The 72089-nt window shown below is 40.5% G+C and overlaps 2 protein-coding genes across 2 annotated transcripts; both read right to left on the reverse strand.

Annotated features, from left to right (window-relative positions):
* Positions 1–10186: 10186 nt before the first annotated feature.
* Positions 10187–44162, reverse strand: carmil1 (capping protein regulator and myosin 1 linker 1). Its single transcript, XM_076302043.1, has 38 exons — positions 43838–44162; positions 42268–42365; positions 36900–36950; positions 34873–34932; positions 34363–34484; positions 33846–33943; positions 33404–33474; positions 33206–33279; positions 32932–33007; positions 29578–29666; positions 28965–29059; positions 26617–26700; positions 26340–26443; positions 25999–26076; positions 25761–25837; positions 25508–25612; positions 25160–25229; positions 24288–24369; positions 23891–23990; positions 23656–23710; positions 23093–23265; positions 22904–22972; positions 22696–22789; positions 22203–22301; positions 21736–21864; positions 21343–21477; positions 20987–21162; positions 17735–17822; positions 17418–17555; positions 16552–16618; positions 16244–16449; positions 15658–15767; positions 15038–15500; positions 14559–14607; positions 14052–14267; positions 13449–13613; positions 11864–12001; positions 10187–11631 (listed from the first exon to the last, which is right to left on the reverse strand). Exons 1-38 carry the CDS (start codon positions 43875–43877, stop codon positions 11489–11491), a joined length of 4287 nt encoding a protein of 1428 aa, XP_076158158.1. The 5' UTR covers positions 43878–44162; the 3' UTR covers positions 10187–11488.
* A 25076-nt stretch (positions 44163–69238) lies between these two features.
* On the reverse strand, positions 69239–70888 carry LOC143140186 (tumor necrosis factor receptor superfamily member 11B-like). The gene is made up of 4 exons (XM_076300996.1): positions 70779–70888; positions 70279–70657; positions 69966–70145; positions 69239–69788 (listed from the first exon to the last, which is right to left on the reverse strand). Exons 1-4 carry the CDS (start codon positions 70785–70787, stop codon positions 69460–69462), a joined length of 897 nt encoding a protein of 298 aa, XP_076157111.1. The 5' UTR covers positions 70788–70888; the 3' UTR covers positions 69239–69459.
* Between the last annotated feature and the right edge of the window lie 1201 nt (positions 70889–72089).

Raw genomic sequence — 72089 nt, forward strand, 5'->3', positions numbered from 1 at the left:
CGCATGATTGCAGAGTCCGCGAGGTGGGACAGATGGACCAAAGAAAGGGAGAGCTGCACCTTATCAACGGCTCTGACTACTGCAGTCCTGAAGCAAAGGTTGCTACAGGAGCTGAAGAGCCAGGCAGAAAAATGGATGGTGAGAAATGTCACTTTTACCTTGACATTTCAGTCTAGTTGAAGATATTTACTTTTATCCTACACAACAAAGGAAAACTGAGAAAATGATGAGCTTGTTTTCCTCAGGTATCAGGTGAGTTAACTCAAGGAGCCAGCTGCACCGAGAGAGTACCCCCTGGACGGCCCATTGTGGCAGCTATTGGGTCTCTAACAGAGAAAATTGCAGCATTCGTGGATTACTTTCTCCAACCACTTGTTACCTCTCTTCCATCATATGTAAAAGACTCAATGGAATTCATTAAAATGATCCAATCGATTCAATTAACAGATGAACACTGCTTCTTAGTGACCATGGACATTGAGTCTCTTTACACCAACGTACCCTTTGAAGGGGGTCTCAAGGCAGTAGAATTCTTTTTAAATCAGTGCTCTAGCGACACCCCAAGCACTTCCTGCATTGTGGACCTCATTGAAATTGTTCTCACTTCTAACTTTTTCCTCTCTGGCTCTGATTTTTACCTCCACGTATCAGGAACGAGCATGGGAGCCAAAATGGCCCCAAGTTTTGCATCCCTTTATTGTGGACTCCTTGAAAAGGAAATCATCCTGAACCAACTATGCAACCCACATCTATCCTCAATTTCCAACTGGAGGAGGTACATACTGTAGATTATATTTTTTTCATTTGAACAGGTTCTGAGGCCCAATTGAAAAAATTTCATGAGTTTATCAACACCAACAGCCGGCATTTGAAATTCATAATGGAATATGACAAGCACAGGATGAACTTTTTAGACATCCTTGTGTACAGAGACTCTAACAGACTGGGTTCTAACTTGTACCGCAAAAGCACTGACAGGAATTCTATTCTTCATGGACAATCATTTCACCCTATTCCACTCAAGAGTAGTGTTGCACGGTGTATCGAGTCTAAAAAGGTATCACGATGCCTTCACGCAAAAAACGATACGATTTCCGACGTTTTTAGAATCGATACTTTAACAAAATAATAACGTTCTGTGTCTGTGTGAACTGCTGCTCTCACTGCTCCTTGCACGCATCTAGACAAGTGGGCGTGTCAAGCAGGCAGCTCTGAGTGAGTGAGTGCGCAGCAACGTCAACATAGTTATTTGCCGACAGCCTTGTGGATAAAACAAAAGGTGATGTGAAATCTGGAACTATTTAGGATAGGCCTACATCGCGAATAGTGAAGGCAAGGCATCAGGTAGGCCTACACAGTGGCCCGTTTGTAAAATATGTTTCAAAGTAATTTAAAAGTAGTAGGCTACGCATGGAACTTGGCTAAACACCTCGCAGACATATCCCAACATTTTTAAAGAGTTCAAAGAACGACAGGTTAACAAATATGCTATAGAAAACACAGCTACATGGTTAGTGCCAAGTTCTTCTCTTCTGTTTTAGTCTAGCCTAAGTGAAACGAGTATGGTTCTCTGGGATAAAGCGAACCTTCCTTAATCAATGAATTTTGACGAGACATAACGAGCTTTAATCATTTTGACGAGACATAACGAGCTGTAATCATAGGGTGCTAACGTGATGAAAGCGCAATGTTCACGCCAGAACCAGTGCCAACCAGTACCAACACTACCAAACAATCTATTTCATGTTTGGTCAGTACTACTGGTAATATTTGTCATGGCATGTAGACTGCAATTTGTTCAATAATTATTGCCCAGATGTAGGATAGGCTACCCGAAATGCGCTAATTAAAGCCCACAGCATATATTACCACCAAAGCGTGTTGAGTCCTAATAATAATAGCATCTTATTGTTACGTGGTAGCAAATCATGTTATCAAAGAAATAGACGTAATGTAGGAATGCACACAGATATATTGCAACAGGTAATAGTGTAGGCCTATATGACGAAGACCTGAGTGGTTGGAACGTCGTACTTGTACACTGGGCGCAAAGAAGACTATCCTCACATTTTTCCCTTTGCAACTGTCAAAGAAATCCCATGAACACGGGAAGGCCTAGGGTAGCCTATACTGTACATCAGATGGCTTAAAGATTAGGCCCCTCTGCATAGCATTCAGTGATTTGCAAGCAGTAATTTCAACACTGACCTTGATCTAGCCTAGTTTGGCTATTTAAAGCTACTTTATTGCCAAAACACAACACAATGTAAATGAACTATAACAAACAATAAAGGACTTAATCACACAAAGTAGGCCTACTATTTTACTGACTATAAAAAATAATAATTATGTAGGAAGTTTAGAAGTTTAGAACCCAGAATTGACCTGCACACTACAAAAGTGCACCGAATTCAACACAAATGACTCAATACACTTGGAGGAGGTTGAGTCCTTTCTTTTCCAGATATCTTAGGATTTCGCCGTAGTATCGTTTCAGTATCGAGCATCGTGATATTTATGGCAGGTATCGTATCGAAGTCATAATTTTGGTATCGTGACAACACTACTTAAGAGGAGTCTAGCCTTTTCTCAGTTTAGTTGCGTTCGCCGGATCTGTAGTTCAGACAGTGATTTCCAAGCCCAGGCAGCGGATCTAGAAAAACGCTTTCAGAGACAATACAAACATGAATGGATTACACAAGCACGTGGTCGCTTTGAAAAGGGGGTACACTAAGAAGCAGTGTTCATCTGTTAATTGAATCGATTGGATCATTTTAATGAATTCCATTGAGTCTTTTACATATGATGGAAGAGAGGTAACAAGTGGTTGGAGAAAGTAATCTACGAATGCTGCAATTTTCTCTGTTAGAGACCCAATAGCTGCCACAATGGGCCGTCCAGGGGGTACATCTGTGCAGATTTTGTGGATTTTGGGGAGAGTATATAAAACTGGAGTGACAGGGAAGTCTACTTTCTCCAACCACTTGTTACCTCTCTTCCATCATATGTAAAAGACTCAATGGAATTCATTAAAATGATCCAATCAATTCAACCACTGTTGTAAACGACCATATGATAAAAAGAAACAAAAAGTTAGACGAATACAATAGATAGATAGATAGATAGATAGATAGATACTTTATTCTTCCTGAGGTCATCACAAATTTTAGGATGTGATGAATAATAAAATAATAATAGAACAATATGTGAAGAAGTATCAATATCAACATGATCAAAAATATTAGCCTCTGTAAGGTTTGCATGATTAAAACTCTGCATCACTCACATCAATCATTTGCTTAATCATTGCTTGGAGACAGGAACTTGGATTGAAGTGGGACAATTGTGATTCTTTTGAAATTCCGTGTTGATCTAAAATAAGATTAGCAGGAAGAAAATTAGTTTCATACCATCACACATACGACAGTGCCAGACAAAACATACACATACTGCACCACACATCTGGCATAATAGCCATTTTTTGGTGTATAAGACATTAGGGGTGTGCATTGGCACTGCCCTTACAATTCAATTTGATTACGATTCACCAGGTAACGATTCGATTCGATTCAATTCGATTCTACGATTCATTGCAATGCATTGCGATGCATCAAAATTCTACTGCACACAACAAGGCAAATTTTGAGGTCATGAGGCAATACAAGCAGTCAGATATTGAACAGATTTTATTGGCTGCTATGTGTGTATTATCACTCTCCTGTATCTTTGACATAAATGTCATTAAATAATGGAATTTCACCATTTTAGGGGCAAGGCTACTTGGCCTTCAGTTGGGCATATTTGGTGGGGGGCACAAAGGCCACATGTCAGGGCACCAAGGCCTAAGTTAACTATATAGTAGTAGGCTATAAAAATGATCAAAGTTGTATTTAGCCTATTCACAGCAGTAGACCTGCATCACTGTAGCCTATGAAACATTACAAAAACATGAAACGTGGCATATTACATAGAACTGTAAATCATCTGATCATCTAATATTTAGATATCTAGGATATATTTAACATTTATTTTATATTTGGCCTGTTATGAAATCATGTATTGAACAATTTAAGCACAGCTCAGTTTTAAGAAACTCTAAGAGCATATATGCATGCTTAGCATTTTGTGATCATTAAGGCCACTTTCACAAACTCTTAGTCAGTTGTCCTCTGATTTACCGATATCTAGGCGATATTTGTAACATTTATTTTGTATTTGGCCCATTATGAAATCATGTAGAATAATTTAAACACATTGTAAAACTTAAAGCCCAAATTTGGAGACATCCATGCATGTCGAAATTTGCTGCAAATTCAGAACCTACTCTGGAACGGCTAACTGTACAGGGGCCTGCTTTACACCTTTCTGTTCGGTAAGGTCAGCTGTTATTGGTTTGTTATGTGTTGAACAAAGGGTTCGTGAAGTATTCCACCGAGATGAATGGGTAGGGAGATGGGCGTAGAACCTTCAGTAGAATTATGATTAAATTGAATTATATTATTCACTTAAGTGTAATTTTCTCACGAACCGTTCACCACAGCAATTAAAGGCTAACATAGTTTAAAAGCTGAGAAAAAGCTCTTTCATGTGATGTGATAGGCTACTTGTGATGTCTGTGTTATGAGTAGGCTCGTTCGCGAGTAGTTTAACCAGAGACTTTCTAATGTGGAGACACAGCACTCAAAAAATACTCCATAGAAATGCATGGGGCTAGTTTGTCACGCCAATATGGTCGTTGTCTACACATATCCTTGGCAAAACGTCGACATGTGAATACATTGAGCCAATCATGTGGTGTGATGTGAAGACATTGAGCCAATCATATGGTGTGTTGTGAAGACATCGTGCCAATAATGTGTTGTGATCTCGCCGCTGAAGCAAGATTGGTGTTGTGAAGCCTTGCGCACGCGCATTTCTGCTGAATAGGATGCCCGACGAGTGCCCAAAAAGCGTTGTCATATGGCCGCCGAGTGGAGGGACTTGCCTAAAAGGACTTTGGTTCAACCGAGAAGAATGGGTGAATTTGGATGCACTTTCTTTCTTGCCGTGCGCTGTCACTTTCTCGATTGCGTAAAAGACTAAATTAATTTGCGCTGTGAATGCTTAGATTATTTTGACAGGCCATAGGCTAAATAAAAATCGTTATTAGTCGGACGCAAAACAGAATATTGAAAGAAGGGGGCACCAAGGCCACCGTGGCCTGTAAACCACACAGTAACGAAGCCAACTCAGGATGCCAACGATCGACATGGTTCGTGAAGTTAGGCACCGCCAACGTGCTTGATGTTAGTGTGTCAGGTTTTACACACCCCGTACGTCTTTTCTAGTTTCCCATTAAATTAGTAGAATCCGAAATGTGCCCAGATGTCCGCTTTCCAAGCTTTGGGTGCGTTTTTAATTACCCGTCTATCGTGGTCATTTCCCTCCGTCATCTTGATTCTTTAGTGTTGTTGTTATGCTAGCTAGTGCTGCCGCTTAGCATGTAGCTACAGGCTGCGCATGTCATTACAACGTTGCTCCGGAACTGCCCCCAGAAGTAATTGAAACTTCACAACTTTATTATCCACTCAAGGCCAGAAAATAAACAGTGACATAATCGATTATGGCACGTTGCCGCATCGAGGCTGAATCGTGCATGCCCCGCATTGCAATGCATCGCCGAAACGATTATTGTTGACACCTAGTGGCAGGGTGCCTTCAAAAGGTAATTACAATTTCTGTTTGTACACCTGATTAACTTACCTTACTTATTTTTTTAATGCTATGATTTTTATCTTAATCAACAATGACAAAATGTATTGCTGTTTTATTTTTTTAGCTGCCATCGAGCAGTCCAAGCCTGGAGCCAGAGACTGGTACTGCACGTCAGGTGGGGGATGATCTATGTTAGGCATCAGAAAGGTGGTGTAAGAAAGAAGGCAAGTGCTATGATGATAATATCACACAGACATACTACTGCTCAGAAGTGTAGGGTCACTTTTAAATGTCCTTTATCAAAATAAATTTCTAAGTGTATAATAATCTAACTTTATAATGGTGGTGTATATATAGTACACATCGGCATTACTTCTATTCGCCTTATTCACCCGGCGGCCATTACGAGTCTGAGGGGTACACTTGCCATTACACCTCAGTCCAGCAGATGGTGGTGGTAATGTACTCCGTTTGCAAACTGCTAAAAAACAATTCACTGAAGAAGAAAAACAGGCCAGTGAACCCTTCTTCTTTGATCGGTGAGCTTTTTTTGGCAGTTTGCAAACGGAGTGCATTACCACCACCATCTGCTGGACTGAGGTGTAATGGCAAGTGTACCCCTCTGGCAGCCGGGTGAATAAGGTGAATTGCACCTGACTTCTAGGCTGCTAGTGTGGGTTTGCTTTTATTCGTCACACAAGCTGAGTACTTTGCATTAAAGGTGCTTTAAGCAATGTTGGGTAACGTCACTTCTGTTGACGTTCAAACAAAACAGAGAGTTAGCTTGCCCCTCCCTCCCGTGCAACTGAAACTCTCCCGAATGTGCATCTCGTCGGTGATTGGCTGGAACAGTTTGTTATGTGTCATGGTCCAGGCTGGACCAGGCTGTTTTTGGAGCCTGGGCTGTCCACAGTGTACTCAGGGGACAGGCAGCTAGCGGATGGTCAGGTGATGTTTGCTGTATGTGACAAAAAATGTTTTAGCTTAGAAACCACTACATCGCTTAGAGCACCTTAAATTATATTAATGGACAGGGTAAATTGTCATATATATTCTTATATATGCTTTCTTTCTCTTTTACAGACACTTGACTTTTACTGCCGGAGGTACCATCAGAGCACCTCTCCCTACCCTGCAGGAAATCTATACCAGAAGAGTACGGACAAGAGACCAAACTATTTTAACGAACATTTCATTCCCTGGCCATTGACTGTTTTAACCCCTGAGGTCAAGCAGACGTCTCTGACCTACAAAAACTTACATTTGGATATTTAATTCAGTGATAAGATGGGTCGACTTTCTGTAAAGTTACACACATATGCTCACATAGTTAATGTGAGGATGCTAAAGAAAATGTCAATCAATACATCAGATGTATTGATTGACATTTTCTTTTTTTCGACAACTTCCCAATTAGGTCCAGCCCCACCAATTCAAATGGAGCCTTGGTCTGTTAACAGATAATAATAGATGACGTTCACATAATGAACAAAATAGATTTGAGCTATTACAACTACTCTGTTTTAAATGAAATTCTGGAGTTGATACCGTTATTGGGGTGAACTCTGATTGGAACTTGATGGATTTCCTCTTTGATTGGCATTCTGTGTACTGTGTGACACCTGCAAATATTTATAGAGTAAATGCGTGTCAGATGTTAAAGTATTAAGTCAATTTATTCAGTTAATGACAATGTCCTCACAGTGCAGGAGCCTACATATTTTTCTATGTCTGTGGACATGCCAGGCCAGTAAAAATATGATATGGCATCTCTTGTTTTTAACTGGCCTGGATGCCCACTGATGTAATTACAGTGAATTTCTCTGAAAATTTTATCTGCCTCCTCTGCTGTGCTGCAGTTTTGACCAGGGTGTCCTTCCTTCTCTTGTAATAAAGCTGGTCATCTGTGGAATATCATATGTAATTGGTCATACTCATTATGCTATACTGCTAAACATACAAAAGAACGTGTAGTTATCGCATGACTTTCCCTGAACATGCTGCTCGTAGGACTGATGAGCTTTTCAAGGCTGGTAGTGATGAGGACCATCATGTGGGACACTCATCCTTCATAGAATTGGACTTTGGCATGGTCAGTGGTTTCCCCCATGACTACATGTATTTGGTTTGTCTCGGTGTGGTTCGTAGGCAGTTTGAATTGTGGATGGGCTGGGCCTCTACTCTGCCGCATTTCCGCTACAGTCCAATCTTATATCAGAGAAACTGGTCAGTTTGAAGTCTCATGTGTCTGCAGAGTTTGCACGAAAGCCAAGGGAACTAAAAGAAAGATTAAGGTGGAAAGCAACTGAACTCAGGCAGTTTTTACTGTACATGGGTCCATTTGTGTTAAAGAATATTTTAGCTGAGGATGTGTATGAAAATTTCATGCTGTTGTCAGTTGCAATACATATTTTGGCAAGTCCCTTGTTGTCATGTAATGAGTGACTTTGCCGGAGCATTACTGTGCTCATTTGTAGAGCATTTCCAAAAATGATATGGTGCCGAGTTTGTTGTGTACAATATTCACGGCTTAGTCCATCTCGGTCAATCTTAGTCTGTTGGTGGCCCCCTTATAAAGGAGAAGGGCTGCAGAGGGCCATCAAGAACTTTCAGGAGGCAGACAACACCTGGTCCCTGTATAATGCCCGTGTGCTATACACAAGTGAGTGATTGAATAGAAGTCAGATATAAACTGATAACAGTTAAAAGGTCAGTGACATAATGTTAAAATTGAGGTCTGTTTTAAACAGATAATTATCAAGAAGCGAGGATTGGTTGCCACTCGCAGAGCAGCAGACTGATCTTCAATCAGAAGCTGAGATTGATGCTGGACGGCCCCAAAAAAGATAAATCAAGTAAGACGTTCAGGAAACTAAAGTGCTTTTGTATTTTGGCTAATTATCTCCCTTTTACTACATTATCATTTAATTATATTATTTTTCATTATAACAGTAGTTTCTATTTGTAAAATTGTGGACTGGTGACTACTATACCAAAACAAAAATGTGTGCCACACATGTTTACCTCTGTTGTTTACACACTTACTTACTCTATTATTGTGGTGTTTTTTCTTGTGTGTTTGTTTCCAAAGGCGGAACCGGCACTTCGATGTATACGACAGTGATAATGAAGAGGTGGCACCCAAGAGGAGCATGCTACCAAAGCCCCCTCAGATACCATCACCATCACGATTCCGCCGATACATTATCAGCCCACAATCGGACCAAGTGGGGTTATCGGAGATTGGAAAAGAGATCTCAAATAACCATGTAATAAAAGTTCATTCAGTTTCAGTTCTTGATATAATTACATTTAGACGTAGGTTTAATGAGAAACAAATGTTGGATGTTTAAATGAGTTACATTTAAGGATTCAAAGCATTACTCTTAAGTGAATGTTTTCCAGACGCCCCAAGACAACGGCTGAAAAATGCATCTGTCTGTGGCCAATTGTGTGGATGTAAGAATTATTGTATTGCTTCACTAGATAGATAGATAGATAGATAGATACACTCATTTTCTGTTTTCTTGTTGAAAATGCTTTACAGCTTTGCTGCATGACATGCTGGTAAGGCAAGAAATAATCATACAGCAGCAGAAAAACATAGTCAGGATGGTGCAAGATCTACTGTACATGCTGCCTTTGCCTCTGCTACCAACGGCTCCATTGCTACACAGGGGACAGTGTACAGGCACTGCCTATTTTCCACTGAAGGGCCCACACGACTTAATGGTTCTGGAAGGAGACCTTCAGTCTGTTCTGGAACTGAAAAAGGATTTGATGAGTTGTTATATTTCTTAGAGACAGGGTAATGTAATTGTAGTTGATTTGAAAATCAATGTGGGTAATTCTCTACTTTCAGACTCTTTTGCTTGGACTAGCGGGGGGTGCCACCTTATGCAAAACAGTTTGGAGGGTTTTGCAAAGGGTATTTACAAATGAATTTTCCCAGAAGGTCACCTGGAGGGGGTTGAATGGAAACGTGGGCTTTGAAAAACAAATTTTGAAAACAGTGGTAATAGGTTGGTTTCACCATTTCATCACTATTTTTCTCTCTTTTGTCTAGTCTTCTCTCTTTACAAAAGTTGTTGTACTTACGCTTCCATGGTTACTTCTGCATTTAGTAATTCTGTTTGTTTTGACTTTTATGCTTTAGTATTAAATGCAGTAAGAAGGTTCTGCTGCCACTGAGGCTGAAATTGAACAGACCATTAAAAAGTGGTTTTACTGGGCTGGGGATGGAGGCAGGAAGAGGCGCCTTCACTCAGCACCCAGCACCCTAGCCATCCAGTACCCAGCTTCCCAGCCACAAGGCACCCAGCCACACAGCTACCCAGCCACCAAAACTTATAATAAAGCATAATACAATTTTATTTCCCTGTGTTTTTTAACACATACACATGCATATTTAAATGAAAATATAATGTACAGCATAATTTGAGTATATAGTGAACCTACACTATAACCATTAAATTACCGTATATACCGTCAGTCAAAATGCTTCCAGATTTGCAGAAAGGAGGCAGCATCCAGATAAGGAGGTGCTGTCCATGGGACCTTGGACAGCACCATTAAAACTGTGAAATAGGCCTAATGAACTCCGATCTGAAGTTACTGGCACAGAGAGCTATCTCGTTACAATGGGCTAAATGGTATGTCTTATTTCAATGTAGCCTACTTAACTCCACCTCCCTGTTTTTGATAGAGAATGGTAGGCTATGCCTACAGGTAAGGTGGATGATTGGAGAAAGCACAATTCGGTAGTGCAAAAATATCGAGAGCTTAGATCAACAACTGTCATAAAACATCTTTCCTCACCACTGTCTCGTCTGTAATTGACTGCAGCCTAAAAGTTTTCATCCATAAGGAACATTTTGGTTGACTTGAAATTTGTGTAGAATATTTTATTGGCACAAATATACATATTGTATAAGATATGGACAACTAAGAGCAGTGCAAAGATGTATGAAAAAGTAATCTGAACAAAAAGAGAACACTTATCTAGAGAAAGGTCAGTATTGCAATCTTGCAAAAAATCTTGTCTAATGTGTTTGTTTACACATTAATAATCAGTGATGAATAACTGTAGTATTAGTAATTGCATTTTACTTTTAAAAAACTACACAAAGGTGCAGAAAACCATCACCATGTACCCATTTATACATGCTTAACAAAATATCCACCAACTATTTAACCTCAAGACTTTAACACATATATAGTGAAACATAACTGAGGGTATAGCTCATACATTGAATTAACATATATTGCACATATACAGAAACATACTTTACACCATAAGACTATTTGGCATCAATAGCTGATTTATTCTCAACTAATGCAACTAAGAAAAACTCCCTTGATAAGCTGACTTACCAGAGGATAAAAAGACATGAAAAGGCAAAAAGGCAAAAAGTGAAATGCCCAGTCACCACTGTACACCGACCTCCCCAACTCATCGCTGTTTATTGTCTGTAGTTCACTACAAGAACCACCAGGGGGCAAAAACAGCATTACAGTGGCTATCGATCCCTGTTAGGCTCTGCAAGGTATACGGTCATAATCATGAGCACTAACATACCAAAGACTCTTTCAATCTCCTCTGAAACGAGAACACAACCCTGGTCCCGCACTTTTGTGTAGTGTGTGCCCATAATGATATGAAACGTACATTAAAATGTTGTACTGAAGAAAAAAAAATGGCAGGAGAGGGAAGAGTCAAAACTCCTATGAGTCTCTTTGTCAGAGGCGTCATCTTCATTTGTCTGGTCTGTGGTGAGGAGGAGGAGGCAGGCGTCTATGCGCTGGCGTCTGGGTCTGGGTCTGGGGGCTGGTCCTCTGGGATGGGTTCAGGCAGGTCAAGGGGAGGGGGAAGCAGGTCAAAGGGAGGGGGAAGCAGACCAGGACTGAGGACTGGGTCATCCTCTGGGAACAATTTCACTGCAGCAACAATAAACAACAATATTAGACTTGAATCTCGGACACTTTTACCTTTGGTTGAAACAGGCATTAGATAAAAGCAGTATGGCAACATGGAGTTATGGGGTTATAAGCATTTACTTGTAGATTTTAAAAAGGCACAATAAGCATAATACTGGCATCTTCATTTATGCCGAAATGTATCACTCTATTCCAATACCAAACATTTTATTTTTTAATTGATTAGACAGACCAGGTGTGGGGAGGGACTTGATTCGCTGGCGCTCATCTGCTTCCACAACAGGATTGGTTGAGCAGCGAAGGGAGGATGAGTGTTTTACTGGAGCAGAGTCCAGGTCTCCATCAAATACACTGCTGTCTCCAGCTATCTCTGTAAGGGGGACGGATTAAAGTAGCTTGTGGTTAACTCTTACATGTGATTTCATCATAGCATGCTTTCTGATGTAGCATATATGATGGTATACTTGCCATATGTGGCACACATAAAACACATGTTCTACTCATCCAGAAACACCATTCTACTGTTATAAGTTCTATTGTATTTGTTTGCATTTTAGACAAACTGTAAAAACTGACATCATTGTACGCAAGCAAACTGCATACAGAGAGTCTTGTTGAAGTAATATGATAATCATCCAAACATCTTGCGTCTTAACCCGTGATTCAGTGCTGGCAAAACTCCGCTTACACTCTCAGCCTCTGGTCCTGCGCTGTGCGAGAGAGGGGGAGTGGCTACGGTAGAGCGGAGAAAGCCAACGTGTGCTTCTTTTACCAATATATTTAAATATTAAATGTGACCCTGCAAGGCGAAACCAGTGCCTTTGGTAAAATGTACAAAATTAAGTTATTGTGCTCACATGAATGGCCATAAACTAAGCTTTCCAACGACATGTATATCGAGGGTATTGCAAAAAGTATCGCTAAGATAACCACATCCAGAAAAGGATAAAATCACCTTTTTAAGTAAATTGTCACGTGCGATGGTGTAAGGGCACAGCTATTATTAGCCTTACGGTAGCGTGACTTTGAAGCGGATGCCTGACTATGTGCAGTTTCATCAACCGTGCAGTGTCTTTTTCAGTGTCTTTTTCTGCCCCCTAGTTAATACCTGGGACGGTCATAAGGTGTCACTATAGAATATAATTAATGTATTTCAGGGAAAGTTAGAGGAGAGGAAGCTCTGTGTACATAGATTGTGTATACTTCTAAAATGCGCTACGTCAATGGAAAACTTCTCCTGGTCCCTAAAATGACACCAGGATATTTCTAAAAGTTCGTGCTTTCACATTCATATTCGGTTACATCTGCCAAGAACGATAGAGAGCTGACACATTGAGTACGAGTAATGAGTAGCCTAAGGAGTACATTTTAGCTCTAGCCTACCGTAAAACCTTATAGCGGCGTGGACAAAGGGAATGACTGCTAATGTGTTGAATCTTCACCTAAATAAAGTCAGGGTTTAACAGTCAAAACGTATGTTTATCCATGAAATTTGTTCACAATATGAAAGTGTAGACTGTATACTGTTGAATTATGCGAAAACGTGAAATTCGACATTTTAACCTGTACAGTACGTTTGTTTAACGTGGATTTTCTCAAAATAGCACCGTGCGCAAAGCGACTGGTTTCGCCTTGCAGTGTCACAAATATCTTTTGCCTTTCTTATCCAAACAACGTCAAACTTGGCACTGCACTTACTCGTGCCCGTAGCAAGACACCTGCCACGTTTAAAACCAATCGGACCATCGGTTTGAGAGATATGCGAATAACACACACACACAGACGTTCCTGCAATTTATAGATAGATGGCAGCTCACCAGAGGGAAACTCTCTGCTGTCAGGGTCTTCAGGCGGTGGACTGGTCACATTCTCTCGCTCAGTGTCGGAGGGCGCCCTCTTGTGGCGCTGGGCAGGTACAGGCACCTGGGTAAGACTTGGCATTTTTGGAGACGAGCCACCACTGGGAGAATCCGGACTGTCATCTGAATGATTAATTGATTGATAGACAGATACAGACACAAAGACAGAAAGACACAATACAGAGAGAGAGGATGGGAGAGAAGGAAGAGATTAATATAAATGTATACAGAACCAGGAAAAATTGCTAGATATTTCTTTGATAGAGGTAACAGAGTGAATATTTTCTAGATATTTCTCAGATAGAGGTAACAGACAGTCCATCTCTTTCTCCTCCAGGATGTAATGGGAAGTCCTTTAAATCCCTCTCCCAGAATGCTTCACTGTGCTACGAACACTGTTGCCAAGCCCATTCTCTGCTAAGGAGGCTGTTGCCATACCTACCGATGCTCCTCCAGGACCTAACAGGCAATTCTTGTAATCACTCTCCCAGAATGCTTCACTGTGCTACGAACACTGTTGCCAAGCCCATTCTCTGCTAAGGAGGCTGTTGCCATACCTACCGATGCTCCTGCTGCTGTTGGTGCGGGTCTTGAGGGGTCCAGAGGTGCGAGGGCCGAGGGCAGGCTTGGTGTTCTGGATAGGGAGCTTTGGGATGCCGATGCTGGGCTTGGCCGAGGTGGGAGGAAGAGTAGGATGGACGTTCCTGGAGGCAGGTTCTGGTCGGGATTCAGCTGGGGCCTTCCTCTCAGAGGGCCGGTGGTCTTCCTCACTTGAGCCTACACCAGGGTCAGAGAGATAAATATTTAATGGGTTCTGAACCAGGTGACTATTTCCCAGACATCTTAAAAAGGAAAAAATACTGTTTGACACCATGTTAAATAGGAAGTCAACTCAAACAGGCAGGCCACCGGCCAAATGTTTAAACAGGAAATGTCTGTCAACTACAAGCAGCAACACAATATTAAACACGGGGCTTTTGGGCAAACTCTTGGAAGATGCTTTAAATATGTTTAAAACAGGAAAGGTTCTCACACACCCTCAGAGCTCATGACTACACAAACACTCACCCTGTGCTTTAGTCAACTCTGTCTTTTCTGGAGAAGAGGGTTCACTAACCTGAGAAACAATGTACAAAGATCATGATTCAGACCTTTACAATATACTGACATAAACAAAATACATAAGTCAGTAAACCAGAGTGCTGACTGAAAGCTATTTATTTCATTTCGTACCCATTACTGTTATAACTAACTTGATTTGACCAGTAGAGGGCAGTTTCATCACATAAAATAGTAACAGTTCAGCATTAGGACTACAGTACATACATACAGTAATGCACAATACTAGTATGTAATACTGTATAATAAACTATTATACTATTATTGAAATAAAATTATGCAGGGCAGCCTTTTAAAATACTATAAACAACAGCAAACTCTGGCGTATATCCAGCTATGACACATGCAATCTCAGAGTTAATGAGTAGCCAATGTTTAGAATATTGTTGTAATAAGCAATATGGCAGCATGAAACGTAGCTTACTCACTTTCATAGTGGCAGCGGCCTTCCGCTCCTGCTTGGCTCTCATCTCTGCTAGGAAGTCGTTGCCCATCACCTGCACGCCCATGTGGCGTCCCATCAGAGGGCTGTGCTTCCTCGTGGCCTCTGCCTCCTTGGGGTCGGAGGTCACGGGCTCCTCTGGATGCTCAGGGTCAGCGGGTGTGAAGATGACGTCGGGCTCGGACACAGGAGGAAGGATGGCGGTTTTGACCGGAGGCCTGGGCGGTGTGGGTTCCTCTGGGTCGGGTGTGGGAGCAGGGGGCAGCGGTGTGGCGGTGGAAGTGGGACTGAGGACAGGCGTGTGCTGAGGGGTGGTGGGCGTCGCCGAAGCCGCGTGACTCTTCTCCAACTTGGAGCGTGGCTTGATGCGGTTGAAGAGGCCGCTCATCCGGGACTCGCGCTTCCTGTCGCCATCCTGCAGAGATGGGCTACTCTTCTGTGTGAGGCGCCTGGGAGGAGAAAAATAAAACATGTTCATAAGCTCTTCAAGTAAAACACAACAGTCAAAATGGGCTAATACTGAACGACCTGAAATGTTCAGTGTGATCGGAAATATTACCCAAACAAAACAAAGAGTGTGGATGACTGGCACCTCCTCAGACTTACTTGAAACTGAGCTTGGTGACCTTCTTGGAGAAGAAATCGTCCATCCCCTCATCCACCTTCACCACAACTCCATTCTGATCAACCTCTAGGGCTGGGCTGCTGGCTGTGGCCTTCAATACACAATTAAACAAATTCTTTTCAATTAATTCATTACAATACAGACACACCCCTGAACAATAGGTGAACATCTTAATTTACACAGCTTGGCACATTGTCATAATGTTTGTACAGCTAAATCAGCAATAAAGGCTGCACAATTATCGCAATCGTATTTTGAACCAATGCAATTATCCAGTCGTAGACAGTGAAGCTCACCAATCAGGAGTGCTGTGCTTCTCATGCACTACGCGTGCAGAAGTGGCACAACTTAAAAACACATTTGGAATATTGAACTCAATCTTGACATGGACATTCAAAAATCATATTGCCCATCCCAATGGCAATCGCATTATAGCAAGTAGATATTTTCCCCAAATCATGCAGCCATATTCAGCAGCATAGAGATCTAATGGATGATTTTTAGATGAGATCAGTCCATACAGCAAAAGTGCATGATGGGAGTTAACTGATGCTCTGGGAGCCTTACTGGGGCTCTGCTGGGCTTGGTCATCTTGTTCTTCTTCGGCCGGAGCTTGGTGATGTGCTGGAGGCTGGTGACCTCTGCCAAAGGCAGGTCCCCAAAGACCCCGGACGGCTTCTTCTCCAGCTTGGGGTGAGGCGGCGGGGGTAATGGTGGGTCCTCCACATGAATCGGGACGTCCTCCAAGGCCTTGTCTAAATCAAACTCCATTTCTGATGGGGATGACAACAGGCCATTTGTAAAGTCAAATATTTTGTGAATAAGAGAAGAGTAAGAATATTTTCCCAGTCACACAAAGCCAAATGCTACATTACCAAAGGCGACAGAGATGGGCCTTAGCATCCTGTAAAGAATACTTTTCCTCTTAGATTTGGGTGTCAGCTGCAAAGACAAGAGATGCAGGAAGAGATAAGGCTCAGTCATGCGGAAACACATACACATGCATTGAGTTAAAGCAATCAAAAAGACCACATTCCTTTTCTATTCTGAAATGGATTGGTTTACAATCAAATTGTATCCATTCTCTAGATCAGTGGTTCTCAAACTTTTCACAATGAGTATCACATCAGAAAATTTGCACTCCAAGTATCACCATTATAACCAGAGTAAAACAGTAGCGTAGGTCAATTTAACTGCATATTTTACATTGTACATGCTGTTTTGCGTAACTTTAGTGATTGCGTGGTAAGGTTTTTTTTTTGTTGATATATTTTGATAAAATTTGAAGTGATTATTTTGTCTTTATGAAAAAACACTAGAGAGAATCTGTGTACCACCAGTGGTACACGTACCACAATTTGAGAACCACTGCTCTAGATGCATCTTGGTCAAGAGGTCCTAACTTGAATGATGGGCAAAGTGTCTGAAGTCTATCTAAAGCAAATTCAATAACTAGGCAAAATCAATTTGATAAATTAACACCATGGGCAAGACCTTAACTGCAAACACTGATGAGTCAGCTCAATGTTCCTATATGCCATATGATGGCTTTAGTTCATGCACTCTAACTTTGCTTGTTGAAACAAGGGCTCACAGTGTTATTTCATGAGTCACAGATAGACAATTCAACTCAGTTTGATTTATATAGTACGATAATGTAAGAATATGTCTCAGAGCCCTGCTTGACCATGAATCTTGATGTGAGATGTGTGTGTGTGTGTGTGTGTGTGTGTGTGCCCACCAAGCAGGAGTCCAGATCCTCCATCTCCTCGGTCTCGGAGCTGTGGCTCTCTGGCTGCAGGATGCTCTCCTCCAACACCTCCGTCTCCTGGGAGTCGTGGTGCAGCAGGGGGTGCGCTCGCCTGTTCAGATGCTCCGACTGCAGGAACAGATTAGTGGGATAAAGCACATGCAGACACTGCACTCTCAACTCCATGTCATGGTGCACAGAGAAATTGTGTCGTGTCTGTGTGAGTGAGTGTGTGTGTGTCTGTGTGAGTGTGTGTGTGTGTGTGTGTGTGTGTGTGTGTGTGTGTTTACACATTCAGAGACACTGACCAGGGTTTGTTGAGAATGGGACAGAGCTTCTAAAATCTCATCTTCGATTTGGTCCGAGAGGAAGGATGCCATACTGAGCTTCACTTCACTAAGGGAAGAAAAAGGGAAAATCATTTACAGGACATACTCAACACGTTCTCTACTGCATCAGAGTTTAGAAGCTTGTGTAGGCCTACTGAAAATGTAGGATTGGATGTAAAAAATATACAGTATGATTTCCCCCCTCCCTTTTAAACCCCTGGGAATATGTATTTTTTACACAACACAACAGTATTTTCTCTTTTCTCAGTTTTCACTTTTTTATTTTTTATTCTGTGCAGTATTCAATATGGTTCGATCTATATAGCAATGCTATTTGATCCTGCATAAAACAATGACTGCCAGAGCTAGCTAAATATAGCTTTGAAGCTGAATCCCCCCCATTTGTAAAGTATTTTGACTGTAGGCTATATTTTCATTTGGCGGAAACTTGTAGCCTAATAGGCCTATCCATTACGCATGTGAATAATACATGTTTTATTACAGACATCTGTAAACTATTTAATATTTGTATTTTTCACTGAATGTAATATTACATGCAGTGGTTTTATTTCCTGACGAAATCAGGGACTAGACAAATATATTTTCTTCTGCCCATTAGCGCGGTCCTAGTCGCGCCCAACTGTCGACGGCTACTGTGCACTTTTGTTCGCTTGATCCTATCCCTGACTTAACGCTCATTAGGCTACTCATTATTTCACATTTCCCCTCTTCAATTAACTTTTCCCATTGAGAAATACGACAAACTCATATAAGAGCAAAGTAGTAATTTGCTCAAGCTCCTTTTCCTTCACTTCGTTCCCATATCGTTATTGCTGTTGGTGTGTTCTTAGGCAAGCTAATATCCATATAAAAAAAATACGATTTGGTGATCATGTTTTTATAATTTCGACAACCTTTTTTTCGTAACAATAAAGTGATCTTGGAAAAGTGAAGCATTACTTTAGGTTGTTACTGTTACGCAAAAAATAACGCAGCTTTCTGTATTGATCACAATTTTTAAATAGCAACAATAATTCTCCAATGGGAGAATTTTTGCTGCACCCAAGTGGGCGTAAACATGATAGGCTAGCCGCTAGACCTACTAGGTCTATTCTTTTTCTCTTTTTTTACCCTATATAACCTTTACATTTTTGAAAACGAGAACAGATTGATAGGCCTAAACGGTGGTCTCCTAATTTGCTTCTCCACAATGATGCAACATGCCATTTTTAATATATATATCTGGGCCTATATGACAACCTTTTACAAAACGAGAACAGATTAACACATGTGTCGCTTTGGCTTTTTTCCGCCGACGGCGCTGAGCACAGTGAACGCTGAACTTCATAGGAATTGTCGGCTATTGAAAATAGCCGCCATCAGCGCAAAAAACGCGTTTGGTGGATTCAGGCCCTAATGATGCATATTTTTCAAGTAGGCTAGGCTACTATTGCGTAGCATACGCACACACTGAGTATTCTTAATTCCACTCCATTTCAAAAAATTCCACTCCAATTCAGAATGTTAACGATAACGTTCGATGGGTATAAAAAGCCACGCACTTCTTCAGTATCACTCATTCTGAACACTATTTCACAGAGACGATAGCATTGGTATTACTACGATTTCTACATGGATCAACTTAGTGAGCATCTGAGAGCATCCCTGAGTCCCGCCGGGGCCAAGGAGCTGCAGCTGTTTCTCGCTGGCATGATGGAGGAGGCACAGGAGAAAGAGACCATCCTGAAGGCCACTCTGGAGAAGTTTCTCCAGGATGTCACAGAGATGGAGCATGTCAGGAAGGCGCAGGTGGAGGAGTGGCAAAGGGAGAAGGAGAGGGTGGAAGCGGCTGGAGAGGCTGCCAAACACGATTTACAGGAGAAGCATCGCAACACCTACTCACGCCTGCAGTCCAATGTGGACAGAAGGGCTGAGGAGCTTGAGATGGAGAGAAAGAAACTTGTTGCTCTGGAGAAAGAGCACAAGAGGGTAGTTTTCCTCCTGGAGATGAAGGAGGAGGAAGACTACGATAAAATGATGGCCAAGGAGACAGAGCGCATGATTACAGAGTCTGCGAGGTGGGACAGATGGACCAAAGAAAGGGAGAGCTGCACCTTATCCACGGCTCTGACTGCTGCAGTCCTGAAGCAAAGGTTGCTACAGGAGCTGAAGAGCCAGGCAGAAAAATGGATGGTGAGAAATGTCACTTTTACCTTGACATTTCACATAGTCTAGTTGATCTTCCAAAGATATTTACTTTTATCCTACACAACAGAGGGAATCTGAGAAAATGCTGTGCTTGTTTTCCTCAGGTAACTCAAGGAGCCAACGGCACCGAGAGAGCTCCCATGGTTTTTAAATCATGGATGATAAGGGATCAATGGAGGAAACTCCAGGACAACAGGGCGTGCCTCAATGATGACCTCCAGGTACTTGAACACACAGCTGACATGCTGCAATCACTGCTTAGAACATGAGGCTTAGCAGGCTACCACAGACATAGGCTATAATCTTGATCATTATTAAGCCAAAATATGTTTTTTTTTGTTGTTCTCAGAGTTTCATCAACCGCCAGAAAATTGAAGACGTCATTGTTGAAAATCAGACGCTCAAGGGAGAGATTGATGTGGAGTTCGAGAAAAAGATGGAGCGTCACATGATTGAGACCCTTAAAGAGCAGGAGAAGTTAAAGGCTTCTGTGCTTAAAAAGAAGGTGAAGGTAGAAGAAAAGACCAGGAAAGCACTGGAGAAAGTCCAGAAGGCTGAGCTGAAGGAGAAGCAAAGAAAGGAAGCTAAGGAGAGAAAGGAGGCCGAAAAACTGGAGAAGAAGAGAGCAAGAGGAGAGGGCCAAGACCAGCCAGCCTTCTGCATTCTGTTGTTGGAGGAAATCATCCACAGTAGAAGAGGATGCATAAGAACTGAATAAATAACTCTTTATTAACATAGATGATAAATATTAATTAATAATAATATTAATAATTATTTTTCAAACTCAATCTTTGCTTGGCTCTCTTCTCTTCTTTATGGAAGTAGTGAAAAAGATAGTAAGCAATTGTTAAGTATCTTGTTATCATGACTTCTTTCACTTCTATACCTAAGAATCCATGATCCTATGATGTTTTAGTGCCTATCCCGGATATTTTAGCTTAGCGGTTGGAAATAAATTCCCATACATTTATATTCACTGATTTAATTAAGAGTACAGTGAACCCCCAGTGATCAAAACCCCACCTGATCTTGTTGATTATGTCTACAGCAGACTGTTCCAGTAAGGTGGTTGAGACAAAGTCCCTTGGTACGGCCATTTTGCTGGCACTGGCTTGTACAAGCTCCTGCCTCAGGTTGGGTTTCTTCATAACGTTAGGGCAGAGACTCTCCGCTGCATCCACCATGGACTGCAGCAGGTTCTAGGGGACAGAGACAGTTGTAGAGTTCAATAAGTAATTCATATGCCAACTGTTAAGAAAATGTTTCAGGGCTTCAAGCCAGGAAAACTCCTGTCCCTTATACTATATGTAGTTGAGATTTTATGAACCTGAACTCAATTTATCACATAATCCCTGTGATTTAGGTAGGTTTTAGAATACCTTTAGTTGTTGTTCCATGACTCCGGTTACCTCTCCTGCCATAGACTGTAGCTTGTCCTGGATGGGACCGATACAAGGGCCTTCCGCAATCTCTTCATTTCGAGACGTCGTTAAGTGGTACATGTTAGGCAGTAACTGGAACCAGAGAGATACAGAGGGCAAGATATGGATAGAAAAGTAAGTCAACAAACAGATACAAAAATGACTCAATTTACATTAAACAAAAATCATAACTATTAAGCTGGCGATGACAGAAATAATGTATATCCATTAACAGTATACTATACACCTTTCTAGAAACAATATTAGGTGGTTTTTAGTGTGGACAGTGCAGTGTCAAGATTATAACCTAGAATCTCAAACCTACTCATCCTGTCAATCAGTGCTTCTCACCGTTTTAGAGTTCCTGGCATCCTTCAGGAGCTTCTGAGCCACCCTCATGTCCTCCTGGATGGGGTCAGTCTCAGAGTACCTCAGAGAGTTCAGGTGGTCCTGAACCTTCACACACATTCTCTCAATCATCTGAAGATGCGGGTTGGGGGGGTAAGACATGAGTAGATTAAGACAGAGTAGCTTACAGAGATGTCTGGAAATGTGATCTTTAGTGTAGGTGAGGTAAAAACATCAGTCAATGGATCTCATGTGGAAACTAGACTAAGAAGAACTAAAGAAGTCAGACCCAGGAGTGCCAGCAAATACACCTGTACGCATAAAGGGAAACTTTTCAATGGATCATATCACAGTTCCCAATAGGATACTAAAAACACACTGGCCATGGAGTTCCTCATCATAAGGAAACAGTCATCTAGGTCAAAGAGCTCCAGGAGGTTAGCGAGCAGTACAGCTAACGGCAAAAACACCTGGTGAGTGGTTGTCGTGACAATGCCTTGCTGGAGTCGGTAGGCCTGTTCCTGGAGGTATTTGCGTGTCTCATGATTCCTCAGAAGATACTGCTCCATCTGGAACACAGAGAAAGGCAAACATTGGTGCAAATTGCACTGCATGTTTTCGAGTGACCCCTCATGTCTCCCTCATGTCTCTCACGGTTTATTTGTTTATAATAGAAATTTTCCATGTGAGTGCTGCCAAAACCCTTACTAACTGGGGGTTCAGGCAATACAAAGTGACAGAAAGAGCACATCTATACACAAATGAATGCTGACACAAAGTACAGGCATATTCACAACTGTACCCTGGCAATGTAAATAACATACAATAGTCATTCCATAAAATGCATATACACATATGAATAGCTATGCACTATGTAGCATTCAATTCTATTGTTACACAATCTCTGAATCTACACCAATCATACACTACTCCTATGATAAAAATTCAGTGTTGACCTCTGACCTTCAGAAGGGCATCCTCTGTCTTTTCTGGGCTGGCCTTCAGTGCCTGGGCAGCATCTATGATGGGCATTGGCATGAAGCGGATGGTGTAGTTTCTGTGAGCAGGTAAGAGTATAAATCTATGAGTAAACTGTACACAACATGCCATCATACACTTCAAATTCAATGTTACATGCATTCACACAGCTGTACACAAAAATAGAACATACTTCTCTAGGGCAGCTGCAACATCCTGTAAGCCTTGTGGGCTCACACTGTTCTTGTCCCACACAACAGTCCTGGAGAAAGTAAACTACATCAATTCAACATATCTTCAATAACTTTAATATGAATTATTATAGAACACGTCAAGCAAAATAGGGTAGAGTACAAAATTGGCTATGACAGTTGCACTGCACCTTAGCTTGGTGTTGATTTGCAAGGCCTTGGCTAACATTTTGGCACCCATGTCGCCCATCCCATTGCCACTGATATCCAGTTTGGTTAGACTGGTGTTACTGCCCAGTGCATTGAGAACAATGGAGAGGTCACCCTTTAGCTTTGAGTCAGCCAGAGAGAGGGACGTTAGGGGCTAGAGGGAGAAGAGCACAAGTCAGTGGTGCTCCCTTCGACACACAAATCCTTTTATTTAATCTCAATACATCCTAATTAAGATGGGAATAATTTCTCATCAACAAAAACCTCAACTTTTTCTGTATGAGCGGCGTATTTCCCAGAGTTAATTTTGGTTCAACATCTGAACTCAGAGCCATGTTTGCTTAACTAGGAACTAGGATGTCGCTGATTCATTTTGGGGTGAGACTTCAGGAGAGACGTAAGAGTAGATCTTGAGAAATTCCATTAAAACTCACTTCAGACTTGGATTATACTTAATCTCTGTCTGAGAGTCTTTCCTCAGAGACACCAGATAGGTCTAAGTTTAGCAGTCTGTGGAGAGGACTTGGACAGGAAAATAACTCACAGACTCTTCTTCCTGAATCATGTGCACCAAGTTGCTTAAGACCTGGCCCAAATTCCTACACAAGGGAGGGAGAGGGAAAGGGAGTGAGTAAGTGAGTGAGGTGAGTGTGTGTGTGTGTGTGTGTGTGTGTGTGTGTGTGTGTGTGTGAGAGAGAGAGGGTGAGCAGGACAGATCCTTAGTTTAGATTGCATATGAAATTTCCTGAAAGTTTGTGAGTGAAAAAACAGACTCATACTTGGACTTGATGTTGTTGAAGTTCTTGCCCAGGGACAGGTGTCGTATGGAGCGGTTCTTTGCTAGCCACACCAGAAGGGTGGTAAGGTCTGTGTCAAAGCCTGGCAAAAATCCAAGTGGTATAAAACATTAGGACAACAACTTAGCGGACAACACCATTGAAAAATTACGAGCATCATAACCTGACACAGGTAATGCAACATGATATTGCAAGTGTACTAAAACCACGTCACAGTCAGATTGAGGAGTAACCAATACTTATTATGTGAGCTGAAGGAGGCCTTTTACATAGTTCAAATAGTATGTGTGGGCAGTGTATTTCATCTGAGGCACATATACAGTAAGGGAGCCGGGGTCAGAACAGATGGACAGCATTCCAGTGTCTTCAGAGGACTCACTGTTATCCGAGATGTCCAGGCTAGAAATGTTGGTGATCTCAGCAATGCAGCCCTCCATGATCTGAGAACCGGCTGACCTCAGCTGCAGTCAAGACAAGAGCAATCAATCCATCAAATTATGGGGGTTCAACTTTGGCAAAGTTGTAAAGTTTACTTTACACCCAAGAATGTGCTCAGATGATACAATCATGTTAAAATGTGGGGTAATGAAGATGATAGTACAATGTTCCCAAATAGATATACAATCTCTGCTCTGTCTGGATACTCACTAAATCTGTGAACTAATCTATTTCCATTAAAAAAATATACAGAATACAAACATGCAAAAGCAAAAAATAAATTACTCAACAGGGGCCTTTATAGCTAATCCCCATTTCAGCATGTAAAGTCAGCTGTGCATTCACAACTGTGAATGAGTAAACCTGATCCCATTTAATCCACTACAGGACCACATGTGGGTGAGCACTGACAGGAGGAAGAGACTTTATCCATGCTTCTTATGCCACAATGTAATCTCATTTAGGCTTCTGTGAAAGGGTGTCTTTCACATACAGCACAATACACATGGCTATTTAGCTCACTGAATCATGGTCCTGCTTACGCTACGAGCTGGGCCAAAAAGAGGCCACCAGCAGCAGACTTGGCAGCTGTCTCCCTTCATCATTAAAATGGATTAAACACAAACCCAAACACTGTGCCAGCATAAAAAAGCATTGCCACGGGAACTACTGTGGTGTAAAAAAAGAGATATGCTAAGTGGAAAAATACAAACAGAACACAACTCACAAATTCATGTAAACAGGGACAAAAGGCAGAACCCTGTAAATCAACCTCAGAACTAGTGACAATCCAGAGCTCGGTTCTAGGCTCACCTCGGAGTTGCTCAGATCCAGCGAGACCTCTTTGAGGTTGGTGTTACTGGCAATCCCGAGCAGAAGGGCTCTGGCATAACAGAACAGAGCAGAACACAGAAACAGAACAAAGACCCGAGTAAGACTTCAGACCCAAATGCAGACACAGAACAGAAACATTATCCCATCCGATTAGCACTTCCTGAATGCAAATATGGTGTGTTTTTGCTTTTGGGAGCTTTGAAGCCAGAGACAATCTGAGTTTTTTTTTTATTTTTATATATAACCTGCTTTTTGTATTCTATAATTTATGTGACATGACAGGTAAAGGAAAATAGACACTACATGTGACAGGAGGTTGTGGCTTACTTCAGTGCCTCTGGGGGTAACTTTGTGCCTGACAGGTTGATGGTGCTCAGTGCTAATGCACTGTTGAAGAACTGCTTAAAAGAGGGTTGGATGTCTTTCCCCTTCCTGGAACATGGATGACAAACCAAAAACATCAATACATTTAGCCTTATCAAACAAAGAACTGGGCTAGGGTAGGAAAATATAGTTTGGATACATGACTGTGTGTGGTGTATAATGTGTGTGTGTGTGTGTGTGTGTGTGTGTGAGTTACCTATGAGAAAAAACACTTTTACACATGTTGAGAACTGAAAGATTCTTGAGACATCCCCGAAGCAGCGAAGAGCATATCTAAGGGAAATATCAGATCAATTAGCACATATTTACAAACTTCATCAACCTCAAAGTGCATTTTATCTCAACATTTTAACATTTTAACAAAGAAAATGCATAATGTAGGCTATAGGCTAATGAAGCAGGTGATGGCTGGATAGAGATGAGAAGCAACTCACTAATTCAAGAGGGCAGTCGCTATTAGACAGATCCAGTGTTTGTAGGCTATTTGGCTGACCCAAGAAATTGCAGAGATTCTATAAAGATGGCAAAAAAGGGGAGACAGAGAAACATTAGCCTACAGAAATGTGTACATAAAGAGACAAACAGGGAGGCTTGATCACCATAAAAGGTGACCCATTTTGCACTGTTACTTTAGCCTACTTAGGCTACTGTAAGCCTAATGCCTTTCTGCTTTAGGTATGTTTTCTACTAGCTTATCCACAAGCTTTTCTCCTGATAATCATTATCTATTTGTAAACGAGACAATTCTCTAAGATGGGTAGGTGGTAGAGCCTACTGCAAGATCGTCCCCCCGAAGTGCATTCCCAGACAGGTCCAGGTGTGTCAGTGTGCTGGCCATGGAAGGATTGGCACTGAGAGACTGTGCAAGAATGTTCACTCCTGAAAAAATGCAAAAAACAGAAGCTGGCATTGGCTAAAAAGGAATGCTCGGCTTCCCAGGCATTTTTTCTGGGAGACAGCATGAACATAGCCGTAAATGTTTGCAGGTGCTGGTATAGAGACGCTTGAGTGGTTTCCACCAGACTGAGGAAAAGCTGAGAGTTGCTGTTTACCTTTGGATGACAGTGAGTTCCTTGAAAGATTCAAATACTTGAGCCGTGTTTGTTTGGCCAGAGGAGAACTAAGAGCAGCAATGCCTGCATCAAGGGGAAAAAGACAAAAACAAAAATATCACAAGAGCACCCTGAGGCCAGAATGTTGACAATCATCTGAAACCTTAAAAATACAAAAGGTTGAAACTCTGTGTTTGAAGGGTTGAAATGTAAAATAATTTGAAACATTAAAACACATTTTTGAAGCCAAACACAATGTCCACTTTGATGCTGTGCATCAGATCTGTAGATCTATCTATCTATCAAAAAAAAAAAAAACTTTGTTGTTGGTGAGTAAAATTTGTTTACGACCATGAATCAAACTTATGGATAATGTGAGGCAACACTGGATAAATTAATTATAACTTTTTGGGGATTATTATTGGCTTATTTCAACTTCTAACGTGCCGGGGGAGGATGAGGTGGATACCAGGTCCACTTTGATTCTGTGTTAGCTAGCTACCTACCTAGCTAACACATAGCTATTTTTTTTTTGTTGATTAGACAAATTTGTGTACCACCATGAATCAACAAACTTGTGGGTACACTGACGACCCTGGATGATTTAGTAATGTCTTGTTTGGGATAATTATTGGCTCAGTTTCTAAGGTGCCATACAAAAGACATCCTAACTTTAGCTTAGCTGTTAGCTGACTTTCACTTAGCCAACAGTATGTTAGCTTCGGGTAACGTTAGCTGGGGCGAAGTTAACGTTAAAGCGGCCATTTTATTTCTGTTTGGAAATCAAAACTTTGTTAATTATTGTTTTTTAAGTTAGTGCATCCTAGTGAACTAAGAACTAGGGTTTTATGATCCATCGAAGGCTGCCTTAAAAAAAACTGTACATAGGCTAAATAGATAGCTATTTATTCTGTAGCTATAGCCAAGCCACTTTGTATGTAAACAAACATGTGATAATGTTATTTCGTAGCTTTCTTATTCATTCACTTTTCACAAATTGCACGCAGTCAAATGCTGAACTTCATCTAGTTATAGAAATATAGCACCCTAAACTGACATTTGCATATTTAATTCAGTGTAAGTCTGTAACATTACACACATATGCTAAGTTAATATCTGGATGCTGTTCCGGCTATGCCTAGCCTGCAGCCTGTTCGTAACGTTAGCTTATAAAATCATATTGCACTCGCGGTCAAATGCTGAACTTGACCTACAGAAATATAGCACCCTAAACTTACATTTGGATATTTAATTCAGTGAACATGGGCCGACTTTCGGTAACATTACACACATATGCTAAGTTAATGTCAGGATGCTACTGTTTTCGCATTTTTCAAGTTCAGGCTAACCTTTGCCTGTTGAGTAGTTTTACATTTAGGCTAAATTTATTCTGGCGTCCTTAACGTGGTGGCCACTGATCTATAAAGAAGTGTTCTTCATAGATTATAGATCAGTGGTGGTGGCACTAGCGTAACACACAGAATTTAGGAGTTTTAAAACCCTGTTTTTGAAGGGGAAAAAACAACAAGGATGCAGCCCCATTCAAAGTAAAGTGGTTGGATAAGTCAGAAGTGATCTGAGTCTGACAGCTCCCCCTGACATGGGAGTGATATGCTCGCTATCTTTCAGGGTTTCAAACACTATTCACACTTTTGGGCAGCGTCTGTCTCACCTAAGACCCTGCTGTGTGGGCTCTGCCAGTTGTAAACTTGAAGCTGGCAACACAGTGCAAATGTGTCTGACTCTTCATAAGTTTCAAAATTAAGATCTGCCCTTTCAAATATTTTTTCTTCAAAGATTCAGAACTTTTTTTCCAGCCTATAGCCTATTATTAATTTTCAGAGTAGCCATACCATTTAGGCTTACAAAGTGTCACATCTAAAAAACAAACTGAGGCGAATGCACCAGAACCTTTAAACTATGAAAATAAGTTGCAAACATATTATAAAAAGAGTATGAGACTTGTTTTTTCAACCTATCAAAACATTGTATTAAGAAAGATTTCAATTCGTTACGGTCTTGTAACATCATTTTTATTGACATCAAGTTTCAAACAGGGCCTTCCCTCTGTTCCCTGGGTCCTATGTTCCCTGTGTTCTCAAAGCAGGGAACATAGGTACGATCCCTTTCAAACACCGAGTTTCAACCTTTCACATCTTTTACAGACAGTCTCAAATCAGCATTCTGGCCACGTTTGTGTCCTGTGTGTGGGTGTACAGCTGTGTGAATGCATGTAAAATTGAATTTGAGACACAGAGAGAGAGACTAGAGACTATTTGTATCTGTGTATTTGAGTGTGTATACTTACATAAATGTATAGTCTTTTTAAATATGTGTTTAAATAATACCTTTGTCCTCCAGTGAGTTGTTGGCCAGGTTGAGGGTGTGGAGAGCGGATTTGGGGTTGTGGCTGAGAGCAATGGCCAGCTTCTGTGCAAAATCTCTGCACACACACACACACACACACACACACGCACACACACACAGACAGACGGAGCACATTAACTCTCAGCAGTACAGAATGACCTAACATAACCCAGTCTGGCCCAAAGTAGCCCACAGAACTGGCATAAATCAGCATTCCACAGTGGACAGAGCTGAGAATGGACAACACAGAGTGTCATAAATGCACCATGCATACCTGCCTGCTATCTGTGTGCACATTTCTAACAACTGTAAATCACAGCGCAGAGCAACACTCTCCCAACAAGCATAATTCACAACATTTAAACACACACAAGCTGGTAGGATTGTTTCTTCAACTGAGGGGACATTTGACCACTGAACACACCCATACAATTCCAGTACCTGATGTTGAGGAATGTCCATACTATTAAGCCCCGTTCCTATACGGCATTTCCTTCACCATGCAAAGAATGCTATTTGTTGCCATTATTGAATACAGTTAGTTACAGTACATTGTGATTTGGATCTTGGGTATGACACAAGTGTGATACTCACGCTTTGAGACTGGCATTGTCCAAGACTAGCTCCTCAAGTCGCACTGAGCGTGACACAACTCGGAGAATCTGCTCACAAAGGTCTGCAGACTAAAAAAAAAAAGAAATCAAAATAAACAGCAAACTTGACATCCAAATTACACAAGATGCTAAAATAAGTTTATTATGACACTGCTGTCTGTTGACAACAGAATATATCTCACTCTTCATATAGGAATATACCACTCTCTCTGAAATGTAGTTTAACAGTAGGGCCCCAAAGTCATTAACATGGTGAGCACTGCAGAGGGTATTTTCCAAGATTCTGACTTAGGACTGGAAACAGACTACTCCCATGTTTTGGGACTTTGTGATCCCAAAAAATGTCTTAAAGAAGCAGTCTCACAGAACAGGGTGGTGTGTTGAGTACTGAATTCCACTGAGCCAATAAGGCAACAATATAGATTTTATTAGAGTTTATTTGGGGCAGGCTTGTAATCGAGGCAGGCCTTTATTTCTGTGTTTTATTGTGAGGCATGCGTTTCGTTTGGCTATCAAAAGCATACATGCATTCGTGGTAGGCTATCAAAAGCATACGATTTTAGGGTTGGTTTTGGATTTAATTTACTTTTGGACTGTTTGATTATATTGCTAAATGTTGGGACGGATAGGCACTGAAATCTGGAGGGTATTTGATGGTTCACTATTAAGTTTCATGTAGTTGAAAGATTGTCGGGATTTCCGCCCGCTGTGTTTATTGCGAGACAGGCAGTCGCTTTCATTCATTCATTGAACATGCACTGTGCTGTAATGGAAACCTTATTGCGTAGCCAAGTAGGCCTACGGTAGCCTAAATCGAGTTATTTTTTGCATGATGATTTTATGCATGATTCACTTTATCATTAAATTCGTAGGCTGGAATGCCTTGCGGCAACAATTGTGTTTAAATGTAGTAGTAAGTAAGTAGTAAGTAAGGCTTTAGCCTCTGGCAAACTCAGAAGGGGACGGCAAGCGACTGGTAGCTTGAGAGCGACGTGTTGAGACCCAACAGTATTAAACCACCAACCAACAATATAACACATTAAGAAGAGCTCTTTCATTTCATTGAGTTAAATCGAAACAATGTCTTTTAGTGCTCGTGGACTGATAGCCATAGGCTACTGGTAGGCAGTATCCCGGCCATAATTTGAGGATTTACGGGTATGTGATATGCCTCTGAATCATGTGATGCGTCCAAACAGTGGCATCTGATGGTCATCACGCTATCTATCATCGTTTGCCAAATATTCTAATTCAAAATTGTAAATCTTACACAAAAGTATAAAATAATCTAAACTTCATTCACTCTCCGTGTATAGATCAATAGAGACTTGCCGAACAGGCTGCAGGGCAACAGTTTGATAGCCTGCATGAAAATAATAAATGCTCCGCACTTGTAAAAGAGTGCTTTACCAAAGGGTCCTTGAATTGTTCTTTTTAAAAACAAGGAGGATAGCCTGTAGCGATGCAGGGTTTCCCGCAGGAAATGTGTTAGTCAAGGTGGTAGGTCGTAGGTCCCGGGGGTGGGGGGGTCTGGTATCGGTTGCCATCCGAGCGGGGGGGGGGGGGGGGGGGGGGGGATTGGGGTTGGTGGTTCTTGTATCGGTTGCCGTCGGTGGGGGGGTGTGGGTGTTTGTGCGATACACTGTATATTTAACAATTATTTATTAAACACTACATTATAAATAAATAACCAGCATCTCAAAATAACAGTTAACAAAGAACAAAGTAACAACACCAAACAAACTATAGAACAAGTGCAGAAGAAAGTGCAAAACAACAAAATGTGCAAATGTGATCAGTCACTACTTATGGCAGAGCTGACAACTAGCATCGTTACAAGCCATCCTCCTTGGCTTTAAAAAGATAATTTCAAGGGCCCTTTGGTAATTGCACTGTTTTACTATTGGACCATTAATGCTTATCTTCATGCAGGTTGTCAGACTGTTGACCTGCAGCCTGTTCCGCAAGTCTGTCCTGATCTATACACCGAGAGTGAATGAAGTTTAGATCATTTTATAGTTTTGTGTAATATGGATGGAATTTGAGCGCGGAGCGCTTTTTAATTTAGAGGCCGGAGTGGCCGCTCTGTTCCGCTCCCATACCGCTCACACCACGAGTCTGAGGCATGCCCACTAATAAAACCAAGACCGTTAAATTTTTAGAAAGCATACGCGTAGGCACGGATGGGCCTGGACGGGCCTACGCCCGTCTATTGTCAGTCTTGCGCGTCCGATTAGACGCGCAAGTCAACACTGTGCAGGTGGCACTGTGCAGGTGGCTGTTTACTCGGCCGCTTCTCCGGTCAAATTCGCGTCAGGTAAATTTAGCTCCCCGGTCCCAAAGAACTAAGAGCAACGGCAATATATTTCACTCAGAACATTTATTTTAAAAGACTGCAACACTGTTAGTGCAACAACAAACAAGCTTGGCAACATTAACTAAAGGGATCAGTCGGGATTAATTGCCAAAATAACGAAAATGACAAATCACGCAGCCGGCTAAATATTTTAAACTTGCGCCAAACGGATGAACCCAGCATCGGTGCGTCGCATAAATTAAAACACAAATTGAAGCAACAACTTGATCATTGGAAAACCCTACCACTAAACCTTTCCATAGGCCTGCAACGTTTATGACATAAAAAGTGGAATATGAACGCATTTCATCACACCTGACAATTAAACTGAGCTGTGGCTGTTCGCGATTTGACTGATTCTTGAGAACGAGGAGCAAGATATTTGCACCGCTCAGCTCTGCTCACTAGCTCTGATTCGGAGGCATATCACATATGATATGAGGCATATCACATAATATATGATTATTTTTCGATTCATGACACCTTATTTTTTAATGCGTTCTGCGGAGAAGGGAGATTGGCGTTGGTCACGGTTTGGAATGAAAGGGAGAAAACAGGACAAAGTAACACGTTTTTTTTTTTTTTTTTTGACGACGTAGTTAAGGCGGCAGGCTTGTTTTGCCAAGGCGGCCGCCTTGACTGCAAAGTGCTGCGGGAAACCCTGCGATGCTAGATGTCAGCTCTGCCATAAGCAGTGACTGTGATCACCGTTGCACATTTTGAAAATGTTGTTTTGCACTTTCTTTTGCACTTTAGTGTTGTATAGTTTGTATAGTGTTTGTAAAGATTGCACACATTAATTGCACAAACAATCCCCCCCCCCCCCTCCGTCTTCCCCGTCAGATGCCCCCCCCCCAATCCCCCCCACGGCAAAGCCCACCTTGACTAACACATTTTCTGCGGGAAACCCTGTATGGTGACACTCACCAACATTTGTAGGAGAACATATGCCAATATGTTGTGTTTAAAGAGACATACCAGTTTGTAATCCTTCACGGAGAGCTTAGTGAACCACTGGTTGTATTCCAGAGCAGCGACGATGATAACCAAATCTCTGTGAAGCAGATAAATGCCAAACGTATTTACTGTTCATTGTCCAAGCAACTTCCATGCAAGAAAGAACTGTCACTGTTAATGCATAGCTGGTTTTTAAGTTACAGTATCTCAACATAAAGTTAATGTAAACAGCAATGGGAACAGAATCTAATGAACAGCCGTAATGACATCCTGATATCCCTTATGGAGATTGTACCTGTTCTCTAGATGAATAAAATCTTGCAGATTCAGTTCCCTTGTGTCTTGGGTTAGGTATATTGTATCTACGTCCTTGAGACAGAGAGGAAGAACACTGTGAAGAGGTGACTACTGTACAGGGGTGTACATGGGTGCAGAAAACACTTACAGTCAGCACCACAAAGTCACTGTTGGAAGAACTGTGTTTTGTACTAACCCACTGCACTTCATCTCTGTACGGAAGACCCAACTGATCACACATACACCAGTATGTGTGCGAAAATCCACCTAGAATGGTACAGCAGGCAATTGGAACAATAATTAAATATTGCACATTTTATTGGACTATTTCCTTTATGCTACATATAACATTACATGTTTTGGTAGTGTCTTTCTCACCCAAAATATAGAATCAGACCTTGGACTAAAGTGCAATGTGAAACAAATGTGATTTGATATCCACTACCAAGCAGTATACGGCATGAACAAGTGTATCCCATCTTTTTCAAACATCAATTTCTACTAAATATTTAAAATGACATAAACTACACATGACTGAAATCCTGTTCAGAGAGTACACAGTAGAAATCTGTTGCCATTTCACCCTGGAGTAAATAATATTTTCAGAGTGGCAGTGTGGAGATGCTGATGACGCTCACCACACGGCCCGCAGTCGACAGGCAGCTGGTCCTCCCACTTAGAGAGAAGGGCAGTCATCCTGTCCTCTGGCTTCAGAGACACTTTCTTCATGACCTCCCTGCCAAACAGCAAGAGAGAATAACACACTATTTCACTCCCTCATACTAAACAACCGCAGTTCTGGGATATGTGCGTGTCTGTATGTGTGTGTGTGTGTGTGCATGAGTATGTGTATGTGTGCCTGTGTGTGTGTGTGTGTGTGTGTGTGTGTGTGTGTGTGTGTGTGTGTGTGTGTGTGTGTGTGTGTGTGTGAGAGAGAGAGAGGGAGAGAGAGCATGTGCATTTGCCTTTGTGTGTATTTAAGACAAAGTTACAAGTTTGAGTGCCAAAGAAAAGAGATCAGCAAAAGCAAACACTTGTGTCTTTTTACAGGGGGAAAGGCAAAGGGCAGAGAAGAAAACAAAACAAAACCAAAGAAAGAAAACTCATAAAACAGAAATCGCCAGCTGAAGCTGAGGTCAACGAGAGAGCACCTACCCTGGAGACAGACTGGGGCATATCCTCTGGAGATCACGGCCCACTTGGGCCACCACCTCGTCCACCTCCTCAGCGCTGGCCAGCTTGAAGGACACCAGGCCGCGCTCATGCTTCACCACCAGCTGCAGGGGGCGCCACAAACACATCAACAAAACCCCAGAGTGACTGGGCTCGAGGGCCCGATGGCTGACCATGCCAGTCTGACTGGGCCTGGGTTCTTATCAGATCAAGTTACAGCAGCACCAGTCTGAGAGTGCAGGTTGGTGGTAAGGCAATATCATAATGGGCCTCCATTCTTCTTGGGGATGTCAGAACCAGCACACAGGGAGGCAGTGTGTGTTCTGGTCATTTCAGGACTACAGAACACACAGACCACAGTAGCTTGCAACCCTCACAGTCCATTGTGCCTGAGGTTTTGGTCAGGATAAGTCCTACAAATGAGTACTACACAGAACAACAGAAATAAGTCCGAATGACTGAATGACGTACACTCTCAGTTTGGCTACACACCTGATCTGGCTTGAAACTGCTGATGCTTTGAATGTCCAGATAGTTGAAAGACTGCTCAACCTTGGAAATAACAAAAGGAGCAAATTAGGGTAACTTTTTTTGTCCTCGCATAACAGAAATAACATTGAATAAGTAATATGCAGACCAAGAACAATGGAAGCATACATTGTCAAGTCACTTTTATTTATATAGTGCATTTTTGTATGCACAGAGTGCAACCCAAAAACTGTGTAAAGGACTTTATAAGATATCCTGGCAACATGGTATCTGTTCTAAGGAACTGCAGCTTAATATGTGGTGATTTTATTCTGCATTTTATGAGTGTTAAATGGTAATTAAATTAACATGCAATGCAGCAACACACAATACCCCCCTCCTCCTCCCATATGTGCAGGCATACAGTAGCACACACATAAATGTATACACACAAGCACACACATAAGCTCACTAAAATGCAAATGCACAATTGGCTATGCACAATTGCACATCCTCTATACATGCAGAAATGTATAGACACACAACTTGACAGGAAGCACAAACAGAGGGAGGTCAAACTAATCCAGGAACCCTCATCTCTTCCTGAGGACAAGAGCGAGAGAAAGCTTGCCTCTGTCCAGCTGTTTCACTGTGGCCATTGTCTGAGCGCGCTCTCCTCTCCCTGCCCTCCCCTGGGACAGCCCGCTCCCACAAGCACTGGCTCGCGCCCAAGCCTGCCCGACCCCAGCCAGCAAGCCAACAAGCGCCTTTGTGGCGTTCACTTCTCCCTCTACTCTGTCCATCCCTTGTCTGTCTGTTCTATCCATTCTTTATCCACTTGCAGAAAAAGAACGCTTGATTTGAAAGCATGATTTGTTTTCTTTTTTTCCTGTCCTTAAGCAAATGTTATGAGCTTGTTTACTTGTTTGGGATGTGGCTAATGTCTTGAGGTGGGCTCTCTTAGAGGAGAATTGTTTTGGGGGGGGTTATCCCACGCTAGTGGGCAGTCGGCAGTCACCCAAAATCCAGCTGTGAAAACAGCCTGTGGGAAAGAAAAACAGGGGGGGGGGCAGCCTGGAAGAACTTGAAGAAATCTGTGAAGACACCCAGAGGAAGATGGAGGGCATGAAGAATAACAGAAGAGGAGAGATTGGGGGGGGGGGGGGGGGGGCAAACAGCGGTGGAGTGAACAAAATAAATTGTATAATGGAATAGAAATAAAATCAAATAAAAAAAGATAAAAGATGTATAGTGATAAAACAGAGGTGGAGAGAATGCAGGGGAGAAGTAAGCAATACCTTTATCAACCCATCATGCTCAAGACATTCCATGTCTCTCCGAAAAGCAAGTAAGGACACGCCTGCATCTACAGTGGGAAGTTCAGCACACCAGATTTGAGGTCAAAGCCTCTAGAGTAGAAGGGCGAGAGAGAGAGACAGAGAAGGGCCCTAGGAGTACAAGTCTGCTACTTCCTCAGAAAGCAGAGAATAGAGGGCAAATGCAACAGGGGCAAATTCTGCCTGCTGTATGATTTAGTGTTTATTTGTGACTTTATAAGAGCTTGCCTGGTTTTCTGCCTGGACAGGTCTACCAAAACAAGACTTAAGTTAGTCTGCTTCTCTGAAGTTGAATTAAACCAATCAGCTTGCAGTGTGTGGAGAGCAGTTGGAATTTGTCATGTCTTAAATAGAGGTTTAATATCAATATCACAAAGCAAAATATATATTGTATCTTTTAGCAGTTTATTGAATGATCATATTTTTGAGTGACACGTCTCATAATCACGGCCAGGGTGGAATCCAGAAAGGGAGGAGGAGAACCAACACAAAGGATTCTTTTCCAATCTCTGTCTAACTAGAGCTGACTTATTGCAGTTTAACGCTTAAACCTTGAGCCCTTTTAACTCTGCTGTCTAATGAAGAAACACCTAGATATAGTCATTAACACAATCACAGCTGCATGCGCAAAAACAAAAGCAAACCCTGCCCTTACTCCCACCAGCATACAGGCTTGATCACTGTACTCTGTATGGCCACAATGTGCTTCTTTACCTTGGAGGGCACTCGTGCAGTAAGAATGTAGGCCCGATGAGAAGCCAATGCCTGCAGAGGGAAAAAAAGACATCAGAAATGCATATACTCAAAAAGATTTTTGTTCTAGCTTGATGGGGTAAATAATTCTTGTCCCTGAAAGAATTAAAAACGTTGACTGAAATATCTGTACTGAATGACACAATACAAAGCAAAACACCAAGATCTAATTCATGGAGCTATTGTCTACAAAAACGGTGCGCCTGGCTAGGAGGGGTCCACATGCACCACCCCAGTAGTAGAGTGGTACAGGTTGACCCCATGGGATATACCCCACAGACAACACATATATGACTATTTCAGATCTAATTCTATATAATAATATGGATTAACACATTATTGAAATTTAGATTATGATATAACATGTGAAATACTTTGTTTTGAAACTTGCTCAACATTGACCACTTTTTGCATAAGCAATGGCCAATTCCATCTCTCATACGTCTTAAAATATGTATTTTTCCACCACGGTACCAGTCAGACAGTGGTCTACCAGGTACAGTGGGAAAGAGTTTATTTCTTGTTAAAAAAAGTTTTCTTAAACTCTGGGACCATGGCTACAAGAAAATACCACTTAAGTCTAGTAGTGGGAGTTGGGGGGGGGGGGGGGGGGGGTGCATGTGGACCCTTCCTAGCTCATAGACTATATCAGTTCCAAACAGGAATTAAGTTCCTGACCTTTTGTTTCCAGCACTCTCTACTCACAGAGCAAACCAAACAATATAAGTCATAGCACAGTTTTTCCACTTCATTCAACATTTCCCCACACTCATCGGTATTCCATCGAACAAGCAAATTTTCTCTTCTCTTTTATGGTGCTATTCCATAATTGATTTCAATGATTTTCAACTTCAGTACACCATCCGTTTACACAAAAACACAACCACTACCAGCTAGTTGATTATTTGAGCAGGAATGATTTAGCATATTTCCATGTATTACCTGATAGATGCTTTCGACATATGAACATTTAAACAACTAAAATCACCAAAACACGTCAACACTGGCCTTTAAATGAAATGCATACATTTTAACTAAATATATTCCATATGTTATTGTTAAGAGTAAATAGTTGGATTTGAACCCTACTGGCATGGCCAAAACCAGGCACTGAGGCCTGCAGGCCTATGATCTAAGTTCTCTTCCAGACCCAGGGCCCTACAGACCCATGGCATTCTGCTTCCCACAAACTGGCTGAAAGGAATATAAATAAAACTAAAGGGAAATATTTGTGGATTTTTTTGTGGATTTTTCCCCTCTCATAATCAAATGACGTTTCCCTTCAAAACTGCTCACAGTGTTTACGGCAGGGTAATATTAGACTAGTCGAGCCATTTGGTATAGCAATTACAGAAGTCATCAACACTCTAAATCACTTTTTTGTGTAAATCAATATTTTATTGGGTTTGCTCAACTGCCAACCCTAGAAACATCCCTCTGCTTATTGGACAAGAGCAAGAATAATTATATAGGAGATTTAATTTCTTGGGTATACTGTTTAGCACAGCAGCAATGCAGGAGAACTGTAACCACGCTGACTTTCACATGAGATGGCTGTGGAACAGGTTATACAAAGGTCAGTCCAGGGGTCAGGCATTAGTGTCTTTCTCTGTTCTCTAATCAAACGTTAGATTTCTATAGGAAATATGGATTCAAGACTAAAATTGTAGAAGTGGGAATCCAGTCTGTCAAGTAATGAAGCCACTTGAAGTGTGTTTCCAGTCTAGTTCTCCAATTGACAGTAATCCGTTCCACATTTCAGTTTGGTTCCAGAGTTCTCAGGCTGAATCCTAAATAATATCTTACTGTTCCCCCCTCGAAATGGAACCCACTCTCACACACAGGCAGATCCACAGACACACACAGACACACAAAACACACATACAGCTATGAAAAGGTCAAGGTTGAATCGGTGTTAGACTTCCTGTTTAGCACACATTACCCAGAATCCCACTCAGCTTGGCCCCTTGTGCAAACAAACGGCTCCGTGCTCATTGTCGACACCCACATCCTTTCTCCAGTGTTTGGAATAATACAGATTACAGAAATGTTATTACCACCAAAAGGCCCGACTTGCCCGTTTGGCCTTCTCCCAGGTTATCTGAGGGAAACTGGAGGGAAGCCAGCTCTCGACGAGCAGTGAGCGGACCTAGATACTCATTAAACAGTAAAACAAGGGCCCGCGTGCCAGATCACACACCCGCATCTGTTCTTACAGCATTGATGCCTGTGCTACAGTACTCTAGATGTGAAATGGAGTCCTTTTGACTGTTGGTGTTTCGCTCCAGCATTTTAAAGTCAAAACAAACATTTTCCTGGATTCTTAAAAAAAAAAGAAAGTGCCCATCGTGACCCAAAACAGTACACACAGAGCACGGCAGATTTCCTGCAAACCAGCCGAGACCTCTGGACTCAATCTGGACATCTAAGCACATTGTGCTCTACCCAAAGAAAGCAACATTTTGAGAGAGGAGATACTCCTTTTGTTGCCGATGTGTCAATGCAAGGGCAGACTTTGCGTTTTACGCACATACTAACTCAGGGACAGATAAAAAGAGTTTAATGTCAGAATCCGAATTTAGCCAAAAGACCAAATCAACTGCTCACCAGGGGACTACATATAACAATATGCTTATTTGGACATAAAGCTACAATCCATGCACATGACTTGAGGAAATAATAAGGGCTTCCATCTTGGATCAATCACAGTATGTGTTACACATTTTGTAAAACAGTGTTTTCCCAATGCCATTTGTACTGGTGAGTGACCAACATTAGGGGGCAGATTGGGAGTAAAAATAAATCGAAAGAGGAGACTGAGTCAAAACCTGTACTACTCACAGGCCCTCTGTTTCAACAACCTGTTTCTGCAGAAACTTGCAACTAAACCTCAGCATGCTTTGTGTGTGTGTGTGTGTGTGTGTGTGTGTGTGTGTCTGTGTGTAGGCGTGGGTGGGAGGGGGAGGGGGGATGGGAACCACTCTTCCATGCACATATACATGCACACTCATGCACAGATTCAGCACAACATATATTATAAATGGTAAAAGGACATTGCTAACTGGAAAGGAAGGGTAACAGTGTCCATGAAATTGGTAAAGATAGACCTTACATATTTATCATATAAATAATAATAATATAATATCAGGGCCAGATGAATTTCCTTCCTAATATAAAGAAAAGCACACTCACTTGTAGGAGATTTACTTCATTTACTTGTTTACTTCATTCATAACCTCTTATTTTTCTGCACTTATGGTTTTGGCAACATCTGGAATGCACTGTGACCATGTTTGTGTGAATAGGCTACAACATCAGGCATGTGTCATGTCAAGTCAGAACAAGACAACAGCAGAGAGGCAGGTTACCACAAAAAGGTGGAATTTTACCAAGAAACAAAACTCAGGTATGTGTGTACCTCGCGGACATGGATATACTCCACACTGATCACCGACACCCCGTTTTCATTCTGATGTGTTTTGAAGTCACTCACACATGTTTAAACTTCTGGTTCAATTTCTTTCTATTTAGTGTTTTTTAAATGATCATTCACTTGACTGGCTGACTAACGACATATGCTGATGGCTGTTGGGCTCAGTGGCTTTTGAAGCTGTTGTTTTGAGATACAGTAACAGATACCCAAATCACAAGAGGGCAGGGTGCCCAATTACTGGACAGTGGATAAGCCCGCTAAATGACTGCCAAAGCCAGTGTCCTTGCCAAACAATAGGGAGTTGCTAAAGTGCGTTTACTGTAGCCTTAAGGCACAACCGCATGAAAGAATGCCACAGTCAGCCCCACCCTGTTTCCCCACAACACACTACTACTACAAGGCTGGCCCTGGCTCTTATCAGTGCATTAAAGCCACTGATTGAAAGTTTACAGAATCTCACCAACTCTCTTGCTCTGGCTCTTTCACTTAATTAACCCTGGGGGGAAAAACAAGAGGAGGGCTTCACAAAATATAGGTGACTAAGGGGAACATGTAGATACATGAAACTTGATACCTGAAATGCTCAAGTCCCGCAGGCTTTTCAGGTCTTGCTGAATAGCCTCTTGCAAAACACCTGCAGCTGTGAAATCAGATGTCTTTCACAATTTCTGGTGTCTGACCTGGGCAGCACCAAGCTGCTCATATCTCTCACGCATTGTGGCCACAGCTTGTAATTCACTGACGGATTAGTAAACTTGGTTTGCTAATAAAATTACACTTCTCTCTTCTGTGACACTGAAGCACCGTGTTGATTAGCTGGTAATATTTATGGATTAGTCTAAGCCACTATGTCTGTTTCCTATTTACGGAGCTGGGAGGGATTCCAAGTCCACTGTTTAATAACAAACCTGGTTAAGTTAACTCAAAGTGATAATCTTCCTAATAAAAGAGCCCCATACCTTCATCCTCCTGGCAAAACAAAGCCACTGGGCTCTTCTTTTAGGAGGTTTACCACATACGCTGAATTAACTTACCCAGGTTTGTCACTAATTTATGTACTTGGAATATGCCCTCGGACTGTGTACAAACACAATTTTTTCATGCAATCACTGAACAAACAGGCTGTGAGGAGTAATTCCCTGTATTCCAAAACATGTAAGGGGCCAGGACTGTGGATTGTGCCATTAAGAGAAAATACATTGATTAAACAGGTATGTGTGTAAACAGTCAAATTTAGACATCTCCACTATGAATGACAACATATATTGTATGCCATTAAAAGAGAGTGTGCTGTGAAGGACAAATTATTTTTTACTTTTTGTGCGTAATGGCCTTGAATTGTGTTGTAAAACCCCAAAGATGCAGAGCTATTGAGCAGAATAACTGAGACCACATGTTCTGCGACATGCTGAAAAATGTTGGCGTGGCGACCGACTGGCGACACAAGTATGCCCACACATTTAAAATCAGCGTGCACCCAGCACCCATTCACTTCCCTTACAGCTGTGCAAGGTCATTTAACCAATGACATCATCGCCCAATTCCAGAGGACTCCCAAAAACACAGGAAGTAGTGAGGTAGTGTCTATTCAGGAGGGTGGAGCGTTTCCATAGCAACAGAAGGCAACCTACCAATTCACACCCCCAAAATGTGCCAGCAAGGTTTTACTCATTCCTGCTCTCAGAGGCAGTGTGTGAAAGAGAGAGAGACATAGAGAGAGAGAGATGTGTAATGTTGACTGTTACCCTACAGAGCGAGGCAATACTGAGTGGAATGTGATGCCTTGAACTGGCCATGGAGTGGGAGACATTAGTGCTAGTAAGTGAAAAAAAAAGTAGCCTATTGGGTGTGTGAATCTGTAGGAATAAGAGGTGTGATGGTGGGCAGGTGTCTTACTAGAATGCGCTTCTCCAGCTTGTCTCCTTTGACCTCCACACTGACCCTCTTCCTGAGAGAGAGGTTGATCTTCTTACCGACAGCATCTCTCACACTCTCTACAAAGAGAAAGGAGAAAAAAAAGATATGAATAGAGGTGAGAGGAGATATGAACATGAGGGAAAACTGCTACATGTGACACATCAATTGTATTAGTCTTTTCAGTTTAGTTTGAACTGACCACCACCTCAAAGCCAGTCTTTCTTCTCCGTATCTGTGCAGCTGACCCTGAAATCAATATGTTCCGTCTAGATGCACTGACAAACTAGCATGACCTTCTAAGTGAAAGGAATTTTCAACACCCGCCTAGTATGTTTTTGAAAGTAGCATGTATGCATATGCACTGTTTGTTTATACTTACAAACAAAAATCCTGATTGGATCCTAATAGCACTTAAACTACCCGCACATGATCACACGCATCTGACCTGCTGTCCTGGCTTATCAACGTATGAAAAAGGTCCAAAACATCTCATGCGTACTTTTCTCAACATGTTGACACTGCCATACCACAAGCAACATAGTGGAGCTGAGGTCACAAGGGTTCTACCACAACTTCATATCACTTTACATTCCCAATGGCTCCAATCCATGTCCCAGATGCCAAGCATTCCACAGCTTTGCCCATGTGGTCCCATGAAGCGGAGCAGGCCTAACATTCAGAGAACATTTTGACATTGTCTAACAGATGAGAGACATTCAGGGAGAGCACTGGAGAGAGTAATTCAACTCAGACAACTACAACTGATTTTTCACCCAAGGTGAAACTCTTTACTGTGGGATCATAACAACTTGAGGATCACTGGGTTGTGAGTGGTTTGTCTAAAGTAGTATTCATTTTCAAGGTATTGTTTCTCTTCTGCGCCCTACTTAGAGACTATAAACTTCAGCACAGCAAGTCAGATGGGAGAGGGCAGATTTATATCACTCCAAGGAATTCTCTCCTCAAGACATCAGTGCGTTTGAGGTCAAAAGAGCAAATAAAAATACTTTTAGACAATTTGGAGAGTTGAAGCTTTTATACAGTTTAGGGAAGTCCTTGATAATCTATATTGAAACTTAATTTTCAGCAGTAGGCTACTGTTGTCAATGGCAGTGTGTTGACATTAATAAATAAAATGAAAACTTGAAAAGTTACTGTCAAAATATAGATAGATTTTCTATTTCAATTTAACACGCGGTAATCAGATCATCATCATCTGCATCTTAATTGGGCAAATTTCTGGATAGCCTACCTGCTTTACCACGCAATGACAGTAGAGACCAGATCATCTTACCTGAAACATTTTAGCTCGCCCTGTAGAAAACTATGCGAGTAGTAAGCTAACTTAAGCATTCCACTCCTCCAGCTGTTCTGAACAGCTGCAACGAAGTTAATCAACATCAAAACAAATGATCACAACATCACATTGCATTGTACATAACATCATCTCTTAGAAGTCAACCACAGCTAGTCAGTAAACATTCACATTTTTTGTTCAGCCAAACTTGGAAAAATATAAATCACTGGCTTCAATAAAGGTGACTCTTACCCATCAATTCCCTAGAAATGTCTGTATTCTCCTCACTCATTGTAGCCGACTAGGTATGCTACATTCAAAACACACGTCCAAAATCCAGTGTTTAGTTAGATTACGAGTCGGTAGCGCACAAATAGTTTCAGGTTCTTCTTCTCACTCACTCAGGTGTTTTCTTAAAATGTCCACACTCCATTCTTTCATGCGCTACATGGCGCACTTTGGTACTTTCCCACGTTAATCCAAAAACATCCAAAATTCGAACATTATTAGAGACAATGAAATGGGTAAAAAAACAAACTGAATACAATCAGCCAGAAGACGAACTTTTTACACTTGGAATGTGCCGGAAGACAACAGTTAGACCCTCGCCCCTCCTTCAAGCTCCAGTCTCTTCTTCGCCATCCGAAATGGGAAATAGGAGACACCTGGTGGCAGTGAAGACTTCAGGAAACCAGCCGAAGCTACAGCAGAGACTGGTCAGTGATGTTTATAGTCCCAGTTCCCATGCTCCTGCTAAGACTGGATAGGCTATTTATAATGGAACCTGTGGTAGATTAGACCTAGCTGGCCACTACACAATCGAAAAGAAAAAGCGCGAGGAAGGACGGCTCTTTTATAGACCCGATTTACGTCGAAAGGTTGTTATTAATTTACCTCTAAACGATCAGAAGCAGATGTGAAAAGCTCTAAATCAGATTGCTTAAAACCACATAATCACTGTCCCGCAGGCGGGACGGTAACCCACCTCCCCCCAACATGCCTTACAGTCTATGCATGTAGCATAGTAATGTTATACACCATTTCAAAGCTTTGACTCTTGTGGATCCAAAAATTAGAACTTTGTTCATGTACAATCTGTATAGTGCTTTACATTCTCAGATTAATCTTATTATGTCTCAATTAAATTTGATCCAAAATGCCCCCCTCCCCCTCCTCCGCTTTTGGTGCTATAGGCCTACCCTGACTTCTGGCTGCAGTGTAGCTGCAGCACAATAAGTAGATGTAACATGTTGGGTACTGAAATATTCACAAGAATCCATAGAAATTGAATCTTCATGTTGTATTATCCAATATAAGGTGTACAGATGTATAGTCTATCTCATACACACTCATTGAACCAAAGTAAATGCAAAAATAGAGACTTTTTTTGTAATTATTCCATATTTTGTGTAGTCAGTCTATATCATAACACCTGACATACAATCTAAATAATCCACAAGAAACCTCAAAGTGTTACATTTCATTTGAGACCAGGATTATGCTTCTACACAAATGGGTTCATGTAGGCCTACAGTAAGCATTTAATTGTCAGTATGCATTTTGGATAACAAAAAGTCCTAGGGAGTTTCCATAGGCATTTTACAAAACGCATGAGCATACCTTGGCAAATAATGGTCTAAAGCACTCATATTTTCATATTGATCTACTTTTGCACACAGCTTCACAAGACCTGGTGCTAGGGCTCAGTTGTGTTTCTAAAGGAATATCAAGTGACCTAGAGGGCTGAAATGTGGTCAGTTCAGAGATGCTTGTAATCCGGCAAAAAGAAAAAAAAACTATATTCTAGCCTCTATAACTGTGTGAATACATCACACAGTTATTTTGACTGTTTCCTACGAAAACTGCAGGTTCTCAGCTTTCTATAGGTCCAACATTTGATGGTATAGCCCCCTAAAGAGGTGGGAACAATACCCTTGTAAATAGGCACAGTGCAATTTCAGGCAATGTGCAATATTTTTTTATTGAGATCAATGTGGTTAAAGAGATCATTTTAGTCTAGGATCTGTAAAACCAGCCATTTGGGCTAAGTAGTCTAGGCCTATATCAGACAAATAAAAGACACTGAAAAAAGGCAATTCTTTGTAAAACATTCTCAAGTGAGCTCAGATTGATTGATTTGGGTTTGATGGGGGATGGAGGATGACGAATAATCATACTAACTTACATTATTAGGCCTTACTTTGCAAAATATACGTATATACTTACTTATATATACATGCAGGCTAATTAGTATTTTCATTTTAATATAGATAATAAAGACTAACATTAAGTGTATAGCCTGGATAAATGATCAATATGCACTTGCTTAACTGATAACAAGTTGTCAATGGTTATTTATGCAAGCTTGCTTGTGTAGCCTAAACCAGACATACCTAGGCCTAGCCAAATTTATCCTGGCTGTAGATAAAGCAGGATATGAATTTCCCAATATTTTGGCCAGATTAGGCTAATAGGGTCACCTGCTGAGCATTTATCAGGACCTGATCTGGCTCACCACTTCACTCTCTCACTTGGGAAGGCCCAAATTATCTCTCTCCTCTTCTTTCCCTGAGTCTTTTGAAAGCCCTTCTTTATGTCCTCTCCCTCACTGCCAGGATTAACTGCTTGCTACTTTCGATGTAGAATTGCCTGTAGAATTGTTAAATTAATTCAATTGTTAAATGGCCTACATCTAAATAATTAGTCCACTAATGTAATTAGCTCATTGACTGTTAGGTCATTTTTCATTTAAAAGGTAATCCATCCATTATTGTGTCTATGCATAGTGAAGTGGTTGATGTTGCATTCATTTAAAGTCCTTTTAAATGTACAGTTGTGTGTCAATTCACATACCCCGCCATAATAAGCAAAACATATTACTTCTATTTTAATGGGGTTCAAATTAAACCTTAAAGCATCACATAATAATGCAATCATTAAACAAAACATAGCAATAAAGAAGATAATGAGAGATGATCCCCATTCAAAAGTTAACATACTCTTTTGAGGGCAGCCGTGGCCTTGATTAGGGCTTCGACTTGTAACCGGAGGGTTGCCTGTTCGATCCCAGACCCAGTAGGACAAATGTGGATGGGGAAGTGGTTGAGCACTGCTCTCCCATGCCCACAGCCACGGCTGAAGTGCCCTTGAGCAAGGCACCTAACCCCTCACTGCTCCCCGAGCACCGCTGTAGCAAGCAGCTCACTGCTCCGTGTTAGTGTGTACTTCACCTTACTGTGTTTCAATAATTCACGGATTGGGATAAATGCAGAGACCAAATTTCCCTCACGGGATCAAAAGAGTATATATACTCATACTTATACTTATACTCATAAACCCTCTTTAATGCCGAATATTGCCCCCTTTAGCATCCATGACATTTTGTAGTATTTTGTGATAGTTGTGAATGAGTTCCTTTATCTTATCAGATAGTAGAAATTCCCATTGACAAAAAGGAAGCAGTTCTCATAAATTCTTGTGCTGTCTTGTATGAACTACATGTTTGAGGTCTCCCCAAAGTGGCTCACCCCATCAGAGATCCACCTCTGATAGAGATGGTGCACTTTTCGTCTGAGGCCTTGTTGACTCCTCTCATAACATTGTTTCTTGGTTGTAAATAAAAAAAAACTAAAAATCACTCAAAATTACTTTGTTCTAGAAGTTCTGAGCCTTGTTTAGGTGCTGTTTGGCATTTTGTATGTGTGCCTTTTCATGGCTTTTTTTCAGTGCAGTGAAGCCTGTATTTCAGCTGAAGTAACTTGAGGTTTGCTTTGCATCCCAACCAATGGAACCAATGAAATGGAATGGAACCAATGAAGTCTTTGTTGGTCTACCTGACCGTAGCTTGGTATCAACTGAACCAGTAATTCTCCACTTATTTATCAGAGTTTTGAACACTTATGATTGGCATTTTCAGATCTTTGGATTTTTTTTTTTTTGTATCCTTGTTTGGGGCAGCCGTGGCCTACTAGTTAGGACTTCAGGCTTGGAACCGAAGGGTAGCTGGTTCAATCCCCGACCAGTAGGTACGGCTGAAGTGCCCTTGAGCAAGGCACCTAAACCCTCACTGCTCCCCGAGTGCCGCTGTAGTGGGTTAGTGTGTGCTTCAGCTCACTGTGTGTTCACTGTGTGCTCTGTGTGTTCACTAATTCACGGATGCGATCAATGCAGAGACCAAATTCCTTGTATACACAAGTATACTTGGCCTAGAAACCTGATTTACATTTTACATTTCCCTGATTTATAGGCTACAGTTCAACTACCTTTTCTTGTAAATCATTTGACAGCTTGTTTGCTTTCCCCATGGCTCAGTGATGCTTAATCTTCAGCTTAACCCTTATTTAATAATCAAATATAGGAGGAAGATGAAAAGTCACTGTGAAAAAAGCCTTGTGTGGTGTGAGTCTTGAGACTTGAGAGCAGAGCCTGCATTCTCATCATGGCTGTTGCAATGCTGCCATCTACTGGCGGAATCGATGGAGGTCATATGACTTATTTTAGCTTCACTCCTCTTATGCATTATTGTGTATCTTGCACAAAATGTATTTTGCTATCGAACTTGCTTCCTGTCTTCTGAAATCAAAAATGAAAATCTAATAAATTCTAATAGTTGAAGATATCTTCTCTGACCACTAGGCCTACATGTGTTAGTAAAATCTGTGAATGAATGAAGGAATTTGTGATGAAAAGATTTCTTTGTGAAAGGATAACCGATGTAGCAATCAAAACAAACCAGCTAAATATAGAACTGTTAACCACGTGGATAAACATGTTGAGAAAAAGGGGACACATTTTGGCAGAAGTCACTAGAAGAAATGTGATGGTTTTAGCAACTTTAAGCAGGTTTTTAGCTATTTGGGGTTTTTAAAAGATGAAGTAGCCTACAGTGTCCCGTCTTAATGTGATCTCAAAGTATATTTAGTTCAGTGTGAAACAAGCCACAGATCCCCTCAGTCATAAGCAGTCTGGCTTTGTTCAAAAACTTCCACTCACTCATTTACTTTTACAGACATTGACTTGTGGTCCAACAAATAACCAATTATATGTATCTGTAATTACCTGGTTGGTTTCCATGTCACCAGAGTTTCTCGAATGTCATATGAGAATGTTTTTTTTTTTTAACACTAATGTTAATTAACTCAAGTGGCTGGACACTATGCAACTTCCTTCCTGTCTTGGGAAATCATAAATAAAGATCCTTCAATGTACTCAGTACTAGACTATTCTGTACTTAATACTTTTTTCATCATAGAACTCACTGTACCCTGGAGGATCAGCACATGAGCACATGAGTGAGAACGTCTATGCTATGCAGAATTGGCAGCTGAGGCACACCATCCCTAACCTTAACACTGAAGTTCATCCTGTGGAGGTAAGATGTGAAAGTTTTGTGCAACATCTACCATCAGATTGCCAGGGTTGGGTCAGATTACTTTGAAATGTAATCCATTACTGACTACAAATTACATGCCAATTTTTGTAATCAGTAACGTAATCAGTTGGATTACCAAAAACATGTAACGTAATCTGATTACTTTAGGATTACTTAAATATGCCCATTAAGTAAAAGACACCACCACAGAATTGATAAAAGAATTGTCATTCTATTTTTCTCCACTCTTCTCCAAACATGCACAACTCAGCTTAACCTTTATAAGGGCACAGCTGGACAAAGAATTTAGCTTTCGCTGGATTTTTGTGACCCAGGGACATGGCCTGAGATTGGCATAAAAAAGGGAAGCAACCCAAATGACACCATGTCCATTTCAATTGTGGGGGTGAGAAAATTATTATTTTGGGATGTTTTTCAACCAGGGGGACCTGGTGACTTTCTCAAAGTAAACGGTAACACTAAAACAAGAGGCTACATTAAGATTAGGAGGAAAAGATCAGGCAGTGTGCCGGGAGACCTGCTCCAATAGTATGTAAGTTAGTAAGTAAGTATATCTTTTGATCCCGTGAGGGACATTTGGTCTCTGCATTTATCCCAATCCGTGAATTAGTGAAGCCGAACCGGCAAGCCCAAAGGCCTAAGCCCTAACCAGTAGGCCATGGCTGCCCCAAAAGGCAGCATTTGAACATTAAACCACACAATGATCCAAAATATACAGCCAAACAAGGCAAGAAATGGTTAACAGAGAACAATATCAATATTTTACAGCGGACCTCAATCCGTCAAAAAAGTGAGCACAAGGCCAAAGTGATGGCAAATAATCGTTCCTGCCTCAAACCCCAGATTGCTGCTAAAAAGGTGCAGTCTACAATCATTGTGGAGACATGAAGAGGCTTGGTGGGTATTATATGAACCATTTTGAGGGCTGTGGTGGTAAATAAAGATGTTTCCAGTGATTGTTTAAAAAGGGTATAAAATAATTTTGAACACACAATTTTTCATAAAAATGTTAAAAAATATAAAACCACTTTTTTTTATTCCATGTTTTTACCACATTGTCTTGCAACCTTTTGGCATGTGCAAGTGTCATTTTAAGTAAGAACAAACATATTGCTCAAGAGAAAATCAATATTTGCCAGGGGTATGAATAATTTTGTTCTTATCTTAAAAAAGTCTAAAAAGTAAACATCCGAATGAACTGCTTGTCAAATTAAAAGATAGCTAGGCTATCATAAAAAAGTTGCATTGTTTGCATGATAAAATTTAATCAGGTAATCCCCAACAATGTAACTGTAATCTGATTGCACCATTTTTTTTATTGTAATATGGGTTGATTATAGTTACTTGATTTTTGTAATCTGATTACGTAATCCAGATTACATGTAATCCGTTACTACCCAACCCTGCAGATTGCTATATTGCTCAAAGAATGTTAAAGGTGCAGTCAGCGATTGTACGTGATATCAAGCCCATAACATTTTCTGTCACATTCAGCAATCATCTCCTCACAATCCGCTGGAAACAATGAAGTGGGGGCAGCCAGTCCCCTTCAAAAAAACGAAACCCATGTGGAGTTTCTCTAGGAACACTGAATATATAGGAGTGAGCTATCTCCCTGGTGTATTTAGTTTGGTCCTTGGTTAAAATATAACATACATTGTTTTGAATTTAAAATATAAACATAAACAAACGCGACTTTCGGCACAATCGCTGACTGAACCTTTAAGAGGCAGTTGGTTCCACAAACGAGGGGCCGCGAAAGATCCGTCACCTTTTTGTCTGAGCCGTGCCTGAGGCAGATGGAAGAGAGCTTTACCACAGATCTAATGGTGCGATCCATTTGTCCAATGTACTCGTCTTACGAGTATAAGTTGTTACAGTTTTTCTCAGTCGCTTTGGTGCTTTTCTCACATCACTATTAACATTTGCACAGCAGTTAGTGCATTTCTCAAAACAATTAGTGCAAACTGCAAAACCTAGTGGATAACCTGCAAAAGCACGTCACTTGCTCAAAATGGATAGTCTATTCCTCAAAAGCAAGTATTTATGTCAATGAAACTGCCAGTGTCATCAAAATGAGAAGTCTTGACACCATCGTTTATGAACAAGATAGTCAAATGGCTTGTTTTCGTCATGGAAGTTTATTCTCATGCCAAAAAAGGTCAGAACTCGGTGACACTACCTGAACATGCTCAAGACGGCACTATACACTTGTACAGCCATTTGAAAACTACAGCAAAGTTAGAAATTACTGTTAGGAGAGTAAGTGAGACACTGAATATGTACGTTTCACATTTTTACTGTATATGCTCTTTGCAATTCTACAGCATTGTGACATAATTCGATAACTAGTTCACCAATTTTGTATGTAATGACTCAAGCAATGAAATGAAGACTATTAGTTTTATTGGGAACGACTATTCAGCATCCATAAGTATAGTTCATTTTGACTGACATGACAAAGCAACTGATACATGTCCAAAAGCATTTTCAATTTGTTCAGAGTCAGGAGAAATTGCTACTATGATGTGCACAAATGACTAAATGTTGTGGAGGTTGAACTAATAGTTATGAGAATTTTCATTCTGATCTGAGAAAAGCACCAAAGCGACTGAGAAAAACTGTAAAAAAAACGTAAGTTATGCAAAATGACGCGACAGAACGCCCCCCTAAACTTGTTTGATGGGAAGCGATCTCATACAAATCAAAGACCCCCAGTTCACACCAAGTTCTTACAACAAGGAAGTTACGTCATTTCACAACTTACGAGTTGTCCCAAGTCTTCAGCATAAGTGGATCGCTCGATAAGAGATCTGGGGGCATGGTGTAAATGGATGAGTGATAGTGGTCAGTGATAGTGCTGGGCGGTATACCGGTTCACACCGTATAGCCTACCGGTGTATATTTTCGTTATGATATGAATTTTTAATATACCGCCATACCGGTGTATTTGATTACACAACGTTTGGAACGCTGCGCTGCGCCGCGCGACAGTGTTTCAGACTGGACATTTTTCACACGCACGCATGGTGCCACTGCACTGGTTATGCATGGTAAAAAAATACCGCCATATACCGTGAAACCGTAAGAATTTTGAAAAATACCGTGATATACATTTTTGGTCATACCGCCCAGCACTAGTCAGTGATATAAGTTGGGGCTTGCCCATTAAGAGACTTAAAAACAACAAGACCATGAACTGAACTCCGAAATGGACAGGGAGCCAATGCAAGGAGGCCTGGACTGGAGTGATGAGCTCACACTTCTAGTAGGTATCAGCAGTCTTGCAACCTTGTAGCCTGCATTCTGCAGGGTAGTTTTACACATACCGTATATGTCTGTGTACCTGAACGTGATTATGTTGTATAACTGTATGTTGGGGCTATTAGTAATTAGTAAACTTAGGGGCACCTTGACAATTGGAAAAAGAAGTGTAAAAAAATATATATATTTGTTTGCCCAAAACACATCCTTTAAAACTACACCACTTTAACACATTAAATGAAAACAAAATGTTACTGTTGGCAGAAACCTGGGCAACACTAAGACATTCTGCAATACAAATGTTACATTTATGATGTCGGAAAAAATAGAAACTTATCATAATTTTAAATGAAATGGTCAATTTTATACATCACATTTTATACAACATTCAGAAATCTGACTTGGTTGAACTTATTTAGCCGAGGAAATACTTCAGATATGCACTAAACCAAGTAAGAGCCTACCAACAAAATTTCCACATACAACTTGAACATCATAATAACTGATATAATTTAAAAACTTAACCACTAAAGTTTTCCATCAAACAGTTTTTGTCCACGTCAACACATTTTCCATAAAGTTAATGGAAAGTATATTCTATATGATGCAACTTATCCAGTCTTACTTAAATAATGTTAACCCAAGGAACAATTATAAACACTACACAGATTGCATGCAAATGTTTAACCTTATACTGATGGCGGAAATCTAGATTTTTTTCAGATGTCCACTCTAGCTCATTTAACATTGGAAGTATACATAGAATTGTCAAAGACCAGGTGCCATTCTTTTTTTAAAATCCTTCAACAGATGTAGATTAAATGACCAAACAAACAAACAAAAATATCAATAATGATATTTTAAGAAGATTTCATTTTCAGGCCCCATGTAACAAAGTGCTTACCTTGATTGTGAAACTACTCACAAGCATTAATATAAACTTAAAATAACCATACTCCTTGCACTTGTTAATCCATATTTCACATTGCCACTTTGAGGTTGAAGATATGATCCCTACAAAGGAGTAAAGTGTGCTTTGGCAGACGTTTTTTTCCTGCCTTAGTACTGAAACTGTCTCTCCAACCTTGTACAGTGCCAGACTCGACCGGTAATATGTGTGCATCTGATGTCATCCTACGGATATTCGCATGAGTTGACGGTCATATTCAAATTTGCAGTGGTCTCTTAATTTTTTCCAGAGCTGTATATGTTTATATGTTTATCCATACATGCACACATTTTTGTTAGAGATGCACCGATATGGAATTTTAGGGCCGATAACGATAACCGATATTTATTGGTTTGTTGTGGCCGATACCGATACGATAACCGATAATATTACTCTTGAAAAAAAATTGTGAAAAGTGATTTGGGGAAAGCATTTAATAAGCATAATTTTATTGCAGTAATTTTACCTACCACCAAATGATGGACAGAACTCCTCAATAGTACGGCAGTCAACAACATAACAGTAGCCTAGCCCTACAGTATGTGTGGCTCCTTTAAGTGAACCTGACGTCAGTGAATTGCGAGTGAGTGGCTAGAGAGTTTAAATCGTTTTTTTCATTTAGGACTAAACGCTCATAAACGGCTCAGCTTGGAATAAGCTACAGTATAGCGACCAAACTCCTCAGACTGTATCTTATGTCCGTCTACTCTGTTGCGCACAACCTGCTGCAGCAGAAATGAAAGGAGTTAGCCCCGAAGGTTTTAATAACTTATTATGATGACCTGTCTGGAATTGAAACACGAATGGTTAGCAAATTTCTAGGTAATAATACAAAACCCAAGCTAAAGTAATGCAAATATAATACTAAAACACAACTTAGAACTAGGCCTACTTATGTACTCGTCCTAACGAGTTTGTTTATTTGTTTCCCCGACCAGCGCGGTAAAGTGCAAACACACCAGCACAAGATGGCTCTACATAGGGCTGAGCTCCGCTCTGTTAAGGTTAAACGGCGGATCATTCACGAGAGGATTTTGAGATGCACAGATTCCCAAATGAACGCATATCCACAGATTTTGTTAGAGTGGTGAAATACATTCAAACCGCTGACATTATATTGTGGAAAAAGTATAGCCAACCAAGCTCAAGTAGCTCAGTGTAGCCAGACGGACCTTACGTAGGCCTAAATTAGGCTTTTAAAACATATCGGCGCAAATTATCGGCCAGAATTCTGTTATCGGACCGATAATAATATTTTCATTTTTTCACTTATCGGCTAATAATATATCGGCCGCCGATATATCTGCATCCCTAATTTTTGTGTATGTATGGATGTGTTACATGGCTACATACTGGGTCTGTGTGCAACACCTGTGGCTATTTGTATGTTGTCTGTGTTTTTGCTGTGCAGGGTGTGAAAACAAATGACCTTGCAAGACAAGAAAGTTAATATGGATCTATAAATCTAATAATATGGAAATATAATATGGATCTATAAACAAATACTACTAACATTCAGTGACAATATAGTCTAATTACTATTAAAAAATAATTTTGACTGGTTGACTATATATTTAATGTCATTTACTGTCTGTAGAAATTTAGAATTTCTGTAGAAATTACTGTTGAAATCATAGACAACTAGTTCAAGGTATTTTATGGTAATTTCATATACAGTGGTGTGAAAAAGTGTTTGCCCCCTTCCTGATCTCTTATATTTTTGCATGTTTGTCACACCTAAATGTTTCAGATCATCAAACAAATTTAAATATAAAACAAACATAACACAAGTAAACACAAAATGCAGTTATTAAACGAGGGTTTTTGTTATTAAAGGAAAAATGATCAAAACCTACATATGTTAAAATATAACTTAACTGTGGTTTATCACAACTGAGTTCAATTTCTCTAGCCACACCCAGGCCTGATTACTCCCACACCCAGGGTGCGATTTCTAGGGGGGGATGGTGAGGATTTCCCCACCTCTGGTTTTCCTATCCCTACCTCTGCTAAATTATTTTTATCGTCGGGGGGGGGGGGGGGGGGGGGGGCAACATTTATCCCCCTCTGCCCCTCATATTGATTAATGCTACTTCATATAAGTAAAGCGCTGCAACGTGAGAACAGTCTAGGCTAGCCTACATAATAATCTGACATCAGAAACGCGCCGTCACCGTCAGCACTGATGCTGCTGACACAGTGGCTGCGTGATAACTTAATTTGGCCTTGATCGTGCAGGACATTTCAGAATGTCAAGTATGTAATCCATCATAAATGGCTAGGTTCAATGGAGAAGTTAGCTGGACAAATGAAAGAAAACGAGAAGGATTCAGTGAAGCATAATAATGTTTTAGAACCTTCAAAATTAGAAAACTGAGGAAAACTGCACGTAGAGTAGAACGTAGGCCTATTGTCCGAAGGAACTTACATTAAATTATGAGATATTTGCTGAATGTCACAAAAAGTGTTACAGAAATTGCTTGGCATCGCTTATTCAATGGCTCTCTACCGAAACACCTGTAGTTTGCGGAGGACGAACGAGAAAGCACTCGTTTGATAAATCAGCCAGTAGTAGACAAATAACTTTTAAAAATAATCTGTACTGCAAAAACGAATGTTGGTGGGTATTTAAAGTATCTAGCGGGTGTTTTAACAGCTGCAAGAAATAGAAGTTTCATGGTCTTTATGTTCTGGTTCGTAAATTATTTTCATAAAACTTCAAGTTGCCCTATAACTTTACTCTCCAAACTCTTAACTGCACTGAAGGCAATTAACTGACAGTATGATAGGCTATTTATTTTCTGTAGGCTACAATAAACACATTTATTTTTTCAACTTTTGCAATATTACGCACTTGGCTACTGAACGCAAATGAGCAGGAGAGAGAATGCAGGTAGCCTACGCAGCGTGTAGTGCAATGTGTAGGCTATTTGGTTACCAACAGTACTTGAGTACAATTGTGAGGGATCTGTACTTTACTCGAGTATCATTTTTGGGGAGTACTCATGACTTTACTCAAGTACATTTGAGAGGCAAATATTGTACTATTTACTCCACTAAATTTTTTTACCCATAACCGTGAGTACCCGTTACTTCTTCTAAAAAAAAAGGAAAAAAGAAAAATCTCAGAAAAACCCTCAATTTGTTGTTTCCCTCTCAAACGTGATTGGATTGTGCAGGCGCCACTGATTGGGACAGCCTATCAGCAATCACCTTCAGGTTTCCGCCAAAGTCAACTCCATGGTTAGATTTAGATAAGAGACGAAACCATGGACGAAACAATGGATGAAGACGCAGCAGGTCCATCCCAGGAATGTGCCAACCTGTGGCCCCACCTCGCCAGACTATTTCAATTTTGTGAACAAGTTAATGATAGTTTTTGCTTCAAGTGTTTCAATTACAAAATAGTATTTTGTATTTGAAATACGTATTTTAAATACATGTATTAGAAATACTGCCCATCCCTAGCAACATGGTAAAAAAATGAAAATGACTTGATTTTACTTTCAATTCCTTTTTCATTCTCCAAGGTATTAACATTAACATTTTTTATAACTCCATGTAGGATGTTTCTGTACATACATGTAAGCACTGTGGCAGTAGTAATGCAATATTTAGAAAATGTACTCTTGATACTCAAGTACTTTTAAAAACAAGTACTTCAGTACTTTTACTTAAGTAGACATCTGACTGTTGTACTTTTACTTGTACTTGAGTAAAATTTAGCAAAGGGTATCTGTACTTTTACTCAAGTAATGAAGCTGTGTACTCTGTCTGCCTCTGGTTACCAACTAACACTGTTAGCCAATTCACTAACTTAAGACTTCAGTGCCATCATATACAACGTTTTTTTACACAACAAATACAGAAATGATGGAGGCAGCAAAAGTAGAGAAGTCATTTCAGATGGGGCAAGAACAAGGTGAATTTGTATGCTTGTCAAAACGTAGTCCTACCCTGCATTAGAGGAGCTGATCATCATACCAAGCACACTCGCTGTTTAAAGTCATACACCACGGTAAACTAAAACTAAAATGTTACAAAGGTGGCAAAAATAATATAGGGTATTATTAGCCATGACATTACTAGGCTATGAATCGTTCGTTCATTTTTTTTTTTTGGGGGGGGGGTTACAACCCTTATTGTACTTATTCAAAATCATCCCCCCCTCTGGTTTTTACACAAATCGCACCCTGCCCACACCTGTTCTCAATCAAGAAATCACTTAAATAGGACCTGCCTGACAAAGTAAAGTAGACACAGACATGGCTTTTCTCAAAGTCAAGGATCCGTGACCAAGAGTCCTGCCAAGTCGAATCCTTCAAGATGAGGCAAGGCTTCTTCTTAACATACGGAAAACACACAATGGAAAAGACTAGTGAGTGTGCAGGAAGCTGCAGGTGCATAGAGCCCCTGGAGTTGGTGGTGGAGAGAAGAATGCTGCACAAACTGTCACACAATACCTCACATCCACTAACTTACTGGTCAAACAAAAAAGTGTTTTCAGTTGGAGGCTAGCTGTAAGGACAGATACAGAAATACTTTTTTAGCACTTTATAATGACACCCTCCTTGAGCAGAGAGAGAGAAATAACATTTTTTTAAATAATTTATGTATCTATGTATTTGAATGCTGTGTTTGTCTGTGCTGCTGGAACACTGTAATTTCCCTTTGCGGATGAATAAAGTATATCTATCTATCTATCTATCTATCTATCTTCATCTTTTACCGTTGCTGTCCATCTTGCTCACAAGCATCGAATAGCAGTAAACAGCTGCTCCACCTCAGTTCATACAGTCAACTATTCTAAATATTTGCACAACATTGCCTAAATCTATGCTGGAATTCTGACTCTCCCTCATATGTGCCATTCTCAATTAGAAAATTGGTGGGAATATTTGGAAAGTATCAGGTAGTTGCTTTCTTACTGGGGGGTCTAATAGGCAATCACAAATGTAAGCATTCCCATGTGTTTGTCATGGTAAAAAAATTAAATAGACATATACGTTTTCATCTGTAGCTTATTCGGTTCAAAAGCTGTAGTCAAAACCCTTTTTTCGGACAGTAGCCAGATTGGATTTGGGGATTTTGAGGGTCCACATATACCCAATCATATATTTGTGTGTTTCCCATAGCAACAATTCTTCAAAGATGAGTGGGCCAAAATTCCTCCAGCGCTGTAAAAGACTCATTGCAAGTTATCACAAACGCTTGATTGCAGTTGTTGCTGCTAAGGGTGGCCCAACCAGTTATTAGGTTTAGGGGGCAATCACCTTTTCACACAGGGCCATGTAGGTTTGGATTTTGTTTCCTCTTAATAATAACCTTCATTTAAAAACTGGATTTTGTGTTTACTTGTGTTATCTTTGACTAATATTTAAATTTATGATCTGAAACATTTAAGTGTGATAAACATGCAAAAAAATAAGAAATCAGGAAGGGTGCAAACACTTTTTCCACACCACTGTTCAAGCTGGTCTATCCATTTTCACTCACTTCTCAACTTTGCCCACAAGAGGTCGCTACTTTACCAAGGATGACAATTATGTCTATGAGGTAATTGTCATTGGTTGACTGAAACGAAGGTGGATTATTATGACCGCCGCGCAGCGAAGCGGCGGTCATATAGGTTTAGTCAGATTTTTTTTTTTTTTTTTTTTTTCGCATGCCCAAATTTCCGTCAATGAGTCACGGGACACTGAAAGACCGGGGTACACGAAACTTGGTGGGCATGTAACCCCACATGGATAGCATGGAACCATCGTTTTTCGTTTTGATCTGTAGCCCCCCCGCTGGACTGGACCCTCCGAAAGGAGGGTAGGGCAGACACAGTTTTCTGTGAATATCTCGAAAACCGTAGGGTTTAGGAGGACCATTTTTTTTTGTATGTTGATCTCAAGGGGCCATGTCAACCCATTCCATAACCACTCATTTCATGTATAGAGCCACCTAGTTAAACACAAAAAAGTAAAAATGAGGTGTTGTAATTGAAGGTATCTGTGACCTAACATAGTCAAAACTGCACGAAATTGGAAGTGTAGGATCATTATGACACCCTCTGTATGCACGCCAAATTTTGTGGAATTCCGTTCATGGGGGGCCACAAAATAAATTAATTTATGTTACTATACACCAACTGGCCTGTAGGTGGCCGGAGACAGTTTTCTGTGAATATCTCGAGAACCATAGGACCTAGGAGGTCCACCTTTTTTATGTATGTTGGTCTTAAGGGGGCATGTCAACCCATCCCATTACCACTTTCATGTATAGCGCCACCTAGTTAAAAATTAAAAAGCAAAAAATTAGGTGTTTTCATCACAATATCTCTGGCTGACAAGGTCAAAACTGCACGAAATTAAAAGTGTAGGATCATTATGACACCCTCCGAATGCATGCCAAGTTTTGTGTACTTTCGTTCATGGGGGGCCTTACAATAAAATAATTTATGTGTACATTTAGTGACGTACACCAACAAGGATTCCCGGGACACTGAAAGACCGGGGTACACAAAACTTGGTGGGCATGTACCCCCACATGGATAGCATGGAACCGTCATTTTTCGTTTTGATCTGTAGCCCCCCCGCTGGACTGGACCCCCCGAAAGGAGGGTAGGGCAGACACAGTTCTCTGTGAATATCTTGAGAACTGTAGGGCCTAGAATGACCATTTTTTTCCGTATGTTTGCCTCCAAGGGTCATGTTAACCCATTTCATGTGCACACATGTGCACAAACAGATACACACACACACACACACACATACATCATACGTATGACACATACTCACACAGTAGACATATGTACGCTTGCATGCACAGGCACATACGCAGGCACACACACAAGCACGCACACACACCCACACACACACCCACACACACACACACACTCACACACACACACACCCACACACATAACATAAACATAACACAAACAATCAAGAATTTCTCAGAATTATGAACAGGCAAGATGGAGGTGGGGTTGTATAAAATTAATTTTACAAGTATGTATGTTTTGGTACTTTGGTTGTCTAGCAGATACCAGTGAGAATTGAGTGTGGATAATGCAATTTAGTGAGACAGAATCATATAGGCCTTTCAGCGTGATTTCTTTTTGTGGAAAAAATGTGCTGGACTGGGCGGCGGTCATATTTTGTACCGCTCTGCGGTACATCTAGTTAATTGAACATGTTAACACACATTACTCTGATGTAGGGCTGGGACAACGCGTCAACGTAATCGATGACGTCGACGTAAAAAATACGTCGACGCAAAATATGAGCGTCGATTCGTCAAGCATAACGTGTGCTGCTAAATATTTTTAATTTTACACCTTCAGTGTTTTCCATACGTTGACTAATCTGTGGCTGGGCACCACGAAATAAAAACCGGCCACCACACATTGATGTTCTATGTTGTAGGCCTACTATTTAAATTAAAGATAAGATAAGATAATTTCATTGAGCTGCACTTTTTACTCAAACAGTCTTTCCTCGCCCCGCCCGATCTCTCTCGTAACGAGCCCGCTGCTCCTCCTCTGCATGTGCATTTAACAAAATATTCACGATTGTTGAAGTATTGTTGTTGCCACAAAGAAGCACTGCATAGAACACAGTGGGCTAAATTGCTATTAAATCCGCTTAGCATCGTGACCATGCTGCGCAAATTTGCAGCATTAAAACTGCTGAATTAAAGTTAAAGTAAACTCTGCTAAGGTCTTATCACAACACAGTACATTGAGGAGACTAAACTAAGTTAAGTTACAGTATGCAATCAAGCGGTATCTCAAGCTAACGTTAGAATACTGTTTGGGTGAGTTTAGCATGCTTACTTGCAGCTGCTTATTCGTTACTCATGCAGGGCTCATTTTATTGACTCTGAATGTTTGCAAAATCCCGATGTAAATGTTAAAGTGTTTTCCAAGACTCAAAAGTGCTTTTCCAAAGGAGAAGAACTAACTAGTTATGAATTGCATCCACACATCAGCAGCCTTTTAACTGTGTTAATGTTAATTGCAAGGATTCCCACATCTTAAAATGACTCTCAAAATGGCACATTAGACATACACTACTGAACTTTATTGAATGCTACCTCTGACTAAGAATGCATTACTTTGCACTTGTATAGTCTTTTATTTTGGAATCTTAAGAGCAATAAACATATATTGCAATGTTAAAGGGACACCAGGCAAGCCTGATGCTTTTTCTCTACGAAACTCCCCCCTCGCTCGGTCTGAAGCTCTTTTCCTTTTCTTTGCATCTTCTGTCAAGGGTTTTTTCGCTGCTTCTTCGCCGGCTCTGCCATTATACACACGTTTGCAACAATCGCTAGCGTTTCGTTAGCCTGCCTCTGTGCTGTGGATGCAGATAAACTGATCCTGCTTCGGTCGGCGGGTATGATACACTGAACTTGCAAGCGGGATATTCTTCCTACAGGCAGTAGGGGCGGGCGAGAGAGTCTTCATTCACCCTGTAATGAGTCATTTAACCATATACCGACTTACGAAGATGAGTAATTAACACGAAAACGTTGCCTGGTGTCCCTTTAAAGAATTCATGTTTTTTCATTCAGATGTGTAAATAAACATGTATAAGTTGCTATTAGTGAATTAATGGGGAGATAATCGATAATCGAATCGAAATCGAATCGGACTGAAAAAATGAATCGTTAGATTAATCGATGCATCGAAAAAATAATCGCTAGATTAATCGTTTAAAAAATAATCGTTTATCCCAGCCCTACTCCGATGGCTGAAACCAAAACATGAAACAACATGCTCTTTTGCTCTTCTCTACTCCACAAACTATGACCAATCCAATGAAGTGTTCAGAAAGTTTACAGGCATGTGTACATAATTATTTACAGTCATTTGTATGAATTTTATGAAACTAACCTTTCATGCAATAAAAGGTTCATTTTAGTCGACCATCATGAAAGACCAGGTTGCTTTAAAGAACAGAAGATCTCTCCACAGAAGTCTAAACATAGTATAGGCCTATGCAAAATGTGTTTTTTGCTTTTTGGGTGATTCAGTTCTGTTTAGATTTTGTAAATAGGGCACGCCACTCTATGAAAGAATACAGCCCCCCCCCCCCAAATAAATAAATAAATAAATATATTTTACATACTCCCTAAGAGCTTCTGCAATCCCCTGAGGAATATTTCTCTGATCATCTTTTACATGATTAAAATAAAGGTTGTCTTTTCTACTCTGTGTTCGTGCATGGTGTGTACTTCTTTGTCAGCTCTGATAGGTATTCAAATTAAACCCTCTTCCTGTATCCATGTATATGTGCACATGTACAGCTGAAAACCATAACATATACAAATTTACACACACATGCGTAAAAATCAAATACGTTTCTATTGAATTTGAATAATTACTTCCAGGGCTATTTTGTTGACGAGGCAGATTTCAAATGAATGAATTTGTGTGGCTTGTGCATGCATAAACACTACTACAAAAAAAAAAACATTCCATGACGAACAATGACCTTTCGAATGACCTGAATACCTCTCATTTGAATGGCCTTGTGAGGAAGCTATAACACTGACGTCTGACAAACAACTTAGTTAAACATTAGCAGGCAACATTTACAAGACAAAGTTGAGGTCTGCATCCTCCTGACATGCATTTGGCTAAACATATTTGCTGCTGTGGCACCTGCGAATCAACTACAAACAGGAAACATGAACTAAATATACCTCCTTTGTGGTGTGCTAATTTAATAATTTTAAAGCTCACTGTAAAAACAACCTCTAAATATGACTGTTCTTTAAGTTTGGTCAGGAAGGGATGTCCACATGTATAACAACTTTTGTGTGTGTGAGTGAAATTATTTAGCATCTCAAAACTCAATGACTTAATCACATAATGACGAAATTATTTATAATCTCAAAACTCAATGACTTAATCACATAATGATGAAATTATTTATAATCTCAAAACTCAATGACTTAATCTCATAATGATGCTATGGAGTCCCTGGGCCACACCCGGGGTCAAATTTCTGTCCCTGAGTAGAGACTGTGAGGGATAATGTTCTTTTCTACTCTGTGCTCGTGCATGTCAGCTGTGATAGGTATTCAAATTAAAACCTCTTCCTGTATCCATGTATATGTACACATGTGTTTTCTGTACCACTGAAAACCATAACATATACAAATTTACACACACATGCATAAAACTATCAAAGGAGTTTTTTCCCCCATAGGAACCATTGATTTCAGCCTACCTGCCAGGGGGGTGGGGGGCATGACATATTGTAAACAAAGTTTTATACATTGGAAGCACTTATGATTGTGCATGACATATCACACTGATGGTATTCACTAAGTGGCGCTACAAATATGTTGGAATGATGCGCACCTCCAAATAACCCATAAATGACAAACATTTTGTGATCTTCAGTGCAACCGTTGACAAGTTATGTTAAAAACAAGTTACGTTAAAAACGTTATGTTACCCCCCCCCCCCACACACTTGTGAGCTCATGACATGTACACGAAACCTGAAACAAATCTGATGCATGCACCCTCATGTTCATCTTAGAGAGGTCCACATGCCAACATTGATGTGTGTGGGTGAAACTGTATGCCGAGCACAAGATTCAATGACATAAGGGGGCTCTATATAGTCCATGGACCAGAGACTGTGAGGAATGATGTGTGTGCCAAATTCACTAGTTTTTGCCCATGGGAGCCATTGATTTTTACGTATCTGCTACGTGTGTGTGGGGCATAACCCCCCCCCCCCCCCCCCCCCCCATTATATAAAATCAGGACACTGAATTCATACACCAAACGTGAAACAAATCTGTTGAAACATCTGGGAATGGTAGAGTAAGACCAGTGAAACATCCATTCTATCTGTTGCCAGATAGTGGCACATGCCAGACATGCATTGTGGGCATGTGAATATAATCATTATGGTACTGAATAGTTTTCATAGTTTACACTACATAGTTTTCAATAACCTGTGAAATTTGAGCCATGTCAAGCAATTCATTAAGATAAATTGACTTACACCATGGACAGATAAGTTTACTTGTTTTATGTCTTAATTTAATTTTATTCAAACTAATTTATGAGAAAGCTCAGAGTATCTTTATACTAAAAACAATGCTAACTAGATTTTTAAAAATATCTTAATATAAGATTATAACACTTAGTTAGATATTTTTGTTGCTATATCTACTGGCAAGGTGATGTTTCATGTTTCTCTCGAGATTCTCGCGAGATGTCTCCGGGTCAGTAATTCTTGAAGTTGCATTGCTAGTTCTCTCGGTAGCGACCCACTACGGGTATGGCTGTGGCTGTGCTAGGTGAACGATTCCCCTATTACAAGTTCGTTTACCATCAAATTGGCCTTTAAATTAATCTGTTCACCATTTCAGCATATTATAAATATTATAAACATATCAAAAATATCTTTGCAATATAACATGAGCAACATCTTAATATCATGTATACCACATTTTACATGAATCAGATGAACCAAATTGATCATGTGACATCAGTATAGCCATTGTTTCTACTGCCAGGTGGTGTGCCAAATACGCATTGTAGACATGTGAATATCATCATTACAATATTTTTCTTTTAACCTGTGAAATTTAAGCCATGTCAAAGGATGGAAAGGGACTCGTTTCCTATTGATATGAAGAGGTATTAAAATTCATTGTTTTCCCATTTCTGCATATTACAACATATCAATAAAAGCTTTGCAATATAGAATTAGGAACATCTTTGCATCATGTATACCAATTTTGACATTAATCGGATCAATTATCTGGAGTAGTGCATAAAACATAATGTTCCAAATGCACAAAATCCCAATTACCCCACTTCCTGTTGGGTGTGGCTAATAAAATGTACAAATGAGAGTTGTTGAGGAGTTACACACACCTACCAAATTTGGTGTGTGCAAGTGAAACTACATGCCAACCACGAGACTAAGTGACATAAGGGGGCGCTATGGAGACCCTAAGCCGCACCCGGGGCTAAACCTTTGTGCTTTATCTGACAACTGTTCTGAGTTTTCGCCCATGGGAACCACCTCAAAAAAGACAAAGTGTGGCAGGTTAAGACAAATTACAACTATAATCCTTAGAGAATCAATAGTGCTTTACACCTCCGGTGCTCGGGCCCTGCCATCTTGTGAGGAGAAAGTCTGTACAAGTCAACAGTACTTTAATCAGGACAGCATAGGCAATCATAGAAAGACTATGCATGTTGGTGTACAAGAATTATTAGCAGAAATGGCAGGTGATTTAAGTTCAGTGCCGTACTGAGAAGGCACATTCACAAGCCACTTCATCTCACATTTCTCCATAAAACATATAAGAATCCCATTTTTCATGTACAATTTTAAACCACAATCTGTGTTATAAAGAGCTTGCACACATATAATTAAAATAGTATAATGCTCCTCAACATGGAAGGTAGGTTGTCTAAAAAAATATTTGGTTTCTATATTAAGGTTTATGGAAATATCCATATGAAAATAACTATGCGTGTTAACACACCATTATCACAATATATTATATAAAAATGGACAGACATACAGACTTAATCTTTAGCAGGCGATATCTGCTAAAGCCATTTGATAATACATCTTTAATAAGATTCATCTTTAAGAAAGAATAAATTCAATCCAAATGAATTTGTCTTTAGGTACCATGTGCATAATGTGTGTTTACCTGTGAGTAGCATTTACATAAGGTCGTGTTAAATGTACTCTGCACTTTGATCACTTCCTACTTTTATTTGTTTATTTGAAGGGAAGGGGAACACAAAACTTGGTGTGTACCTCTAGACTTCCTCCTATATATTACAGGATGGTGTTCTACAGTACATGTAAAACCGCAACATTTTCCTTTAGCTAAAGCACACTTGAACAAGAGGATGCTTTCATTCCATTTATAGCAACAAAAAAAGCGAGGGAGGAACCAGAAGCAGAACATTCTTTTGCCATACAGTATGCCCTTTCTGCATGCAAAGCAATTGCTGAATTTTAACTAATAACACCTTTAACAACTAATTGCATATTTTCTGTAACAGTTCTTCTGACAGTAGTTGGCCTTATTTCAAAGTACTGTTAGTATGCTGTGCAAGTGCCAGTTCTAGCCTAGTATATTAAGGTGGGATGGTAGAAATATTGGGTAGGCAACATGGCAAACATGAAACTGTGGTCAAATTGGATCAAAATTGACATGAACAGAAACAGCAGGTTGAGATGAGGGTTTAGGCCTATGTGTTTCATTCATTAAAGAGCTTGATTTAGTTAGAATGATAAACCAGTAGTTTTCAAAGTGGGGCCACGAGGAGGAGCCCGGGGGGCAGCAGCAAGCTGGAAGGGAAAATAAATAATAATAAAAACACATACAAATATACCATCATATAATAGTCATTATGAGTGTAATGAAATACCATTATAAAAATGTTGTTGCATATCTGAACATTATATTTTCCATGATAATCTTTCTGATTGGCTGGTTTCAAACACCTTCATCATCACGTAAACTGTCAGTGTAGTCCTGGTAAAGTCCATGACATCTGCGAGTGCTATTGAGCAAGCTGGCTATCTGCAAAAATGGATATACCTTTTTGAAAGTAGAGCCAAAGGGAGAGATATTTTTTACGTTTTGGAGGAGTACATTGAGGCAAATGGACTTGACTGGTCTTGTTGTGCGTGCGGGAGTGTTTTCATATGGGGGGGGGGGGGGGAGGGTGGCTATGACTGGGAATAACAGTGGAGAGACAGCTTTCATCAAGCAGAGAGCCCTGATTGCAATTTTCATTCACTGTATGAAATCGCAAAGTGCTTGTGGCTAAAAGGATAGAGGATGAGTCTAATTTATTTTTGTTTATTTTTATTGGCTGTAATATTGCCAGTGGGTTTACAGTTTTTCTCAGTCCCTTTGGTGCTTTTCTCAGATCAGAATGAAAATTTTCATAACTATTAGTTCAACCTCCACAACATTTAGTTATTTGTGCACATCATAGTAGCAATTTGTCCTTCCTCTGAACAATTTGCAAATGCTTTTGAACATGTATGAGTTGCTTTGTCATGTCAGTCAAATTAAACTATACTTATGAATGCTGAATAGTCGTTCCCAATAAAACTAATAGTCCTCATTGCTTGAGTCATTACATACAAAATTGGTGAACTAGTTATCAAATTCTGTCACAATGCTGTAGAATTGCAAAGAGCATATACAGTAAAACTGTGAAATGTACATATTCAGTGTCTTGTACTCACTCCCTTAACTACAGCAATTTGTAACTTAACTGTAGTTTTCAAATGGCTCAAGTGCTGTGTTGAGCATTTTCAGGTAGTGTCACCGAGTTCTGACTTTTTTTTGCATGGGAAAACACAGAGCATAAACTGTCGTAATGAAAACATGACAAAGCCATTTGACTATCTTGTTCATAAACGATGGTGTCAAGACTTCTCATTTTGATGACACTGGCCGTTTCATTGACATAAATACTTGCTTTTGAGGAATGGACTATCCATTTTGAGCAAGTGACGTGCTTTTGCAGGTTATCCACTAGGTTTTGCAGTTTACACTAATTGATTTGAGAAATGCACTAACTGCTGTGCAAATGTTAATAGTGATGTGAGTAAAGCACCAAAGCGACTGAGAAAAACTGTAATAAGACATTGTGCAATAGGGGGGTCTTGGCCAGAACCTATAGTGATATTTGGGGGGGGGGGGGCCCTATCCATGGAAAAGTTTGGGAACCCCTTTGATAGAACACTAACCAATTTTGTTTACTTATTAATTATGGTCTTAATTATTCTGCATCTGTCCTCTTTCCTAAAATCACCCGTTGGCACTGTTATTATAGATAGATACATAGATAGATAGATAGATAGATAGATAGATAGATACTTTATTGATCCCCTAGGGGAAATTAAAGTACAGTGAGACTGACATCACATGTACTGGTACCAGAGTGTGCTTGTATAGCTTGGAGTGGTAGTTTGGCCTAGGCCACTGTGTCTCAAACTTTTTTCGGGGAGAACAATATCTGAGGACTTCCTTGTAATCAGTTAAGCACGTGCCATTTGTATTTTTTGAAGTTGTGGCCAGGTTCAGTATCCTGTGTTTTCTGGTAGGTGTGTAAACTTTTTGCAGTAGGCTTGTTTGACAAAGTGAAGATAGATAGATAGATAGATAGATAGATAGATAGATACTTTATTGATCCCCAGGGGAAATTCAAGGTCTCAGCAGCATACCTACAACACAAACACATTCTTAACACAAGTGGTGTTTCTTGGTGAAAATGGTTCGTCATCTGTAGATTAATATTGCGGACCCCTTGGCTATGGGTTGTGCAACCAACTTTGGGAACCACTGACCTAGGCTATTTACTGACTTATCAGCAATTTAAAGCTTGGCGTCACTGAAGTGATATTTTTGTACATAATCTGATAAGTAGCCTTATGTGGACTCTTGTTGTATTCTAGACCTAGGCCTACTTGTTATTTTTCATTGTATAGAGAGTGTAACATATGACACACATTTCAACAGTCAGATAGTCTTGTCTTTTTCTTGCAGAAATAAATTCCATCCTGACCTAGGTAAACTGTTTCTAATAAACCCCACTTAGGTATGGACATCAAGGTATGGTACGTTTGAATGGCTGAGCTACATGTAGGCATTAATTAGGGCCTACACGTAAGCCTAAAACATGTTATCAATCATAGGTTTCAATACAGATGACAGCAATAGCAGCTGTAACACACATTGTGATTGGTTGGCTTTAATTGACTGACATTAGAAAGGGAATCAGATGTTTCTTCATATTAAAGGGCTTTTGTGATTGATAAGTATTAACAATTTGATCGAAGGCTCAGCCCACCCCTTGTCCCTGCTGCCCTGATGTTGCGTAAATGTATGTTCTATGTAGTTGTATATTATAGTGTTAGTGTTAGCGTAAGTGTATTGTTATAAAGTATAGTGTTACTTGTCACTGTGTCCACAGGTGTCTCTATGAAAACATAATTGTGGGCATAGGCAAAAAATCATGGGTAGGCAAAAAATCATGGGTAGGCCTCAGTGCTTTATTAATGTGTTGTGATTAAAGTTAATTTGCTAACATATTTTACACAAGAAAACATTCATATGATTAAGTTCCAGTTTCTGTGAATGATATAAAAATAGAATAAATACACACAGTATAAAACCATTACTCTCCCTGATTTTGCTTTGCTTCTTTAACACAACACAACTTGCATACATGTAAAAAGGCCTCGTGTTCAGGTTAATGCATGTCTATTGTGTTCGTTTTTGACCCAATGCATGTTTTCACTTCTTTATCTAGTCTTGTAATTTTACTGTCAAGTTTTTCAGCTGCATGGTAAAGATGCACTTTTTCAAGCATCTCTGGCAATTTTCTAAGATCCTGCACACTAGCTTTGCTGACCCAAGCCGTGATGTGCACAAGAGGGTCATTCATTTCAGGTCTGCTGTTCCTCTTTATGTGGAATCTCTTGTTTGATTTTTGGAACATCCTTGCTAGTCGTTTATTTTTAATCAAGTTGTTATGGATGAAGAAATCAGGAAGGATGCTACGAAGGTATTCAACCCCATCTAAACACACACACACACACACACACACACACACACACACACAAAAGAAAATGAGAATGCAACAATGCTGTGCTAACTTCTGAAATTGCTTAAAATAATCATAATAACATCAAGAGACATTACACCTGTCTGAAATGTAATCCAAATGATTTAGTGTGGAAAAAATAGTGACTATACCTTCATGGATGGAATCACAACAAACGCAGATATTATCGTGCCAAATCGTCCCCTTCAGTATGGTTTTACATCCCTTTAATTCACACTTGGTGTGTACTTCACAAGTAGCATGCCCTAGTTTTCCAACTGCGTAAGATCCACTTGGACAAAGGACACATTCAGTATCTTCATATGATGTGCCTGGAGAAATCAGAGACAAATGAAAAAAGGCATCAGGTCAGGATGAGGATTACATTGAACAGATCCGCCAAATCACAACCGTGCGTAAGTGCGCAACTACGTGCGTAACTTTTACTGGTCACATTAGGCCTACCTTTCGTCTTAACACCGTGTCCAGAAGGACACATTTTGTGTCTTTTGCAGTAGTAAGTATTCCAAAAGTAACCCTCTTTACAAGCGCACTTGGTGTTTTGAAAAGGCGAACACGGCTGTGAGATTACTTGGTTTTCGTAGCAAGTGTCGCATATAAGGCAGTCGGGGACGTAGTTCCAACACTCAGTATAAAGACCGTTTTGGCACTGCATACACTTTGTAGGCTGGGTGGCAGTACAATGGTCAAGAAGTCGATAACCGGGCTCACATCTCGAACATGTAAGAGTCTGTCCAGTGGACTGGTCGATGTGCAGATAAGTCGTGGAGTTCTGCGCTCTGGACTTGGCACTGGCAAAGGCGATCATCAGCACAACGAACCACTGGGAAAGAAAAATATTTAATACACAAAAACATGCCAATGTGGAAAATAATTCCCTTAAACTGTTTTGGAATACTTCTGTTTCAGAGTGTTCAAACAGGTTACATAACACGCTCACTCACCATGTTCATTCAGAGATGTTGTGTAGGCGACTAATACTGCATGGACGCGAATGGTGTGTCTTATAACCATCACATCATAAACTTTGTATGTGCCACGCCCATAGGCTACCTGCCAATGCTCCCGGTTTTCCCTAGTTTCCCCGGTATCTCAAGGTCATCTCCCAGCGCCCGCTCGTTCTGTTATTTCTTTCGAAAAACTCCGTAATTTCCATGACCATCAAACTTCAGTTTAAAATCACGGGTCCATTCATTTTTTCTGTTAGTCTGATATTTCCTAGGTTGCCAGATTGTGTATGAAATACACCCTACACATAGGCTACACAATCACGAAGGCTACTCTTAATTTCCACGTTTTTTGTCATAAAACCTGGCAACCCAAAACCCAACTAAAGACGCGGGTGCACACAGCGCAGCCACCTGAGTCTCGCAAGCAAGCGGGCTAGTTGAGTAGTCTACTCCAGAAATAGCTGTTGTCAAATTGTTAGGGAAGAAATGCAGTGATTACCAAATCACATTTTTGTTGTTGATACACAATAGGCAAGTGGTGTCCTCGGAACATAATCTGACAGGAGCTTTGGAGTTTTGGAGGTATGCTGCAGGCAGCAGGTGGATTCATTCTGGCATGCGTATATCTTTTGGGAAGGTAAAATCAATGACCGAAATTCAGTGTTGCAAGGAGACTATCAGCGTAATACGTGATTCACAGTGGCTCAAATGAAAAGTGCATTCTCTGTTGGGATAGTAATGACAGCAGCAAGGTTCACTTCATCTCATACGAATCGTGCATTCTTCGTTGTCTAACTATATTATACTGATCTGTCATTTTTAAGTTGATTCTCAATAACAGGGAACAAAATGCATTCCTTATCAGTTCAATACGGGACAAATATTTTTTTGTTCAAATAGGCCTACGGGACGATTCCGTATTTTACCAACGGTTGGCAACCCTACGCTATGTTGGCCAGGTTAAGTGGCTTGCAAAATAATGTGAACGTAAATTTAATGGAAAATTATTTTTAAAGACAAACAAACAGACAAAATGCACCAAAAACAAAACCTCCGGAGAGGTAGGCCTAGACTACAAATGTGTCGTTGCATGACAAAGCAATGGACCATGCTGGTAGATCATTAAGGAGATCAGTCAGTAAGGCGTTTGACATGACGTTTGATTGATCCACAGGTTGGTAGGAAGGGAGGTTTTTGACATCATCCCCACGCTATAGGCCTACAGCACGTTGCTTTCTTCTAACTAATAGCCTAGGCTATTGATACCTTATTCATACAATCTGTAGGAAATCAGTGATAGACTGA

This window comes from Alosa pseudoharengus, unplaced genomic scaffold (genome assembly GCF_046254945.1).
Source record: "Alosa pseudoharengus isolate Yale_2024_CS ecotype anadromous, Long Island Sound unplaced genomic scaffold, YU_APseudo_1.1 YU_APseudo_1.1_scf_23, whole genome shotgun sequence".
NCBI classification, from domain to species: domain Eukaryota; kingdom Metazoa; phylum Chordata; class Actinopteri; order Clupeiformes; family Clupeidae; genus Alosa; species Alosa pseudoharengus.

What these genes read in the sequence shown, in the direction of transcription:
- carmil1 (XM_076302043.1), bottom strand. Translation starts at nt 43,877, where the DNA reads ATGAGTGAGGAGAATACAGACATTTCTAGGGAATTGATGG. An exon ending in AGCTGGAGAAGCGCATTCTA is followed by an intron (nt 36,951 to 42,267) that starts GTAAGACACCTG and finishes TTCCCTCTGCAG; the next exon opens with GCATTGGCTTCTCATCGGGC. An exon ending in CCCATTCTCAACAAACCCTG is followed by an intron (nt 17,556 to 17,734) that starts GTCAGTGTCTCT and finishes CTGTTCCTGCAG; the next exon opens with TCGGAGCATCTGAACAGGCG.
- LOC143140186 (XM_076300996.1), bottom strand. An exon ending in ACACGGTGTTAAGACGAAAG is followed by an intron (nt 70,146 to 70,278) that starts GTAGGCCTAATG and finishes TGATTTCTCCAG; the next exon opens with GCACATCATATGAAGATACT. An exon ending in TTGTGATTCCATCCATGAAG is followed by an intron (nt 69,789 to 69,965) that starts GTATAGTCACTA and finishes GTGTGTGTTTAG; the next exon opens with ATGGGGTTGAATACCTTCGT.